This window comes from Cryptomeria japonica, chromosome 3, assembly GCF_030272615.1.
Source record: "Cryptomeria japonica chromosome 3, Sugi_1.0, whole genome shotgun sequence".
NCBI classification, from domain to species: domain Eukaryota; kingdom Viridiplantae; phylum Streptophyta; class Pinopsida; order Cupressales; family Cupressaceae; genus Cryptomeria; species Cryptomeria japonica.
The window spans coordinates 410,170,319-410,242,407 of record NC_081407.1 but is presented as its reverse complement, the minus strand read 5'-3'; the positions used below and the strand labels follow the sequence as shown (position 1 = coordinate 410,242,407).

At 36.4% G+C, this 72,089-nt stretch overlaps 1 protein-coding gene across 1 annotated transcript; it reads left to right on the top strand.

Annotated features, from left to right (window-relative positions):
* Positions 1–40,427: 40,427 nt before the first annotated feature.
* On the top strand, positions 40,428–46,958 carry LOC131069523 (protein TIFY 6B). The gene is made up of 7 exons (XM_058005000.2): positions 40,428–41,401; positions 42,298–42,494; positions 43,848–44,197; positions 44,314–44,410; positions 45,672–46,032; positions 46,122–46,179; positions 46,397–46,958. Exons 1-7 carry the CDS (start codon positions 40,912–40,914, stop codon positions 46,551–46,553), a joined length of 1,710 nt encoding a protein of 569 aa, XP_057860983.2. The 5' UTR covers positions 40,428–40,911; the 3' UTR covers positions 46,554–46,958.
* Positions 46,959–72,089: the final 25,131 nt, after the last annotated feature.

Below are 72,089 nucleotides of genomic sequence, written 5' to 3'. Positions count from 1 at the left end.
AAGTAGATTCATGTAAACTAGAGGATACAAATTTGGACAAAATAATGGAAGGAGACTAAAACTAGATAGATTCACCTAAATGGGAGTGTAGTCATCTAAGGATAGGAAAAATTCACCATTTGCATAAGAAAGATGGATAAGATAAATGATTTATGTGAAATAGATTCACCTAAGAGAAAGTAGATTCACATAAGGATAGGTGGATTTTCCTAAAGATGAAGGGATAAGACTTAACAAAAAGAGGACTTAGGATGCTGACAAGGAGGATTCATTTAAGGATATGGCATATTCACCTAAGGGATAGTGTATTCTCCCAAGAATATGGAAAAATTATTGATTGGTGGAATGACATACTAGATCAAGGAATGATACAAGGGTAGATTCACCTAAATATAGGGTAAATTCAGCTAAAAGGGTACCCATGAGATTGTGGTACTGAGTACCTATCTATGGATGGTGTATTTGGATACAAGTATGATGAAACCATGCTTGTGTATGATGAAACAAAGTCTAGATCTCTATTATAGGTCCAACATAATCTCTATTATTTGAGACACCATTTTATTAGCATATCCAATTAGGGTAATTTATGGGTTTAATTATGGATCATGTTGTCTATTTCCATGCACTATTGAACTTATTTGGATGTATTGTGATTATTTTAATTTTGAAGTTATAAATAAATTATGTTTGTACCTTAGAAAGGGTAACTCCAATTGATGTTTGGGCAGTTTATTTGAAAACTTATGGTGATTATTGCCCTATGTTATGTAATGGAGTTATTTTTACACTAAGTAATTAACTAGAAAAATGAATTTGTATTGTTGTACAAGTATGATGAAATCATGCTTGTGTGTTTACATGTTTGTGCATCCTATTGAGAACCAACCTTGCTGTTGAGGAACTCAATAAATGTGGTGTTAAGTAGAAGAATGGAAAACTCAAGAAGCTATGGTGACATATTGTGGCATTAGTAGGGATTATCTCTATTGACCACACCTTTCAAAGATAGTATCCCCTAGTTCTCCTCATAGAATGGACCATTGGATGGCTCATAGTGGTATCCTATCCTACATTTATCTTGATGGCATTGCCGATAGTTGGTATGTGGTTCTTGGTACGGGTTTCCTCTTACCCTATTATCTTATTTATATCTTTATTCCAACATGTGGAGATTGATTTTTGTCATGCTATGATGATTTTCATGTTTGCATGTGTTTTCACATTATGCAAATAGATATGATGTCACACCATACTTATGTTTTGATATAGTGTAGGTTATGGTTACATGTTGTTGATGGTAGCGATTTGGGTTCAAAGACACAATTCCACACACACACACAAATATTTGAAGATGCATTTTATATTATTCCTTCTTAGTGGCGATTAGTGTTGGAAGATTTGCACACATGTAGAGAGGAAATCATGTTAGATACAATAGGTTGTGTTTGATAATATATGAATGTGCCTCATGATGTATACATATAGCTTTGGTGTGTGACATGCATGCACATTTTTCCATAAGACACATTGCTATGTGGCATGTGCCCTATGCATGTCTTCTTTCTGAGGCACGTTGCTATGTGCAATGTGGCCCTAGGTGTGTCTTCTCTATGAGGTGTATTGCCATGATATGTTAGGATTTGTAGTGTGCAAGCCACAAATGCATGCATGAGGGACTATTATTATAGTCATGTTTTTTGGGCATGTAGCCTAGGCATGTCTTCTCCATTAGGTACATGGCCATGCCATGTGGGAGTTTTTGTGTTCATGCCACAAATGCACACATGAGGGACTATTATTGGAGTCATGATGAATCTTCACTCTATTTAGCTACAATTTCTAGTCGTATAGTTATGTAATTTGCACTTTTAAGGATTGTGAAGTTTCCTTCAATTATTGATGATCTCTCATCTTTGTTGCATGTGCCAACAATTTTATTTTATCTTGTTTGAATTAGTTTAATCACTATTGTGAGTTTTCTCTATTGTGTAGTTATTGTGGCTATGTTTGATTTGCTATTGGAATTGAACACATTTATTTGACTTATTCTTGGTACTATTTTTTCTTTCTTTCAATATTTATGATCTTTGGTAGTTTAGTGAAACTCTTGCTATTTTTAAATGTTGCCTTCTTTGGTGTGATGTGATTCCTCACCAAGATCGACATAGATAACCTTGGATGATTGTATATAAGGAATCAAACATTGGGAAAATTTGAGAATAGGGGTAAGTGTTTGTTGTATGGGTAGCTACGATCCACTTGTACATTCTTAGTGATTATTGATGGCTATGTCTTGGAGGCTAATCCCATTAAACAAACAAGGGGGAAGTCATACATAATCATATGGATCCTCCCTAGCTGTGTGTGGATTCAAGACCATCATTTCATATGGTTCTTGGTTACTTTGTGAGACCATGGCATCCTCTTAGACCAATATGTGAGCCTTGTATTGGTATCCCTGCAATGTGGATGAATAAGTGTATGTTAAAATAAATGCTTTGCATGCCATATAGTTCCATATGAGTTGTTCACGTCATCAGATCATGATTTAGAATATGTGAATTCTTTTATCCATGTGAAGTCGAATGATTGATTATGAAAATGTGTTATACATTGAAGCATAATCTATAAGATGTTCTCTTCAAGAAAAAATATTTATGCTTTCATAGTGAAATGTTGACGAAATGGGGTCCTAGTCTAGGAAAGTAAACTACAAACTTATACATTCACCACTTCAAAACATTTTATTGGGGAATAGTCAATTTGGTTCAATTTAATTCCTCTAGGAGAGACCAGCAATATGATTAATTGTTCCATTTTGATGTGATTGGATATGATTAGATATAATTTCATTGAAGATGCAAGAACTAAGTAAAATTATGCAAAATTGACAAGATTAAGCATAAACAGGCAAATAATAAAGCAAAAAGCTAACATAGAGGTACATATTTGGAAATAAGACTCTAAAATGAACCTAATCAGTTACCTATAGGGAAAATGAGGTTAGAGATAATCTACCTATATGGAAAGTGGTTAAACTCTACCTCTAAGTGGCTCATCTTGAGCATTGTCAGTATATGGGCATTGATGGCATATTATATTTGTAGACACTTAAAAATAATTATTTTAATTATTTTTTAATTCCTCACATAATTAATTAATTAATTATGTTAATTAAAATTCTTCTCAATATTAATTAAATATAATTAATATTGTCACTATAGCATATGATTGATTTATTTAATAAATCAATCCCTTTCTTTATTCTTCTAAAAAATCAAATCCTCACAAATCTTCCTCTTAGCTAATTAATTTCAATTAATTAGTTAACCTACATGATTCCTACAAATCATCTTCTTAATTCATCATTAACCTAATAAATTCTTCTAGAAACTCCCTAAACTCACTTAACATTATTCTTTTAGTTAAATTCTCCTACAAATATAAATCCCACCTAACATTTCCTCTAATTCCCCTCCTAATGAATCGTTAATGGCTAATCATCATGATTAGCCACAAAGTCAACTCTTTGTCCTTTCATCCAGCCACTAGCTTTAAATGCTCTTTTTCTAGATGAATGTAAGATTTTCGAAATCTCACATTCCTCTAGGCATTTCCCTCTCCCAAGGAATTTTAATTCCTTTTTATTCTTCTAATCCCCATAATATCCATTTTTGGAGAATTTTTAATTCCTCCAATGCATCTTGTAGAGTGTGGAGATACGAAATGCCTTTAAGGCATATTTCTTGGTCTCCACACCCTCTCTTGGACCTTGTGTGACCTCACAAGTAAATCTTAGCCCTTCATCTCGAATTCATCCTAGCCATCCATTTTCCTCTCCTATTCCTATAAAATAGGGTTCCATCCCTTCATTCAAAACATCTTGAAATTCAGTAAGCTTATGCTGCCCTTTTGAGCCCAGGAAATCATCTTGGCAACTTGATCATCTCATCCTTATCATTCATCCTTATCATTTGTGCACAATATTGGAGAGCCATCCACATCCAGCAATCAAAGGAGCACATCAAGTGGAGCATTATCAAGGGGCGCCTTCACTTCATCAAACTCAATCCGAAGGAGAAGGTAAAATAGCAAGGTGAAATAGTCTTTTTATGATATTTTAGCATTCTGCATGTTTATTTCGTTATGTTTTGATCAGTTTACCTTTCAAATCTATTTTTCCCTCTTCATTTTGGCACGCCCGGTGGGACTCACATCCCTAAGAACTAATGTTATTGTTTTTTTTAAGGTTTTTGTGAATTGTGAGATGCAGGTTCCAGAATAGCACGACTACAGAAAATATATATATATATATATATATATATATATATATATATATATATATATATATATATATATATATATATATATATATATATATATATATATATATATATATATATATATATATATATATATCTTTTTCACAGGTTCCAGAATCGTGGCTCTGCATTTCTGTGTGATAGCTCCTCCTTATTCTGTTCTGTTTCTTTCTTTTTTTTCTGTTTCTGTTGCAGCACGACAGCTCTATTATCTGATTTGTTATTTGATTTGTTGTCTGTTCTGTTTTAGTATAATCTGTGCGAAAGTAGGAGAGTATGCTCTTGTCTATATAGACAATCAGAAATCCAGACTTTTCACTTTTCTATTCTGTTTAGCACGACTGTATGCTCTAACCGCAAGAAAGTGTGAAAATAGGAGAGTATGCTCTTGTCTATCTAGACAATCAGAAATCCGGACCTTTGACACTTTTCTATCTGTGTAGTGCTACTGTCTGCTTTGTTAATCTGTCTGAAAATTTTAGGCGCTAACTGTAGTCTGCATTTAATTTATTTATTTCCTGTTATCTGCTATGTTTAAATATAATTTGTCTGCCTGCAGGAAAGTGTGAAAGTAGGAGAGTATGCTCATCTATCTAGACAATCAGAAATCCGGACCTTTGACATTTTTATTTTATTCTATTTAGTGCGACAATTTGCTCTATTAAATCTAGGGTTTCTGTCTGCTCTGTTAAATCTAGGGTTTCTGCTTTGTTAAATTTAGGGTTTCTATTATGTTAAACTTAGGGTTTATGTTCCGTTAAATCTAGGGTTTACAAAAAAAGAAAAAAAAAAGTAAATTTTTTTCTGTTTTTTTGCCATATCTTCTTTATCTTGACTCCATTTCCCTTCAAACTTCACCATATTCTCTACATTGCCATTTTCCACATTTTCTTCTTTGGAGGCCTTATCTCAAAAATCCACTTTTTGAAGCCCAAAATCCCATATTTCTCTATTTTTAGGGTTTGCCATAACTTCTTCCCTTTTCATCCAATCACCTCCAAAATTTTCCCATATTATCCAGCTTCAACTTTTGCTTCTTTGTCCATCTTGGACAAATTTTCCCATTCCTTCATCTCTCCTCCAAAATCCCCATTTTTTCACTTGCATATCCCTTAGAAAGTGGTAAAAACCTAGTCAAACCCCATTTACCCATCAAATCTTTCTTCAAATCCACATTTGTCATTAGTAAAAAAAAATTTATTCATGTTTTTCTATTTATTCCCAAAAAATAAAAATAAAATTAATATTTTTGTCATTTTGTTGATTTTTTGCAGGACGCTTGTTGAAGACTATTTTTCCAAACTACTAATCAAGTTGTTTTGTAGGACGCTTTTTGAAGACTCCATTTTTCAAACTACTAATCAAGTGGTTTTGTAGGTTGCCTAGTTGATTCAACCAAATATTGTGCATTTATTTAAATTAGGCACCTAGATATTAATTAAAATGGAATGAACCATTGTCTTCTGGGTCTTTAAGAAAAGCGTAAAGGTAGGAAAGTATGCTCTCGTCTTACTAGACGATCAGAAATCTAGACCCTCCAACCTTTTCTTGTTTGATTGTGTGTTTATCTCTAGCGGGCCTGCCCTCCCAACTTGCTCTTTGAGAAGGTAAGAGGGGAACGACCCAAGTGAGTACACCCGGACCTGGGGTTCCCAACTCACTATAATAAATAGGCCATTGACTACGAAAGGGTTAATATTTGGGGCTATATGAGAGTTCACTCTCACATTGGGTGCTTAGTAGGATCCTAGAGATCTCAATCATGCTTGCATGACTACTAAGTTCTTGGTGCTTCGTTGGGCTATAGGCCTCAATTGCGCTTGCGCAACTTCAAAGGGTAGCTCCTAACGGGAAGACTTACTAAACACCTTGTTCATAGTGGCCAAAAACCCTCTAGTCATTGGTGCAGGAGGTCGGACCTCTGAAGCGGCCCATATTCTTACGGCCCTTAGTAGAGACACAAAGTTCGCCATGAGGAGTTTTCATGGGAATTGATGCTTGGCTACCCCGAGAAGTGAGTGTCGTGGAGGGGAGCCAGTGGGGTCAAGCATCTAAGTGTCCGCTCTGGGTAAGTGTAGATGGGAAACCAATTGGGATTCAATGACTATTGTCCTTGCCAGCCTTAAGAATGTTGTATATGAGGATGAGTGTCTTTGAGATAATATGCATTTAATCATTGTGTTTGCTTTGTTTGATACATACTTGCCAAGAGTAGACTAAAAACACATCACTATCCCCAAAAAAATTTGCAAAAATATTTGTCAAGACACAAACAAATTGTCCAAGTTATTACCCACACCAAGTTCAAAATTGCGTCAAAACTCCGTCCGTCCCATTTTTCATAAGCCTAAGAGAGAAGCTAAGAGTTTATCCTCTACGTCAACATTCAAGTTTGTCCTTTGAAACACCTACTATCATCCAAATCAGGGTGGTCATATCCCTTCATACAACTTGCCATTTAAATAGATCCTTCATGTTCATGCCAAAGACAACCTAGTCATCAAGTTTTCTTCTAAACCATCACTACCATACCTTCTTCATCAATCATCCTCAAATTTTTTAATTCTTTTCATCCTCAAATTTCTTAAGTTCTTTCATCCACAAATTTCTTAAGTCCTTTCATCCTCAAATTTCTTAAGTCTTTTCATCACAAATTTCTTAATTCTTTTCATCCTCAAATTTCTTAAGTCCTTTCACACAAATTTCTTAAGTTTTTTCATCCACAAATTTCTTAAGTCCTTTCATCACAAATTTCTTAAGTCCTTTCATCCTCAAATTTCTTAAGTTCTTTCATCCACAAATTTCTTAAGTCCTTTCATTCTCAAATTTCTTAAGTCCTTTCATCACAAGTTTCTAAAATCCTTCCATCACAAATTTTCTAAGTCATTTCATCACATTTTTCCTAAGTCTTTTCATCACAAATATCGTGTATGGTCGCAACTCGATCCCAAAAGAAAAAGATGGCTGATCAACAATATGGCATGCTAGACATTGGTGTCCTATATGAAGATCCCACGCAAGATCATACACAAAGTGGGCAACCAAGCGATCAAGATCAAAGCCAAAATCTTGACATGGTTAACCAAGATGAACTTTGTCCGGAAGTGCAAACTTTCCTAGCGGATTCTTATAACCAAGAGATGATAGAAAAGTTTATTAAACACAATCCTACTACACTTCTGAAAACTCTTCTTGAACATGGAGCTCAACTTCCACCTGAATCTAATAGATCCGCTCTCGTCCAACAACCACAAGGAGACCTCGCTCCCACACAAAGTGCTATACCTACTATTCAAACTCAATCAATTGCAGCCCCATCAATCATCCAAGCCCAATCAATGCCACCTGCGACACCTCCCACCACAATCTCCATCCCGCCTTCTTCCTCCTTACCATCCATACCACTATCAAATCCAATCTCATCCATTCTCCAACAAACTTATATACCACCTCCTTCTACTCAACCACATATTTCTATTCCACAAACTTCCCTTTCTCCCAACAATGTCACAAATTTTATCCAGACCGCATTCAATCCCGTCACAATAGTTGGCGGATCGCAACCAACTATCGCACGAACCCCAGCAACATCGGTCATCACATCCCATGTTCCCACTTCCTCATCATATCAATATATTGGTGGTGGTGCACCTTCTTTAGTTCATCCAATTCTTGGGGCAGATACAATTCATCAATATCAAAGTCCACAACAAGACCTCATCAAGGAAATTCAAGACATGAAGAATATCATCAAAAACATGAAAGAAAAGACTAATAAAAGGAAAGCTTACTCATTCGAAGAGTTTTTCCCTTGTCCTTATGACCCATCTATATCAGTTGCACCGTATCCCCCGGTATTTGAGATCCCTAAATTCACCAAGTATGAAGGCAAAGGAGACCCCCGCGACCATGTCCGCGAATTCCACATCTTATGCCAAGAAGTCTCCTATAGTGACCTTTATCTTCGCAGACTCTTTCCCAAGAGTCTCACGAGAGACACCCTGGCATGGTTCTCATCTTTACCACGAGGTTCCATTGTCTCTTTTCTAGACTTGGCAGAAAAATTTGTGGCCCACCATGCATACAACATGGGTAATGATGTTTCTATGATGGACCTATGTAATACAAAACAAAGGCCTAGAGAAACCTTTACCAATTTCCTACAAAGATGGCGACATCTTATCAAAAAATTCCAGTGGGACATGCCAGAACAACATCAAATTGAACTATTTCAAAAGAACTTGGTGCCTGAACTTTCAAGACCTTTAATATCTCAATGTATCAAATCCTTCCAAAAATTGACCGATAAGGGCCTCGCCCTCAAATGTGTCTTGTTGGAGGAAGGAACCTTGAAACATTACCAGAAGTCATCACAAAGTTCTTCCTCTTGTCATAACGACAAGCCAAAATTCTGGGCTAAAAATAAAAACATTGTCAATGATGGTGTAACTGATGTGAAGCAGGTCCAAACCGTGGCCACTCCCCCAAAATCCACCACCAATATTCATCAATTCAACAATCAAAATAATTCAAATCAATCTCAAAAACCTCACAACAATGTCTCAATCCAAGGATGACCACCCCGATCGAATAACAGGACTCTAAGAGATTTCACTCCTCTTGCTGAGCCTATTGAAGTGGTGTTACAAAAACTTGTCCAAGTAGGTATAGTGGTTTTTCCAATCACTCGCCCGTTTGATCCCAATCAACCTAAACCAAGATGGTATAATGAAAATGAGTATTGTGAATACCATTGTATCAAGGGACATGATACACGAAAGTGTATGAAACTGAAGATCTACATACAAGATCTCATTGATAGAGGTGAGATTGAGGTAGCAAATGCAAAACCTGGTAATAACAATGACAAACTCAAAATGTACCAAGAACCCTTCCCAAAGCATGATAAAGGAAAAGGCTCATCATCTAACGTAATGGATTATGACTATGCTAATCATGTAACTGGTTTTGATTTTTTAGTAAGTCGCACTGAACCTGCAGACAATCATGTCAATGTCATAACCATCCAAGGAGTTAATCCTCCTTCTTCCCAAAGCAGACCAAACCCGGCTAGAATAGTCATTCAAGGTGCCACGCCTTCCACCTCCCATTTCCAAAATGACTGTAATGCAACTACATGCTGAGGAAGAGTCACCATCCAAGGAGTTCCTCCCCCACCAAACCCTCCACCCATGTCTTCCACCCACCGATATGACCTCCTTGATCAACTTGGGAAGACACCCATGCAGATCTCCATTTTGGAACTTCTCAAGACTTCTCCAATCCATAAAGAAATTTTGGAACAAGCCCTTCTCCAATCACGCGTTCCTGATAACATCAATGCCACCCAATTTCAAACCCTCATTGGAAACCTTGTTTCCCAACAACACATTGTATTTAACTCCAAAGATGCTCCCGCAGATGAGGACCATAACAAACCTTTGCACACCGAAGCTCTCATCCACAAGCACAAGGTCAAACGTATCCTGATAGATGGTGGATCTGGGCTTAATCTGTGTACATACAAATTGATAACACAATTGGGACTTTTTGAGGATCTGATAGACACATCAAGAAGGATCACAATAAAGGCATATGATGATGCAGAAAGAATTTCAAAGGGCGTGATCACCTTACCTCTTCAAGTGGGCCCCATTACAATTGAAACCCCTTGCCAAGTACTAGATCTTGATCTCCCCTACAACATTCTCCTCGGGAGGCCATGGATTCATTCCTTGCAGGCCGTACCCTCTACCTATCACCAATGCATCAAATTCCCCTATAATGGAAGAGTGATCACTATCAAAGGTGATCCCCAACCTTTTCAATATTGCAAACTATTAGAGGGGAAGCATCTGTATCATTGCCCACTAAATAGACCTTCGCCAATGCTTCCATCTGACACATCAAATGTTGCCTCCACATCATCCCAACCAAATAATCAAATCAAGATCTTGGATAATGGTTGTGGAGAATACAAATTGGAGGACGTCTTATTAATAGGAAACCTCCCTCTCTCTCCTAAGTCATTTGGCAAACCAAAGGAGCTAAAAAAGGACCCAAAACCAGTCGTGCAATGCCAAAGCACCACCTTCCAGCAATGGGGCCCACTTGATAACGAGAACCTCAAAGCAGATATCTCTTCATGGCTGTACCGGGAAGAGGACAATGATCCAACAAGAATATCCAAAGAAATTTATCCAAAAGCATTTGCCATAGTTGAAAAAATGGGTTACAAAGGACACGGTCTGGGACCAGAGGAGAAAGGAAGAAAAACACCCATAAATCCTATCTCCTACAGATACAATAGAGGCTTGGGGTACACCCCGGTGCCTAAGATTACTATCGTTGGTGCCCCTTCTAGTCCTTCTTTGGATATCGAAAGCGTTGATGAAGAGGAATTCCATGAAATGCCTTATGAATACGAGAAAGATACCTTCTTCGATGCTTACATCAATACCATCACCCCCGTAACCCCTCCCACTTCACATGAGCTACATCTTGTCCATCCTGAACTCATTGACTGGGGCCAACGAGACAAACCCAATTTAGATATCTACGTCGACGATAATGCTCTCATTGCTCTCCTAACAACGCAAAATATGGAAGACGGTAATAGAATTGAGGGTATTCAACTACACGAAAAGGGATACTTTGGTAGTCAAGTCAATGCCCTTATCCACAAAAAAAGATAATAAAAGAAAAAGATATGATTTCCTAGGTGAAAACCTCCCTAAGGCGCCTTTGGATGAACAAGAAATAAAAACAAAGGGCATATCTGAAAGTGAAAACTTGGAAAAGGCACTTGATGATGAGGGATTTGACCCCCCTACCATTGGTTACCTTCTACAGGACAAATCAAATTTGTTGATAGAAGAAACAAATAGCATCAACATGGGCACTGAAGTCATTCCAAAAAATGTGCTCATTTCCAAATCCCTCACCGAAATCGAGAAACAAGACTTCATCAACTTCCTTACAGAGGTCAAAATCAATTTTGCATGGTCCTATTCCAATATGCCAGGGTTGGATCCTGCCTTGGTGGTTCACAATCTCGCCGTCCGCCCAGATGCAAAACCTATAAAACAAAAACTCCGCAAAATGCACCCGCATATTGCTCTCTTGGTCAAGGCAGAACTTCAAAAGTTGTTAGACGCAGAATTTATCAAACCCATAGACTACGCTAAATGGGTCTCCAACATTGTGCCTGTCAGCAAACCTGCTGGGGGCATCCGCATTTGCATAGATTTCCGAGATCTAAATATAGCTTGTCCTAAAGACGATTTCCTGCTCCCAAACATAGATATGATTGTGGATCTTACAACAGGACATGAAATGCTATCGCTAATGGATGGGTTTTCTGGATACAACCAAATCAGGATAGCAGATGAGGATCAGCATAAAACCGCATTCACAACACCATGGGGAACTTTCTGTTACTGGGTCATGCCTTTTGGCCTTAAAAATGCTGGAGCTACATATCAACGGGCAATGACAACAATTTTTCATGACCTCTTGCACAAAATTATGGAGGACTATGTGGATGATCTGCTAGGCAAATCCAAGACAAGACAAGAGCACATCCCTATTCTAAAACAGATCTTTGAAAGATTGGAAAAATACAAGCTGCACCTAAATCCTAAAAAGTGTGTGTTTGGTGTCACATCGGGAAAACTACTAGGATTCATTGTTTCCCGTAGAGGCATTGAGGTTGATCCCACAAAAGTAAAAGCTATTATGGAAATGCCTCCGCCAAAAACTCTCAGACAACTATGCAGTCTCCAGGGAAAACTCCAGTCTGTCAGGCATTTCATTTCACAGCTAGCCGACAAGTGCCATCCATTTGCACATTTGTTACGTAAAGACACAAAATTCAAATGGGATTGCCTCTATAAAAAGGCCTTTGAAAAATTAAAAGAATATCTAGCATCACCTCCAGTTTTGATGCCACCTACCCCTGGAAAACCCCTCATTTTGTACATATGTGCTACTACAGTGGCATTGGGGGCATTGCTGGCGCAAACAGATGATCAAGGGAAGGAACACGCCATTTACTACATCAATCAGACGCTAGTAGGATATGAACTCAACTACACCCCCATTGAAAGAGCATGTTTGGCATTAGTATTCAGCACACAGAAACTACGACACTATATGCTAAACAACAAGACAAAATTAATTGCTAAAATTGATCCACTTAAATATCTCCTGTCAAAAGCTGCTCTCATTGGCAGAACGGCTAAATGGGTCATGCTCTTAAGCGAGTTTGACATTGAATATGTGGACAGAAAGGCAATCAAGGGACAAGTCATTGCAGATCAACTGGCTAAAGTTCCACTTCCAGGCGACCATCCTCTTCTCACAGAATTACCATATGAGTTCATTATGACTGTTACCACATCCTTCACATGGAAATTGTATTTTGATGGCTCCTACACTCAAAATGGATCGGGGGCAAGAATATTATTGGTCACACCTCAAGGAGATGGCATCCCCAAATCATACAAGATAGCCTTTGCATGTACTAATAACATAGCATAATATGAGGCCCTCATCACAGGTTTATGCTTGGCTATCCATTGGAAAATAAAGGAATTACAAGTCTATGGCGATTCCCAGCTCGTCATAAAACAAGTCAATGATGAATACTAGACAAAAGATGATAAACTCCTTCCCTACCGTACCATGGTTGAAGATCTTAAGCAACTTTTCACAGCAATCAAGTTTGATCAAATCCCACAAACAAACAATAGGGCTGCATATGCAATGGCCACCATTGGCTCCCTCCTTCAAATGCCAGCACATAGTCAGAAGTGCAAGTTCTTGGTCGAGCAATTGTTTATACCAGCATATGACCTACCAGAATTTGAAATGGTGTGTGTTCTCATTGGTCCAAAGTCCCCTTGGTACCAAGAAACCTTCGCTTTCCTCAAAGACAACACCATTCCCCCACATCTCACCAAAACCCAACAACAAACTTTCATCCGCCGATGTGCCCGTTACACCATCCTTGCAGACACCTTGTTCAGAAGGCATTTTGATGGTTCCCTCCTAAGGTGTTTAGATAAACAAGAAGCCGAATGGGCATTACGTGAAGTACATGAGGGCATTTGTGGGGCACACTCAAGTGGACTCACATTGGCTAAAAAACTTTTGAGAACAGGATACTATTGGCCTAAAATGGAAGAAGATGCATACAACTATGTGAAGAAATGCGTCCCTTGCCAGCAACATGGTGACAAGATTCATGCACCATCACAAGAATTGCAGCCATTCATTACACCATGGCCCTTCTCGCAGTGCGGGCTCGATCTCATTGGGAAAATCCACCCTTCATCTTCCAACGGACATAAATTCATTATCACCGCCACCGAATACTTCACCAAGTGGGTAGAGGCTATCCCTCTTACTTTCACCACCGGCAAGCAAATATCCAAATTCATCTTGAACTACCTAATCTGCCGATATGGCATCCCAAAAGTTATCATCACAGATAATGGTAAACAATTTAAAAACCAGGATGTCAAAGAACTCTGCCAAAAATTCAACATCCAACACCGCTTCTCCACTCCATATTATCCCCAAGGCAATGGCCAAGCTGAGGCTTCTAATAAAACCCTAATAAAAATCCTCAAAAAGACAGTCAATGAAGCGGGCCGTGATTGGCACCTCCAAATCCATCCTGCATTGTGGGCCTACCGCACCTCCATCTGCACCCCCATAGGCGCCACTCCTTATTCCCTAGTATTTGGTTCTGAAGCTATCCTTCCCCTTGAGATCGAGATCCCCTCTCTAAGGGTATCGCTGCAAAACATCCTACCAGAGGAAGAATACAGAATTGCCCACTTACAAGAGCTAGAATTGTTAGATGAAAGGCACCTCAAGGCCTTGAATCATCTCCGGGTATATCAAAACCGTCTACGCATGAGTTATCATAAAAAAGTCAGAACCCGAGAATTCCAAGTTGGTGATCTTGTCCTCATGGAGAATCAGAAAAATCTACAAGAATGAGAAAAGAAAGGCAAGTTTGAGCCTAATTGGCTTGGACCATATGTAATCACAGCGAAATATGGATCAGAAGCTTATCAGTTGGCTACTCCTAAAGGCGATCCTTTGGATGATCCAATGAATATCATGCACCTCAAAAGGTTTTATGCTTAGTCCTCAGAAAGTCTTAAATTGTCAACAAAAAAAAAAAAAATGAAAAAAAAAAAAGATCCTAAAAAATTGTCACTTTGGTGCAAACCTGGCAAACAGGCACCTTATGATACAAAAAAAATTTAAAAAAAAAAAGAAGAAAAAAAATCAAAAAAACGAAAGAAAAACAATTCATGGCGTTATGGGCAAGTATCTTGGTGAAACCTCTGTGCAGGTGCCAAGGTAAATAACTGGATCCACTGTCTATCAGGTCGATACTACAAATCATCTGCCATCTAGCCCACCCATGCACAACATTCCTTCTTTTCCACCTCCCAATAAAACATGCTTATGATGATGAGTCTTCACCTAAGTCATGAACAAGAAATGTCCCAGTGAAACTAAGCTTTCACACCTCTGTATAAGCTTCAAGAAGTCTTGAGAAACAATCCCAAGTCCATCCTAGTTCTACTCTTGGCAAGAGGTATCATTTGGTCGCAAGGAAGAGACTTGTTAGATTTTGTTATATTTTTTTCATATAGGCTTGCATCTTTTGCCCTACAAATGCCACTATTTACGACTGCCTAGGTTCTTCCATATCCAGGTATGTTATGATAGGTGCATACTGGGGCATATTTCATAGTATGGCATGTTTTGGATCCTTCTTGTATAAACCGGCGACCTGATACTAGTGTTTATCAACACTTACCTTCTCGTATACAAGAGGTATCGGTGTGTTTGAGGGTTTCCTTACACAAACCCACAACTTTGTATTAGTGTTTCTTAACACTTGCATTGTTGTGTGCAAGAAATTCTCATTTGTCTACAGAGTCAGTCCACGCCCTGGGTTTCTCATGGCATCCTGATTTCTATAAGCAGTGGTGCAAGTCACTCAGGGCAACATCAAACTAGGTTGGCTCTCCACATTTGTTGTACACAAAATCTCACCATCATTCCATCAAATCCTAAACTCAATAATCTCAGGGAGTTCTCAATTGCCCCCATTTTCCTCCGCGGTCTCGCATCTCTTATTCTTCTTTCCAAATACCTCACGACTACTTCATATATCTTCCTCATTTATCCCTTCCACCCTAATTTTTCTTCCTCTTTTTTTTTTTCCTCACATAATCAATTATGATTCTAATCATGTCTTATACAGGATGAATCCTTCCTAAAACCAGACGTTGTGATCTGATCATGTCTTATATAGGATGAATCCTTCCTGAAACCAGACGTTGTGATCGATCATGTCTTATACAGGATGTATCCTTCCTGAAACCAGACGTTGTGATCTGATCATGTCTTATACAGGATGTATCCTTCCTGAAACCAGACGTTGTGATCTGATCATGTCTTATACAGGATGAATCCTTCCTAAAACCAGACGTTGTGATCTGATCATGTCTTATATAGGATGAATCCTTCCTGAAACCAGACGAGTTGATCATGTCTTATACAGGATGAATCCTTCCTGAAACCAGACGCTCTGATCATGTCTTATACAGGATGAATCCTTCTTGAAACCAGACATTTGTTGTGATTGATCATGTCTTATACAAGATGAATCCTTCCTGAAACCAGACTTTGTGATCGATCATGTCTTATACAGGATGAATCCTTCCTGAAACCAGACGCTCTTATCATGTCTTATACAGGATGAATCCTTTCTAAAACCAGACGTTGTGATCAATCATGTCTTATACAGGATGAATCCTTCCTGAAACCAGACACTTTGATCATCTTTGTCTTATACAGGATGAATTCTTCTTGAAACCAGACTGAATCTAGATCTTATCAATCGAATCAAATCAAATCTATTGGGATATCAATTTCGCAAAACTCCAAAGATCAAATACCTCAATTGATCTCCCGAGGGGGCATCACCATACTATAATCTATACATCAAGAGTCGGGGCATCCTATCAAACCAATATCAACATCAAAACAAGATTATTCTTTGAATCAATGCGTCATCACACCTCGCTTCAAAGAGGGGCAAAATGTAGACACTTAAAAATAATTATTTTAATTATTTTTTAATTCCTCACATAATTAATTAATTAATTATGTTAATTAAAATTCTTCTCAATATTAATTAAATATAATTAATATTGTCACTATAGCATATGATTGATTTATTTGATAAATCAATCCCTTTCTTTATTCTTCTATAAAATCAAATCCTCACAAATCTTCCTCTTAGCTAATTAATTTCAATTAATTAGTTAACCTACATGATTCCTACAAATCATCTTCTTAATTCATCATTAACCTAATAAATTCTTCTAGAAACTCCCTAAACTCACTTAACATTATTCTTTTAGTCAAATTCTCCTACAAATATAAATCCCACCTAACATTTCCTCTAATTCCCCTCCTAATGAGTCATTAATGGCTAATCATCATGATTAGCCACAAAGTCAACTCTTTGTCCTTTCATCCAGCCACTAGCTTTAAATGCTCTTTTTCTAGATGAATGTGAGATTTTCGAAATCTCACATTCCTCTAGGCATTTCCCTCTCCCAAGGAATTTTAATTCCTTTTTATTCTTCTAATCCCCATAATATCCATTTTTGGAGAATTTTTAATTCCTCCAATGCATCTTGTAGAGTGTGGAGATACGAAATGCCTTTAAGGCATATTTCTTGGTCTCCACACCCTCTCTTGGACCTTGTGTGACCTCACAAGTAAGTCTTAGCCCTTCATCTCGAATTCATCCTAGCCATCCGTTTTCCTCTCCTCTTCCTATAAAATAGGGTTCCATCCCTTCATTCAAAACATCTTGAAATTCAGTAAGCTTATGCTGCCCTTTTGAGCCCAGGAAATCATCTTGGCAACTTGATCATCTCATCCTTATCATTCATCCTTATCATTTGTGCACAATATTGGAGAGCCATCCACATCCAGCAATCAAAGGAGCACATCAAGTGGAGCATTATCAAGGGGCGCCTTCACTTCATCAAGCTCAATCCGAAGGAGAAGGTAAAATAGCAAGGTGAAATGGTCTTTTTATGATATTTTAGCATTCTGCATGTTTATTTCGTTATGTTTTGATCAGTTTACCTTTCAAATCTATTTTTCCCTCTTCAATATCTGGTTCTATCATTTTTGTGGGTGCAAAATTAACAAGCAAAATAGTATTAGTGGGATCATGATCTCATCAAAATGTTTCTGGCTTTGCATTTATGATAGCACATTGATCACACCTTACAAAAGGTTCCAATCTCCTACATAGCATCCCAAAGTAAGGTCAATAATGATGCAACTTAATGCTTAAACTGGAGTTCTGGGTAGTCATATACCAATCATTTCCAAGATTGATGCTTAAACTGGAGTTCTAGGTAGTCATATACCCATGGCATAGGGTAGGGGTGACCTGCAAACAATGCTAGTTCTAGATGCCTATTTGCTTGGTGTATAACTTGTCAAAATTAGATCGATTGGCTACAGGTCTGCCATAAAGTTTCCAACTTATCACCAGTGAAAATACAAGAACCAAGGCTTAGAATACTCAAAAATGTCTCTTAGAAAGTCTGCAACAGGCAAACTTTTAGTAAGAATTTGCAGACACAATGCTCAGAAATTCACACAATCAGCTACATTAAATACGTTCTCTATTAAGTTCAATGTTTTAAGATGAAAAAGAAGAGTTAAATGGTTTTGGTTCGATTTGCAATTTTTGTGAAGCTTTTGCACTGAAGTTTCCATAGCCTGATTTTTTTGCCTGTGAAGAAAGACCATGTCAGATAATATCAGCGAAGAATAAAATAAGGAGACAATTGCTAGATTATGGTCTAACTTGAAAAGAAAAGGTGATGGGAAATTTTATTGTCCCTGCAAAATTTGTAAGGGCTTAAAGACTAGAAGACTTCTAATCAAAACAACTAAGAAACATTGTAGGCAGCATGGTCACATTGAAGGGGGACATGATTATCATCCACTAGTAAGTTGTTCATTATATCATTTTAACAATTTATATACATAAGAAATCACTTGATAATGAGATCATGATCATGGTTTATTTATGTTGATCATTTTTATATAGGTCGAGCACCCCAGGGCACATGATATGGACCAACAAAAACTGAAGAATATGGTTTTCGAAGTGGAGGAACATGGAGGTGTGAATATTGAAGCTGAAGATAATGATCCCATGGAAGATGATGATCATGCACCAGAAAACACAATTGAAGATGATGGTACAAATACATTGATCCATGACACATTTAGTACTGGCACAGCTGATCATGATGATCAGGATGACCTTGATGTTCATGATTTACCTCTTCTTGAGAAGGCATATGAGCCCCTTTACAAAGGCTCCCAAACAACTCTTCTCTCTACTGTATTGTTGTTGGTGAACTTGAAGGTTATGAATGGTTTATCCAACATAACAATCTCACGTATGTTAAGGTGTGTCATACATGTCATTACAGTTAATAAATGGTGAATCATGTACCATTAATATTCTTTATATTAACACCTCAAACTTTTTTATTTTGTTGTAGATTGATAGGTGAGTTTTTCTTACCACCATCAAATATTCTACCTCGCTCATACCAAGAATTATCTGCCATTATGAAAGATATTGGAATGGAGTATCAAACAATAGATGTTTGTCCCAATGATCATATTATATATCATAAACAACATGAATTTGGAACAGAATGCCCTGAATGTCATATCAGTAGATATCGAACAGATCAAATAACAAAAAAGGTGCCTCACAAGGTTCTTCGTTATATTCCCATTATTCCACGTATGCAACGATTATTCAGGTGCACTAGCTTGGCACAATTTATGGATTACCATGCATGCAATAGAAGTCGAGATGACATTATTCGAATGCTTGCAGATGGTTTAGCATTTATGGACATAGAGGAAACGTGGCCACACTTTAAAGAAGAACCTTGTAATCTCAGGCTTTCATTGGCAGCGAACGGTGTCAATCCATTTGGAGAGTTGAGATCTATTTCCTCGGTGTGGCCTATTTTTGTTATCAACAATAATATCCCTCCATGGATGTCAATACAGAGGGAGCACATAATGTTGGCAATGATTATTCTAGGTATTTTATCATTTAATAGTCATCTACATTTAATTATAAATATTGCAGTAAAATGGTCATAATAATTATGTAATGTTTTTGTTCATTCCACTAGGCAAGTACCAAGTGAAAGATATGAATGTATATATTGAGCCTCTTATCAACGAGTTGCTGGATTTATGGAATGGTGTGACCATGTATGACATCTCTAGACCAATAGGACAAAGACAATTTCAATTCCATGCAATGCTTGTATGGACAATACATGATGCCCCAGGGCTAACACATTTTTGTGGTACGTTATAGTGTTCAAGTTGTGCATGATAATTATAATTATAAAAATTAACAGATTTAATAGAATTATACATTATCTTGTAGGTCTTCAAACAAAGGGAAAATTTGCATGTCCAGTTTGTGGTCCAAAGATGAAATTCCGTCATTCAAAAAGTTTAGGAAAGCAGGTGTTTGATGAGTATAGGCACTTCCTTCACAAAAATCATAAGTACTGGAATACTGAAAAACATCTTTTCAATGGGAAAGAAGAGACTACATCAAAGCCACGAAGAATGACTCCTCACTTATGGAAGTTGGAATATAATAGAATTAATCGTCAAGGTAATGTCATTCCATCTAATGGTTTATGTTTGGAATTTGAATTTTTCTGTCGTGTTTTGTTTACTGATGATGTAATTGATGATACTGAAGGTCGTCAAGGCATGGATGACCACCTTCCAAAGGGACTAAAAATTTATCCCAGACAATCTAGTAGGTTGCCTTACTACGAGCAGCTACAAATTGTGCATTTGTTTGATACAATGCATATTGGAAAAAATATAACAGAGACATTATGGAAAATATTGGATGGAAGGCGTGACAAAGAAAAAATTGTCAAAATTTGTAGTGACATTGTGGAATCCAATCATGCAATGAAAAATGTCATTCAATCAAATAGCAATGGAGATCAGATTAATATAAGTGCCCTTCCTTGGTTATTAACGGAGCAGCAAAGCAATTCTATAAAAGAAGTAATACGAAAAATTCGATTTCCCACAAGATTTGCTGTGAACATAAACAATCTCATATCAAAGAAGAGTGAATTTGGGCCAGGGATGAAAATGCATGATTGGCATACCTTCATTAAGGTAATTCACATTCTTGTGTATTTACTATATATTTGTATACTGCACATGTACTTTTCATTGTATTATGTTAGAAAACAATGAAAAGATAATTTTATAATTGTTGCAGTACATTCTACCTCTATCTCTCCCAGACCACTTCGACAATAATATCAAGCAAATCATATATGATCTTGGAAAATACATGAGGTAAGTAGTGATGTTTGTTCAATTTGTTGTATAGATATTATATTTGCCATTTGTTTTACTTGTTATGCAATATATTGTATATTATTTTGTAAAGTCTCGTTTATATATTTTTGCGTCTTCAATCTCTTTTAGGTGGTTGTCATCTAAAGAAATCCACAAGGAAGATATAAAATATTGGAAGAGAAAAATCCCTCATCTAATGTGTGAAATGTAAAAGTGTCTACCTTCAACTTTTTTCAATGCACAAGAACACTACCTCATACACCAAGTTGAGGAGATCAAATTGTGTGGACCTGTACACACTAGGTCAATGTGGATGGTTGAGAGGCACTTGAAATTTTTGAAGGCTTTGGTTCGACAAAGAGCATGTCCTAAGGGTTCTATGGTGGAGGGATATATGGTATACCAAACTATGGTGTACATTACTGAATATCTTCTTAGTTTTGCAGTAAAAATCCACGTAGATCGCATTTGGGATCCCAACCCCATTAATAAATTCGAAGGGGAGCACTTGATGGGGAAAGGTAGATTGAAGAAAGTGAGAGGTAATTATAAGATGTTATTGTAGTAAATTAATTCTTCATCCTCTAAATAAATTAGTTGTAAGTGGTCTATTAATTATTTGTACAGTTGGTCGGGAGTGGGATGCGCTACATTTGTATATTGCAAACAATCTTGATTGGATGACGGTGTGGATTGAATGATGTCAACATTCTGGTCGCACATTAACATGGGATGGTGTCGCTTCATTGGTTAAAGAAGCTCATCGTAATGGAGATTCCAATGTTACACAAAGGGAAATTGATTTAGCATATGGTTTAAGAGATCACCAGGTACGTATAATTTTATTAATCACCCGTATGTTTATCAACTCATGATGCAATAATTTTAATATGTTAGACATATTGCACGTCAAACACCACAAGGCTATGTGCTGCGATGGTCATAAATTTCGCATCAAACAGTTGGATGACATAAAGAAAACTTGTGATTCTGGGATAACTGCAGTCTTTGAGGTGACCAATATTTCATCTAGAAACGACATACATCCTCAAGAGTCTCAAAATCGATACTATGGCATTTTGGATGATATACTTGAGTGTGACTTTAATTCCTTCAAATTAGTTCTGTTCGTCGTCAAATGGTATAGGCTACGATTGAAAAAAAATGCTCCTGATAGAACTGTTATTGAACATGATAATGGATTTACAATGGTTAATACAAGGTCGTTTGAACGAGTTGGGGATGAGCCTTATGTTCTTCCAAGTCAATGTGAGCAGGTATTTTACTCGGAGGTTCCACATAAACCGGGTTGGTCATTTGTTGTTAGACATGATCCAAGAGGAAGGTCGATAATGTATAATGTGATGGAAGAAGAAGATACCGAAGAAGTAGAAGATGATATAGATGGTGATCACGATCGACAGTTAGTCGATGATGTTCCTAACGGAAATGTACACGAAGAAGAAGCTGATGATGATGATGCTGCTACTGCTGATGGTGATGGTGATGGTGATGGTGATGGTGATGGTGATGGTGATGGTGATGGTGATGGTGATGGTGATGGTGATGGTGATGGTGATGGTGATGGTGATGGTGATGGTGATGGCGATGACGACGACGACGACGACGACGACGACGACGATGACAATGACAATGATGATGATGATGATGATGATGATGATGATGATGATGATGATGATGATGATGATGATGATGATGATGATGATGATGATGGTGATGATGATGACGACGACGACGACGATGATGACAATGACAATGATGATGATGATCAATGACATGAATGAAATGTATGAGATGCAATTATTATATTATCTATTTAATATTGATATCTTGATAGAAATTGATTTGACTTATATGGTTACATAAATAATTCATATGTTTTGAATTCTAATGCCATTACTTAATTAATTCATGATGCACCTCTAGCTATGTGATAGATGGTGATTTAAAATACATATGTGATGGAATACATACTTATTATGATACATGTGACATTTTTTGAACTTTGTGTTTATTTATGGAATGTGGACTACTTATTAGCTATGTGATGGATGGTGATTTATGATACGTATGTGATGGATTACATGTTTATGATGATACATATGTGATTCTTATGATGCTCAATTACATATATGATGACACATATGTGATGCTTATGATGCTTATGATACTGCAGTATTTATTGTTTATCAAATTACAAATGTGATGCTTATGATGCTCAATTGTTGGTGCAGGAACTTGAACCCCTTTGACGAGGATCCTGCACAATCTCATGGATCGACAGGTATAAGTCAATACACCTTATAGAAATAATATATTTTTTAAAAATTACAAGAAAAAAAAAGTTCCTCAGTTTTTCAAACCTCAACATTAGCAGCAAATCTAATACAGTTATCAACACTTGAGGTCCCAGTTGGACTTACTCAAATTTTAATCTTAACATCAACTTTATGGCCGACTTCTTCATCAATATTACCCTCATTTGCAAAATATCTCTCATTACCAACTAACTCTCTCATTTGATGGTGCACAGGTATCACCAAATAGGTATTTGTCAGATGTGTCTTCCTCGAGTGAGGGAAATGCAGGAATAGAAGAGGAAAGTGAGACATGTAGTAGATCTCAAATAGGGAGATCAACTAGAGGTCAAAAGATTAGAAGAAAATTCAATAAACGTATGGAATTTTTTCTTGCTCAAGGGGGGTCATGTTCTTATGATGATGAGACCAAAGGCGACATTGAGGTGCCCTTGAGGTACAAACATCTACTGAAACAATGTGTACCCAAGGAACTTCCTCCAATAAACACTGATTTTTGTGTTAATGAGAGGATATATCGCATAGCACCTTCATTGTTACATGGTTTGGGCCTATTTTCCATGGATAGCATAAAGGTCTATTACAACAAAGTTGTTGAATTGATGGAGTTTGTTGGACCTTGTTACAATTATAATGATTGGATGCAGATTGTTCAATATAAAAAAGTTATGCGTAGGTATGCACTGTCAGCCAATTATATACAACAAAAAGATAATGATCAAAGTAAACAAGTGGTTGTATACATTGATGGAAGGCCAAAAGCAACAGGGAATATTGCAGGTTTTATAAATAGTACACGACCTAGGTCAACTAATAAGCAACCCAATTGCATATTTGAGGCACGTGAGGGAAATTGTGTGTTTGTATGTGCGATAAAATCAATAAGTGCAGGGGAAGATCTGCTAATCGATTACAATTTGAATCGTATAGATACAAACAAAGTTACTATCATGGGGGTGGTACGTACTATATATATACCATTTAAGCCAACTTCCAATTAATGAATCCAATAAACCATTGTATTATTAAGTTTTTTTGCTAAGTCTATTGGTTTCATTTCACTAACGTTTTTATATTTTTTCTTTGTCACAGGGCCACATGGATCCACCACATAGCACAGATAGGGGTGTAGGTCCTGACACTTCTACGGAGCAGGTAAACCTCATTGTAATTGTACAAATTAGATAGAAGCAAACTATTACATTATGATCTTTTCTTGAGTGTTTTGAAGTAATTTTGATAGTGTTAATTATATTCTTGTCACAGACGGATGTTCGGGATAAGGGAAAGGAACCTGTAGTACCTCAGTACCTCCATAGGGATGTGGGGCGCTCGACAGTGTTATGTGTTGATGACATCGCACTTAGTGCAAACCCTATACAATTGGTACAAATGAATATTAGAAAAACTAGCCAAGAGATTGTTGATTTGGCAACCATAACCCCTCAGACTGATGAGATAAGAGAGAGGGTGCAACTATTGTTGTGGACAATGGAAAACTTGCAAGTAAGCAGTAATGAAAGCTTTAATCATAACAAAAGTTCAATAATGGTTTATATTTTTTTCTCTTTTATGTCATTAACTAAAATATGTATGTGTTGTTTTTACAGAAATTTATAAGGGCTCATCATCCTGGTGGCGATGATCAGGGTATTGTGGGTAGTTCAGGTGATGACCATGTTCTATATATTAAAACCACTCCTTTGGACTTGTGAACTTGCTTTTTTAATGTTTTATATATTTAATGTATTACTCTTCAGGTGCTGACATGGGTCCGAGGTCGACCCCAACTATATTGTCGACTGCAATGTCAGCAACACGTAGCATGCAGACATCGTCTGTTGCACCGGCTCGTGTTGACCCGCCTACTGGTGGTAGATCCCTCTTTTTCTCTCTCTTTTGTTATGTGTTTATTACCCTTGAAGTGTTCTTTCTTGGAGGCATTTCATAGTGGATTCATTTACTGTGGTAGGAGATGCACATGAGGATGCGCCAGAGGCGACTACTGGTGATAACATACCATCATTTCCTGGATCTTCCTGTATTGCTAGTACGGGAACGTTGCAGGCCACATTGGTGGTGAGCGACGAAGAATTGATTCCCTTGAAGATACAAAAGGTTCTAGGTACTTTAAAATTATTATTATATATAGTCTAATTGTAATTTACTTACTAATCACTCATTTTGGACTAATGATCCCATGTTTTTTTTGCAGGAAATGATATTTTTTATAAAAATCTTAATGACATTACATTGCAGATATTTGGGCCCACCATATGTAAATGGTGGAACATCATACGTGAACTAACCCTTATCCACTATTTTGATTTCATATCATTGCTAGAATATTTTTCCTTTTAACCATTTCTTGAACTATATCAAAGGTAGCTTCAGTTTCTTTCTAAATCTAACAGGTTTGTTTTTGCTTTAAAGGTGGAATGACCAAGAAAAAAAGTTAAAAGATGAACTCACAAACTATATGGTAGGGTTGTTTGGAAATGACACATTCGACAAGACTAAGCTCCTGGAAAAAGCTGGCACATATCTAAAGTATGTGAGGGACCAATACAGGAAACATTTAGAGAAGAACGTAAAGTATGAGCATCCCCCCATGATTCCAGAGAGGGAGTGGAAGGACCTGATTTTGGATGCAAAGGAGAGAATTGAAAGGAAAAAAGGAAATACACCACCAGATGCCAGAAGAAGGTATGTGATACTATTAAGAATGTGAATATGTACTAATTATTCATTATATTTATATAATCTAACATATTTCAAACTTTTCATAGACTGAGTGACACATCAAAGGCAACCAAGGCAAGACAAGAAAAGCATGGGCAACACAAACTTGACTCTGGTGGTTATATGAAACTTGCCACACGAATTGTAAGAATCAGTAAATTAAGTATCGCATCAAAATATTTATAAATTGTAAACAATTTTTTTTTATCAAACAATACAAGCAAAATTCACAATACTAAGCAAAAATGCAGGGCTCTGAATTCAATAGAGCGCCCATAGAAGATGACAAGAGAATTGGCTACCAGCAAGGCTATATAGCCGTGGCTGAACGGCTACGAGAATTGAATGGGCAAACATGAGATTCTGATGCATATATCACAATGGTAAATAAGCTAAATGAAAATTATTTCAAATTGAATACTTAACCAATAATCTATTTGATGTTAAGTTTCAACATAAAGTGACTATATTTTTTTTAAATAAGCAAGCAATGATAACACTGCGCGTGACATTGGAATGCAGCATGATTATCGTGGAATAGAACCTGTACATGAAGGTTCGGATGTGCATCCTAGTAGTGGAGGTATTCATTTGCTATTCAAATTTTTTTATGTAATTATTAATACAATTAAACATCTTAAATTGAAAATTAGTGTAGTAATTAATGTAACCTTTATTGTTAATATTTTAGAGCATGTTTTTGGTGGTGACCAAGTGGAGCATGATCCGGGTAGACAACATCAAGAACGTGATGTTCCCCAATCAAGTAAAGAGGACCACTATTATTCCTTTAAACAAATTTAATTGCAATTGGTGTATTGATTGATGTAACGTTTCGTATTTCAACTCCAGAGGATCTAGAGGGTATTCAACATGTCGAGGTTGAGGCTAGACAAAATGATGTGGAAGATGATGTGGCCCCATCAGGTAAAGAGTAACAGTTGTGTTCTTTAAATTAATGAAATACTTGTAACAATAATAAAAAAATGTTTTGAATTAAACCCAATTCTTTGTTATTGCAGAGGACCCCCCTTTGGTTCAGCATCCTCGTCCTTTGTATAGGACTAGGCAAACATCAAGAGCACGAGAAGAGGGCAGAACATCTGAAGATGGGGGAAATGATGAAGAAGACGATGCTCCACTTAGACTTTACATAGCTTCAAATTTTTTTTAAAAAAATGATTGTAATCTACCTTATTTGATAATGACTGATTTTTATGTGTTAATGAATGTAATTATGTGCTAATGAATGTTCATGAATGATATGTGTTGATGATTATTGATGAATGTTGTGTGTTAATGAAAGTTAATGAATTTTATGTGTTAATAAACGTTATGTGATAATGAATGAATGTTATATTTTAATAATGGATGAAAGAATGAATAAATGTTAGATGTTCATGGGGAATTTAGAGTGATGTTGGGGGGGGGGGGGGAGGGGCCAAATGAGCTTCCACCTTCACGTGGTTGGCCCTGTTAAGTAGAGAATATTAAACTATTCTCGAAACAAAGCGAAGCTCAATAAGATAACACACTTTTCAATATTTCATTATGTTGCATAGTTAATCTTATTGAATAATGTACATATATTGAATCTTAATTGCAGGGTCCAGCAGAGCCAACACGAACAACACCATGGTGTGACTGTAAAAGTTGTGAATATGCCTCATCATGAATAAAGTTGAATTAGGGCATTCTCTGTAAAATCTCAAATGCTCTATACTTTGGAAGTTTTGAAATTTTTATGATCATATCAATCCCCTACCTAAAAGCTTTTTTCCTTGATTTGTTTGTGATACACATTGAGATATTTTTGTTTTCCTTTTATTTATGCATGTCTTAACCATTCTCCACATGCTTCACATTCTTATTTAGATTGTTGTATTTTTACATATGTTGGAATCTGTAGTTCCACGTACATGTTTTCTATGTTCTTTGTAACTGTATGAAAAGGTGTAAAATGTGGGTATAGTCCAGAATATTGATTACCAGCAAGCTATTGTTGTTTAATAGTTTCAGTGTTTGTATTAATTGAAACAGTTTAACCTTTTTAACATGTTTCATAGCAAACCTGCACTTTGTGTGCAATCTTATTGTTACAGTTCAATTACTAAGGTGATGTGATTTTCAAAAGTATTCCGACGAAAACAAAATTGGTTTTCATTTATGTATTTTATTAAAATTTTAGAGTTTCCTTGTGAACATTTAAACTTAGAAGGATTTAAAAATTCAATACAAGAGTACTGGACATAATTTCTGGAGATAGAACTAAAACTCTCTCCCATGACTTCAGATTGTTTCCATGCTCTCTAGGCTAGTAGCTTTCAGACACAAAACATAGGTCTTGTAAATTTTGTCCCAACATTAATTAGTTCCTTTCTCTTCCTTTTCATCCTTTTGGAAAGAGAATTGGAAATTGTTAGGAATGAACATCTTCCTAGGTGATTTGTTAAAATACAATGGGGAACTCAATCAAATTTTAATTCACTTCGTTTTAAGTTATTATCACAATTCATTGAATTATACTTACAAAAGGCTTATATTTCCAAGGTAAAATATCAGTATCTTTCTTGGGTGATATTAGATAGCAGGGTCTCTTGGCTTAGACAAAATCACCCTCTCATTGTATTCAAAGTAGATGCGTAGCAAAGCTAGATGCATCAATTGTTAAATCATAAACAAACACAAGCTCAAAAATTGTGTTACCAAGTACGCTTGGAACCTAGCCTATAACTAACTAGTTCATACTAGATATTGTTTGGGTATGGTATTCAATTCTATTAGAATCTTCAAAATAAATATTAACCTAGAAATTAATGTAAGTGATAACATTTTTAAAATTGTTAAATATAAATGATAATAAAATCAAAATAGCATAACATAGTTGATATCATAAGAGAGAAAATGAAAAAGTTCACAATATCTTCACTCGATATCCAAGATTTTTAATCCATGAGGATGAAGATGAGGATGAGATAGAAAACCAAAAGACAAGGAATTGTTTATCCAAGTTTCCAAATTTTTGAGGATAAGGAAAAAAACATAATCCTATGAAAGAAGGAGAATGTGCAAGTCATTATCTCAAGTTAAAAGAAATTACTTAAGTAAACTAAACAAACAAATGCAATATCATACTTACAATAAAACATATCCACTTGGTGAATAAAATGGTACATTGGCACACCCCCTTAAGTGCAATTGAGGTAAGAAGAAATGGGTCACAAGGTTAGGTATCCATGTAAAATATGAAATAACCCCAAATTATAAAGAGAGTGTACCCTCTCGAAGTAGAGACTAGAAAATCCATAGGACAAAACTCCATCCCAAGTGACATATGTGAAGGATAATATAGACCCACCCCATCCCCTAAAGTTGGTGCCTCCACAAAGAAGAGAGAAAAGCAATGCAAAATGTTGAATGGAGAATGTTGTAATAGGTTCATTTGCAACAAATGATGCACCTTCCTTTCACAATATGGAAATCTTGAGTTGTCAAATTGTTGAATTCCCATTCAAGTGGAATGTAGAAAGGAATTCAGATGTATGGTTTTTGAAGCGACTCATGTGTCTTGATGTTGATGTTAAGCTGTGATTGTTCCATAAGAAGAATCAGGGACTACAATCATTGAAGTGTGAGACCTTAATTAATGTGAAATAGAATGTGTCATGTTGCATGATATGGTGGGGATAGAACAAGTGAATTTACAATGGGAGATGATGTAACTCGATGGGCATTGTCATCAATGAGAAGACAAATATTCTCAATTGTTTCATCAATATTTGAAAGGTGAGAGTCCACAAACAGATGTGAAATGTTTAACTAGGCCTCCCAATGAAGTGGATCTCATAGACACGAAGAATCCTATATAGAGAATCATTGAGAGCCCTTGAAGAAGCAAATTTGAACTTTGATGAAGAAATACACGATGGAGGAATATCTTGCAAGAGGAAATCAAAGTCATTATGGTGTCATCTAGATCTGAAATGTGGTCTACTTTTCAAAAAAGTAAAGATGCTTGATAGGAATGTGTCCTAGTGGGGTGAATCTAGAAGACATATAATCCTATTGCAAAGAATCATGGAAAGTTCTAGAAGAAGCAACTTTTAATTCTGAAGTAGCAACGTGTATAAGATATGTTCTCATTTGTAGATGGAGTATCAAGAGGAGGATCACTAGTCCATGGACCATGTCATTGTTGTTAAATACCTACGCTTTTGTTCATAGTCACTTGGTGTAGGAATGAATTCAATGAGATAGGGTAGGAGATCCTACATAATGTAATTTTTCACTATCCCTTGTTTCGAGTACAAATGGTTCTCTGAATTTATCTTGACAATAGAATGTCGGAATTTAATACCATAATCCATGATGAAAACTACCCATTGACCCCAAACCTCTACCCACCATTCTTATTGTTAATGCAATCGTTTCCATTTTTTTTATGTTGACTAGTTTAAACACTTAGTATGCCAAAGTTTCATCTGCAATTCTTATACTTATTCTTAGTTTGTTCCCAAAGTTCCAAAACTCTACCACCTTTGTTAATGTTCAAATTTCAATGCAATCATTGACATATTTTTAATGTTTATTGTAAAATTTACATAGTGTGGCAAAGTTTTATTTACAGTTGTTATACTTATTCTATACACATCCTTTTATAATTAATTTTTTAAGTTGTATATATATTTGCATCCCACCCTACCCCCTTCGTCATCCCCCTGTCGTCCCCAAACTTAAGCCCTTGGTATGTTAAGATATGAAAGCTCACAATAGTTTCATTTGATATGTTAATCGAGGAAAAACCTACAATATATAGCTTCCAAGATTCCAAATCCATGAGGATCATGAAGAGGTAGAAAACCAAAAAAAGAAATTGCTTATCCAAGTTTCCAAATTTGTGACAAGGAAAAAGTAGAATCTCAATCAAAGAAGGAGAATGTGCAACTCATTATCTTATTCTACCTAAGTAAAAATATTACCTAATTAAGCTTTTTAATAGTGGAATATCACACTTAGGATAAAACATATCCAAGGTAAATAAAATATTACATTGATAGGCTTCTTTGGTTGCTCTAAAAGTGGTGCCTTATGAATTATGTTCTTGGATACTAAAGTTTCCAAATTTTGGGCACTCTTGATAGCTTCTCGTAGAGATTGTGATTCGAAGGCTTTAACCAAACCTTTCAATGGTTTATGTTGATGTGTTTTTTATGCACTATGCAACACAAAATAAAATACTAAGTATTCTATCCTCTCTTGAACAAAATCCTCCCAAGTGCTAAACTACGTGATCAAATGTGATGACTCCAAGATTCCAATAGTCAGGTCTTGACTTTATATTGCAGATAGACTCAATGATTGTGATGTGATATCTGTTGGAATCACAAGGGGGACTTACGTTGCTTGGGTCAAGACCTATCCATTCTCATACCCCATGGATGCTCATACCCCGAAAGAATACCGTTGCAATCTCGGCCTATCGTCGGAATTCCGACTCCAAAGGGTAAAATTCCGACAGAGGAGTGTCGTCGGAAAGGTTGGAGGTGATGTCGGAATTGTGACGACCACAAGGATAGTCAGAACTTCCGACACAAAGTTTTTGACGGCTTTTTTTGTCAGTAGTGCGATGAAATTGTGTCGAAATTCTGACGATTTGCTGTCGAAATTTTGACTCGGATGTACTAGTGTACTCACTTCAATGAATTTATGTTGTCTAGAAGAAGACAAGCAAGGGCCCATCAAAACACGTGAACTTCTCACAAGTAACATCAACGAACTAGTTATAGTCTAAACAATATGCTTATCTCTATGGATAGATGGTTTAAGGTTAGATTCTTTTTTATTATCTGTTGTTTAAGTTGCTATATGGACGAGATTGTTATCAATCTTGGGTTATCCTATAGCTGCAATTGCTTTTTGTTTTTGATGATTAAGTTAGGGATTGGTTGACTGTCATTTGGTAGTTGTGTGTGTGTTGGTTATGCTCTCTTTGAGGCTTACTGTGTATTCCAAGTCAGCCCCCTTGGCTGCTTTATTATCAAAACATCAACGAACTAGTTAAATGAGTTCTATAATGAATGATATTTAAGACAAAAACATTTTTCAAATTTTGCAAGCAATATAGCAAGTTAACTGAGGTTGATTTTGGGAGAAACTCTATGGTTAGGTGCACTTGAGTTAGTCTATTGTTGAGATGGGTGATCCCCTGAAAAATCTTGATGTTTTGCTCATGTAAACATCTCCTGAATGGTAAATGAACCATTCATTCTTATGAAAGACAAATTCATATAAACCACCACTCATAAAAGACAAATCAACAAATTCAACTCAAAAACTTTTTAAATCTTCACTACCACTTATACTTATGCACTCTTAGATTTTAATTTATCTCCCCTTTTACCATTATTTTAACATTTGCATTAGTGCTTTATCCCTTGTTGCTTATGTCTCAACATAAGCATTGTATCAGATATTATTAAATACATTTTGTTATAAGAAAGCATGTTTAGACACCTAGGCAATCAAGGAATAAATTTAGACAAATGAAGTTGAAAATTTGCATTGACAAATTTAAGTAATCCATGTGCAAAATGCGAACATGTTTGACGTTTTTGGCACAAACATCCAAAACAAATGACAGCTGACAAAGCGTTGGATAAGATGTTTCGCACGGCTCATGCCTTCACGTGGGCTAACCACCTATAAAAGGATAGAACGAATCAAACAAAGCTATATAATATAAAATATTATAAATAATTAAACAAAGGCATATATGTATGTAAGTTAAAAAGTATTGATTGGAGGATGTGGACTTATTAGAAAAAATATCTTGTGTGCATTTGTCCTCTTCAAGCTATGATACTTGATGAATACATATAAGGTGGATTGTAAACATCAATAAGAAATTTGATTAATAATTATTATTTTTTATTTAATAGATTGTGTATTAGTTTTTTTATGCAGTTTATCATTGAGATACTAGAAAGTTAAGAGACATGAAATGATTAGTTGTAAATTAAGTCCAAGTTAAAAAGAAGCAAGGAAGGAGGAGGTGACATGAGGTAAAAAAAAAAGGCGGATGGGAGTAAAAATAGATAAAAAAATAAATAAACATGTTAATATTAACCTATGAGATCAAGGATGATTTTATAATTTATTTATAAAGGTTAACTTTTTCAAGAAAATAATGTATAAGAAAAATATGACTAACACATTAAAAACTTGTAAAGGAAAATATTTTTTTCTTAAGATTAATCTAGGTTAATTAAGTAAATGTGATTTGTTAGACATAAATCAACCTAGAGTAATTAATAGTAGCTAAAAATATCAAGTCAAATAATTGTACTTTCTATCTTGGATAAGTAAATGTGAAGCATGCGTTACTTACCTTTATGACCCAAAAAATGAATGTTATTTGATGAATATTTTCAAATTAACTATTATTAGCTACATAAAAGCTACCTCTTTGTTTTTGAAATGCCTTGGAACCTTCACTAAATCTATGTGGCATCCAAGGTCAAGTTTGCAAGTTTTGGTTTATTTTGCAATTGTGGATTTATCATCTCCATGTAAATGGATCAGGCTTAAACCACACACACTAAGCAACATATTAAGCCTAGAAAATGTTAGTCAACTCTAAGTATTTAACACTTCTAAGCCTAGAAGTGTATTCTTAGTGTGACCACACACATAAAACAACATATTAAGCCTAGAAATTGTCAATCAACTCTAAGTGCTTAACACTTTTAAGCCTAGAAGTGTAAGCTTAGTGTGTGTGATTTAAGTTGTTCCATGTAAATGTGGCCCCACCTAGTGTGTATTTATACTAGATATGATTCAAGTAAGTGATATATGACCACTCAACTCTTTGCTAGTATTTGGAGACTAGCTATATTTTAAAATACCTTGGAAGGGTTGTCACTATGTCATAAGGGAAAATGTTCACTTATATCAGTCCTAGAAATATGTGCAAAAGATCAAAGACAATAGAAATTCACCCTAGGATGATGTATGAAAATTCAATACTTCTTTTAATGCACCAAGTTGAAGTGTTTCACTATTAATTACTCCTTGAATGTTTCCAAGGCGTGAAAAGTACTTTAAAACTAAAATAGATGTGAATGAACGCCTTTAAATGCAAGCACATAACATCGTACTATATAAATGTGTGTCTAGTCAAATTGCAATTACTAGTGGAAGGGGCAAGAGTCAACAACATTTAAGTTTGCATTTAAAAATATAGGGGTCAAGTTAGCTACCATTAGGTCAAACCAACATAAAAAATAAAAAATTGACTTATGAGGGAAGTAACCAAAATTAGGTGGGTAATTGATGTATTGGGACAGGTGTGCAATTGGTCATAAATAATGTATAACATGGATAAACGTATTGAAATGATCAAGTATGACGAGATAAAGTATGCTTATGTATGGGGATGGATACTAACTAGGGGAATGAGCTCAACTTCACACAAAATTGTGTTATTCTTTGATATGTACATGTATTATTAAATTATTCTAAAATGGGGAGAGAACTAAATGGCAAAGTGCATTGGTATGCAATTTTCACTATTACATGTTGTCTCCACATTGAGGTGTACTAAATCCTAGAGTGACTATATATCTCAAACCATGTAGCACTCATAAACATGTTGTAAAGTAAATAATTATTTTAGAGATAAAAGGGTATCAAAGGAGGTTTATATAAAGCAATGACACCATGTATGATGTCATCATGTACATTCATCTTTTTGGTATATGCTCTCCATGAGAACTTATAAAATAGGGAAAAAATTTGCAGTGTGTAGCTTATATTTTGTAAGTGAAAATTAGGTACAATTAAGGGATTATTAACTATCTAGGAAATATGGAAATAAAATATGAATAAAGTTAGGGAATTCATCCTATTTATAAATTAATGGTATTATGCTTAGCTCAATGATTGTACAATGGCAAGGCACATGTGCTATTGGTGTGTCGTGATATGATAACCCATTTAATCATGGTGGTGATCCTTTGTGCAGCATATGTCACTACTTGAAATCTCAACATAATAATTTCAATGACAATATATGTCCCCCTTCAATTGGTTCTTTATAGGACCTAAGGAAGTGGGGAAAGAAAACATAATCGATAAAATTTAATCTAAATGTAAATATGACATATGTGAATATTGATAAACCATCAAGAGACAAGGATGACACATAGTCATCATCACTAAGTGTGAGAACAAAATTACATATAAAACTAAAAACCATAAATTTATCTATATAATTCAAGTTTAAGAAATAAATTAGATAACATAGGTTCACAAATAGTGTGGGCCTTAGAAACATGAGTAATGCATATTAATTAAGTAAATAGATCATATATATCATCATTAGGACATAATAGGGGGAGGTTCTCAAAGAAAAAGCATCACCACTAATCATAAAAGGATCATCATTATGATCATGAAAATCATTAAAACTGGACATAAGAGAATTTTAGTCAAGGTGAAGCTCATAAATAAGTGAAGTGGATGCATATAAAAGGCAAGGCAAGGAAAAAAATCAAATAACTCCATGAAAATAAAAACACATGCAATAGAATAATGCCTGAACATAAAACGTACAACACCATTTATATGAAAAATGACACTATTCCATCAAGGATCAAAGGATTAGATGTAATAAAATGTAACCACATGTCAAAATATCACTTAGGATAATACATTAAAGAATAAGAAATAACCATATTAACCTAGATATATGAGTTGGGGTCTAGATGAACATATGGATTTGGAACTAAAATAAAGGAAAGATAAAATTGAAATAAAGACATACCTATAATTTAGAGAGAATTTAAATTGGTTCAAGAATTACATAGAGATAGATAGTACCTATAATTTGAGACTATATTTGTGATGAATAAGATATAATGAATGTGTCTTATTAAATTTGTGTTGGATGGATGTGTTTTACACCTTGGATGATGATATTGGTAATGTTTTTGTTAGAAGGGAGCTTTGTTGTACACCTTACATTAAATATTATAAGTTGCGGTCTTCGTAGAGTGAGAAGCAATTCTTGGTGGTTATTTTTATTTCTCCTAGGTAATATTGTATCATGGTGTCAATGAAAATTTCAATCTTTTCACATGTTTGTGCCCTCTCCCTGATGATACTCTCCCTCCCTTCTCAAAGGATGATATGGTTTCTTTCATCCTCTTTAACACATGAATGTAGTTAGCCATAAACTTATTACCATTCAGGTTTCATTGTAGCAAAGCATTTGTTCACATAATTACTAAACCAATAACATTCTTTTCAATGAAATCTAGAAACCACTATTCACATTTAAATTCATAATAAAAATCACATTTCACATTGCAATAAAGCACAATAAAATTGCTCATGAAAAAGAGGGATGCAACATATGAAATGGGGGAGCATAAAGTTTTGTGTTAAGATAATTTTCTAAATATTTAAAGAAACTCTTTAAATATATGGTTTGGTTATTCAATAATTGGTAAATTTTAAATATGAAGAATTTTATTTAAATATTATTTAATTTAATATTTAAACATGTCATTCACAAAAAAAAATGATAAATATTTGCTTAATATTCATTGGTCAAAATTAATCTTTGACTATCAAATTAGATGATATTAAGAACATCTTTATGAGTGAGGATGAAAATTAGTTTGAAAGTGTAATTTTTACCTAAACATGCATGAAAACACTAGTTGATATAGATTCAAATATTTACATATACTTTACAAATCACATCTCACAATAAAATTTCTAGGGTTAAATTATTAAATAAATTACATTTACTTTTAATAAAATTAATATAGATAGGTCATTCATGCCATAGTGTGATGGTTGAATAATGAAATTGTTGTTGGAGTCACCTTGGTTCAAACCCCCATTGGGCCATTGTGATTGCATGCATTGTGTCCTTGTTGATCCATTATGCTCGTGGGTTTGAACCTTTGTGTTGATGTTGTTGGCATTCGTGCCAATGACTTGGTACTCTAAGCCCTCACCAGGCCAATGTGGTTGTGGGCTTCATGCCCCTATTGGGCTACTGAGATCACATGTTTGGACTATTCACATTAATGTTGTGCAGTCATGATAAGGATGACGACCTTTATTCAAGTGGCCTCACTTGGCTTGGGCTAGCCTAAAACTTGTTGTGTTATCAATCAATCTTTTTGGTATAGATAGGGAAATAAAAATATATAAAATACTTTTTTGTGACAATATGTGAAGGTTGAATCAAAGGTAGAAAAATAAGTGAAGGTAGTAGTAGAGGCAAGAAAAATGGGAATATGAGTGTGAAAAGGTGAATTGACAGAAGTAGGTAAAGGATGGTGCTAAAGGAAACATGAACCTAGTTTATGGGATACTGATTGATTATGGGTCTTTAGACCAGCCCCATAGGAATTTTCTCAATTGTCCCTCCTTCTTAAACATATTAGACAAATTACTATTCATTAAATATGATTCATAACAAGATAAAATTATATTTCCAAGCCCATATAACTCACTTGGCTAGAATCTACTCCTTAATGGACACCTTATAAATCCAGTTGTTGAATTTTGAAGGCCTATCTTTAAGATGTTTTTGGTGTAATTTGATAAAACAGAAATCATAGGGTGCACCTCTTGGATAACATTTGATTAGCCTAAAAAATTTGGTGAAGAATTTTAGTTCTTTAGACAATGACTTCATTTGGTACAACCAATATGCAAGATTTTTTTATCCTTATTAGGTAGTAATAAAGTTTATGACACGACTTGAGATGCCTAAGGTTTTCTCAAAATATTCATATTTTATACAACATGTCCCCTTTAAAATTCCTCATAGGGAAGACTTTAGACATATAAGAAAAATATCCAAACCAAATTGTGGTCTCTGTAGTAAAAAAAAATGATAGGAAAATTGAGCTAGAAAAAGTAAAACAAAAGGAAGAGATTTGTTGATGATGGCACTCAATTGACCATGCATGCCCTTTTCAGTAGGAGTAAGAGGAGACTTTCTACCAAATTATCTCATTCCATTCCCCTCATAAGAGAAGATTTAAACAAATTGCAAGTTTTTGGCTTTCGTGGTATCTCAAATTTTCACAATTCTTATATGAGGTTTTGTTTGTTAGCTCCTTGGTTCTTGTGTATAAAGCTTACTTTTTGGGTTTAAATTCATTTTTTAAAATACTAGGTGTGGGTTCTTAATCCTACACTTTATTGATAAAAAGTTGGTATTGGTAAATAAAATAAAATATTTATAGAGAATTTATTTAGCTTTAAAATTTTAAAGATTGAAATTGGAAATAAGAGTTTGAATTCATAATAAAGATGTATTGGAACTTCTGGTGCTTAGGATGAGGTATCTCATGTTCCAATCTCATGACAAAACCACTATATGGTTCTATCCATTGTAATAGTTTTCTACCAGCATTTATATCTAAGAAATCAATGATATTAATTTAGTTTTTTCAAGATCAAATATAGATAGAGGGAAGATCATTAGCTTCCTTGATATCAAAAGCTTCATGGTTGATATAATACGATTGAAATTATATCAGATAGAGTTGCAGTTGGGATGATTGTGATTATAATTGATAATAAAGATTCTTATAGACAAATTAAAGATTAACTTACATCATCTTCAATATAGAACAAGAAGATGGAAGAAACCAAAACAAAAATGGGAGGAAATATTATGTGTCATTTGCATAATTAAGGCAACTAAATCAAAAAAATACTTTATTAATTCTTGGTGGAAGTAGGAACACTGATGCATGCATTAGGTTTTATTAATTAGGTTTTATTAGTTAGCATCAAACGAACCAATGAGAGAGCATAATTAAAGTAGTTTGATTGAATTTTCTAGTGTAATTTTTTTTCCAATTTGTTTGAGCATATCAAAATTACTTTATTTATCATTCTATTAAATTATAGTTATGAACAATCTTATCAGTCTTGTGTAAGCTATTAGATGAGCTCATAATTAATTACGTCATTGATATAATCTTTTTAGCTCTATTGATGTTGACTATATTAACAATTATTTTCATATCACTTTTCCATTATGTTTTTTGTCACATTTCAAAATGACATTTTTTTTGTATTTAAAGGGTTGTGGGCTAACATTATGTAATGCAATTATGTTTTTATTATATTGGAGCTAATTTTAGTTTGTACAAGTAATTAAGATTATTGAAAAGCGAGATAGAGAAAACATGAGAGACTGTGATAAAAATTGATTAAGAAGAGAATAAAAAATTAATGATATCAGGTTTCCACAATCCATAGCGACTATTGTAATTGTTTCTGGATTAGATTGTGTTAGATGTTTTCCTTTTTAAATTCTAGAATAAATAAATTTTACATCTATTAGTTTTAAAGACATCACATTGAGGAATCATGAGGAATCGTGAAATATTTGAAAAAATAACATTTAATAAGCGATAATGAATAGTTATGTATTTGATCTATTTTATATGTATTTTCTCCCTAGATCACTCAATAAATACTATGTTTGTGTAAATTCTAATTTCTTTCATCAATTTAAAGTTAAATATAATGTCCAAATGTAATGGTTAAATTGCATCCTATTTATAATTTTAATTCTAGTATGATATAGTTCTAACTTTTGTTGAATTAGGTTGTTTCATTTTAACTTTTAAATATCATTTAGAAGTAAAACTTTGAAAATAATTCAACAATTTTATCTCTAGTCTATTAAGTGATTTCATAAAATTTCATTATGTTACTAGTACTAGTATTAGCAAATTCATTATTCTAACATTACTTTAAATCAACTAATATATTACATATCATATGAGCTAGAATTAGACATAATGCATTACTTGTTTTAAAGTACAAAAGAACTTAACCACCAAAATAAAATAATAGCATAGAATAATAAATAAAATCATATTTTTGGGAAAAAAAAATAAAAAATTGTGAAATTCAAAATAAAAGGAAGACAAAAGTTGTAACCTTAACCTAAATCAAATAAAAAAACCTTAAATTTAGATCAATCATATAAAGTTTAAATATATTTAAATGAATTAAAAAATTGAAATACTAAAACCATCTAAGATAAAGGTGGAGAGTATGAAAAATTATAAACCCCAAATGAGGAAACGCATAAAACGTGTTCCACGTCAACACGGTAAAATCTTAACGTCAAGTACACTTCTGACACAACATATTACTCTTCAATCATTTCCTTATCATTGCCTAAATCGGCGCAAATTTCCTCTCAAAATATTGTACGGACGGTCTACAAGCACTCCAAGCTCTCTGGAGTGAATCTGTAACTTACACTTGTGAAAATTTGCGCTACTTTGCTACGTAATTATGCACGTTCTTGGATTTTATAATAAATTTGCTGGATTTAATTGCTTGCACGTGCAGTTTATTGACTGCACCGGTCTCCTTGCCCCAGAATCACCGGATATGGCCGGTCACCCTTAGGAACCACAAAAATAAAGACATGGATACCAGAGCCCTTGGCCAGACATTCTTTGTTACTGTCACATTTGATTGCTTTTTTCATCTGAGTTTTTAAAGATTTCATCAAATTTGTGCACAGTTTGGGCAAAAACTGTTTGTATTTTTTTGAGTTTTGAAAAAAAATATTGTTTTTTGAATTAGTTTCACGAGTATCAGTCTGTACTTACTGCAACTAAATTGGAGTGTAAGCCAATTGAAACTATCTGCTAGATTCCATTGAACAGGGAACCAGGATGAGGATTTCCTGCGTCATGGAATGGAGCCTAATGAGGAGATTTGGTGAGTTGCAGGCCAGTTGGGTTTGTGTTCTCTTCTCTGCTTCCCTGCAGCACCCTCACGCTGAATCCCTCTTTTAGCAATAGGAAAGTTTGTATCCTTTTTGCTTCCTGAACAATACCCCGTTCAGGATTTCAGAACTAGTTTAGAAGGCCTTTTTGCAGAGCCTTTTGGTTTTGCAGAGCTGATTGATTTTTGGGACCAGAATGGAGATGGACTTCATGGGATTAGGTGGCAGTAGCAGTACCAATGAGATGGAGAAGAACTGGAATAGACAACGCCCAGATGATGAAAGTGATAGAAGTCTGGGTCTTAGTCTTTTTCAGGAAGCTTACAAGGCCAGCCCTGGAAGTGGGCTGCAGCTTTCCTTATCTGGCAAGACTAAGATTTGTAACGTTGAAGATGGTGATCAAGTATCTCTGAATTTGGGCTCGAGTGGTTCATTAAGGAGGACTGTTGTCAAGGTTGGAAATGTCACTGGATCTGCTGGTAAGCGTTGCTTTTCTGCATATAACCCTGAGAAGAAGACGTCCTTGCTAAGGTTTCATAATCTTCCCAAGGAAAATATTCAATATAGAAGTGAGAATCTTCCCCTTAATGGCAAGACAAAAGCTGTCACTGTGGTAATGACAGGCAAGCAGCCTGACAACCTTGCAGAATTGGACATTCAACTGCAAAAAACTCCTAAAGACAAAGGTAAGTTATGTAAATACTTTTGGCAACAGTGGATAATTTAATACATTTCAATTCTTCTTTTACTTTCCCAGAAATCTAGTTTCAAGATTCATAAAAATCTCCAAACATTAACACCCATTTTTTAGTTTAACTTTTATCCACAATTTCAGGTTCTGGCTCTCAATTATCTATGTTGAAGAAAACATTCAAAAAGAAAGAAATTAAGTATGTTAAGTGTCCACAACTGTCCAGGTCAATGATATTGTACAAATTCAGCTAGCTTAGAATAGACCAGAAGAGTCCAGTTGATCTAATTATTTAGATGGTACTGAATTCAAATCTTAAAAAAAAAAGGAGCTCTGTTATAAATCTACAGAATGGATAACACTCCAAAATAGGATCATCATGCAATAGTATCAGAAACATCCGGCCCCATGACAGGTGTAATAATGCCATCAGGACAATGGGATTTAGAGAGTAAGAAAACAATTGGAAGACAGAGTATTGATAGTAAAATTTGTAATAATTATAAGGTATTAGCATTGAATATAATAGAATACTATTATATTTTACTTTAATGATAACAAAAGACCTACCAATCATGCTAGTTTGTTTCTATATGTATTTCAGTGCTAAGATTACAGGCACAGGAGCTTGTTTATCTATGAGAACTCTGAAATTTGCAGCATAGATCATAATTGAAGAGTTATGTAGAGGAACTAACATGAAATGAAACTAGAAGTAATGGTACCCTTTAAAGTGACAAGGAGATTAGAATGCAATTGTAAGCGTTTGAAAGGAAGTTTTTATTTTTCAATTATAAATTGTCAGTTGTAGATCTTCACACAACATAGATCAACTTCTTTCAAAACGTTTATGATACAAATATTGATCTGAATAAACTGTTGAGGTTGCAGTACCTGCACCAAACATGACCATCGAGTGGTTAAATTGGACCAAGGCTGCTGCATTGCAACAACTCGTGGATTTGAAAAATGAACAGGAAGAAAGATCTGCCAAGAGGAAATTTGACTGGTTGGTAACCTCTAGTGCAAAGTCCGTTCCACCTGCAGATGCTTTCAAATCAAACAAGAGAAGTGCAATTTCTTCTCAGGTAGTTCTCCCCTACCTAATCAGTTGAATCTTTACTGATGCTCATCAATTATGAGATATCTAGAATTGGTGTTGTGGCTTATGTAACAGTTTGTCTTGAAAATTCCTTTGTGTTGACAATAAGGGCGTATTCCTGGTTATTCTAATTCATATGTTTTGTTCTTGTAAAAGGATCCACACTCCAGTCAGTTGATCTAAATTCCTCATCACTGTACTCTGTTCTTTTATCTATAGTAGATGTACACATGTATTGTTGGCATGACTTATGTGTATCTACTGTTAAATAAACAAACCCATCTGCATGCCTTGGCATCTCTGTAGACTTTGTGCCCTGTTTGTCTCTGTAAGGTTGTATCAGCATGGGCCTTCCAGATCATTGATTCAGAAGACCCAAATTTCAGTCCTTAAGTTGTGGCAACTTTTATCCTTGCCAATGCAAATGTGATCTCCAAGTTGACTAAATTCATTTCACCTTTAGATCATTGTATTGATTTCCTTCCATCAAATCCATTTAGTTTCGTCTATGCTCACATCATTTGGCATGAGTTGTCTTTACCACCTTGCTCTCTCTACCTCTCAATACTTGTAAAAACCCATTATTCATTTTCTTAATGAGATTTCTAATGGCTTCTTAATAAGGTCTTCTCGTGATGATTAAACATAGAGCACAATTCCATTCTTGAAAGACTTTTGTATTGTTTACTCCCTTAGCACGGTCATTGAAGAATCATTTAGAGATGCCAATGTCCTTGCTAAAATTTGTCTTTACTTGTGTTGGAAAATCTTTGATTGAAATGAAATGAAGGAATTTTAATGAACTCTACGAGACCTAGTCTAGAAGGCACAACATTATCAGATTTCTTTCTATTTCTGCTTTTCTATTATGAATCTTGACCAAGAAGCTTACAAATTTGTGAAGCCTTGTCTCCTCAAAGAACTCGTTTACACCATCAAAATATTTTCAAACTACTAACGGATATCCTTATATGATGCACACTCTGATGAATCTTGATTGGATGTAATGCTTTCGTCTCTTTGATGAACCTAGACCAAGCCAGTTGTGTGATGCCTCCTTCCCTTCATCTGCAAAGGGCTGTTCAGTATCGTGCTTTACTACTCCAACCCACAATCTAATTTTCAATGCTCACTTGAGCTAATAGTTTTGTTCGACTAAAAACACCACTCTGCTGAATTTGTACTTAGTTTAGTTTTTTCGGTACATGGAACTCATTTCACTACTATATGAAGCTGTATTAACCTCTATGACAGCATAAATTCTCCTGTTCTAGTAAAATATGATTTGATTTCCTGAATGAAGATATTTTGATTGATTGGTTTTCATTTTTTGTAACAGCAATCCTTCAATTTCAGTCCCAAATCAAATGATTCTGATGAGTCCAGGAAACTTTTTCCTGTAGCAAATGGTAATCCAGATCAACATTTTGGAGCACATCCTGCAACATTTTTGGCTCGAACAGTTAATGAGCGGAGTTATTTCGATCACTCTATGGAACAAGCTCAAGCTTTTGTCACAGAAAAACCTCGGCTTTTGTCTCCAGATGCCAATGAGTTTTTAGTCTCTCCTTTCAAGGAGCAGTCAGTAGCTATTTCATGTGGGCAACACTTTTCAAGCATTCCTTCAACAAAACAGGCCTCTGTCTGGTGTGGTACTTCTCCCTCTTCAGTTGGCACTACACGAATTGGGTAAACATAATATACTCACGACTTCTCGTTGAGTGGAACTTTATATTTGATATGCCGGAGCTTCTGTCATTTCTATCTTTGTTTTATAGGCCAACATATTTTCTTTCTACTTGCAGGGCTGCATCTAACGCTCCTGGTAAATTAGGTAACGCCCAGCTTACCATATTCTACGCTGGCGATGTAAATGTGTATGATAATGTTCCTCCAGAGAAGGTATGCCCTGTTTGAGACCTATGGAAGCTATCTAGGTATAAGGATAGTCTGAAGTAGGCGAAACATTTTCAAATTTGAGTATTAGCAGTGAATGAAAAATCAGCTTTGATCGAGTGATTTGTGGGTGCAAACGCTTACTAGTGATAACTATAGTCTAGACTCTACTTCAAGGTTCGCTCACTGCTGAAGCACAAATTGAACATACTTACAAATATGCTCTGAAGGAATTTTCTCTGGCATTGTGTCCAGACTCCATTTTAGGTTGTATGTGTTAAAGCAAAGTGATCTGTCTAATTGAAGCTTCTAATGGAAATCCTTGTGCTGTAAATCTTCATATACCACCGTTGCAATACTCATATTTAGCTCAATTTCAACTGGGCAGGTGAATTGGGATATATGTGAATATTGAAGAAAAGAGAAAGAAAAATGATTCCATTTATGGTTTTTCCCTTTTCTGTATACATATGTATGGTAATCAGTCCTAGTTTTGACCGTTCTATTCTTGAGTTTACCAGGCAGCCAACTTGGAAGCCAAATACTCATCCGGATAGGCAGCCTGACCTATAGCACCTAAAAGGCAAACCGATGGGAACAAATGCTTAAGCTGCAATAATTAATATTTAAAAAAATGTTGTAATGGAAAACCGTCAATGTACTTGAAAAGTACGATTGCAAATAGCCAGCAGAAAAATTGAAACCCAGAAATCAATGAATAACAAAAGCCCCTAAGAATTCTAGCTGTAACAGAGATCTTTGATATAAAGAATTATCATAAATATAAAATTTTAAAAAATCTGCAGCATAGCTAATGTAAGTTGTTTAAATTGTATTAAAATCTTTAAAGTCCATCCCCAAAGCTTACTAATTGTGAACATTGCAACCAAGCACCATTCATTTAGGTTCCTGTTTCTGATAAGTGGGACCTTGTAATAAGCATTTAGGATCCTGTACTGAACTGGAAGACTTCTGGTTCTAAGAGGAAACAAGATGTACATGTTACCGGCAAAAACTGCCACCCTACTGTCACAATGCAATGGAATTCCTTAACATGAACTAGATCACTTGGGGTACTTTAGAACATGCTCTTTGGATGAGTGTGCATTTAAGATGAGAGTCATTTAACCCATCTATGCCTGCTTCAGATGATCTTGCATGCCTCTCAGAGTTCAAATAGGTTCTTATTTCTTGCATTATATGCTACTATAAATGATTTTTTGTTTAAAATTCTACTCCCATTCTAAATTTTTGGTTTTCATTACAGGCACAAAAAATCATGCTCTTGGCAGGAAGGACAGATTCAGTGTCTGCAACAGGGACAGATTCCTACCCTCAAAGGTTCACACCATTAGCAATAGATGGTCATAGTAGACCAGCCACACCAACTAGATATCCAAGCCTGCCAAATGCAATGAGTTCACAGACTTCTTCAGAAAATTGCAGTATGTCTGTTCCACAACATCATACCCAAAAAACCCAGCTATCTTCTCAGCCTAGCCAGCCAACTGGATCATTTTCAGGGGATGAGGATTTCCAAATAAACAACCGTATTGGGGCTGCTAGTAGTCAACAAGAACCTGCAAAACAACTTGCCTCAGGGGTAACCCCAACTGTCATAAAAAGGGGTAAGGATTTTACAAAACATTGATTGGTAATTGTTGTTTTATCCATCATTCCATGAATGCCGTCTTATTTGTTATTTGTTTCATGCCAGCACTACCACAAGCACGAAAAGCATCCTTAGCCAGATTTCTTGAGAGCCGCAAAGGAAGGTACTTATTGATTTCTGTATATTTCCAACCTCTGTAATTACAAGTGTATTTTTAATCAGGACATTTTTCTTTCTGCACTTGATACCCAATAAGGGTAAAACTTGTTGGGATTGTTCTTGCCGTTTGGTTGAATCTTTTGCTATTTTTCAAATACTAGATCCAGTTTTTGTTAAAATTTCCCTAAAACACCACCCCACTTTTTGTTCTTTTCTTTCAGGGTTCTTTCAAACAAGGCTAATGCAGTGGAGTCACCTGACCAGTCATCCTCCATGACAGAAAAGTTTTTCAGTTCTACCCCATATTTTGATAGATTCCCAACACAACATGAATTGAAAAGTGATGCACTGGATGTCAAAAACCTTCTGATCAAGTGACAAGGCACAAGACACAATTTGCAGAGCAATTGTGGTTGCAAAGAACTGAGGTTAAGGCTGAACAAAGAAAACTCTGACTTATTAAAAAGCTATTAGTTCAATTTCTATGCATCACTACTGTAATTTTACTATTATTTCTCACCATGGAGCTTCCTTTAAAGATCACCCACTAACCCTTATGAATGTACTGGTAAATTCATTAGTAGAGAAGAGTTTAGTTCCCGACCGGATGTTAGCAGTCCTCTATAATTTCTTTGTTGGTTGCATGTAATAAAATAAATAGTCAGTTTTCACCTCCCTTCTTGTCATTGGATAGGAATTATTGTAAGGAACGAAGGACTCATTCTTTTGCTGCTCTCATTGAAGCAGCTTAGAAATAATATTATTTATAATAGTTATAGATAATGCCATCTGCTTCAGTGAAATTACAACAATTTTTTGTATATGCTTTTATCTTCCTACATCTTCACAGAGATAGCCAGGGCTTCCAGATAATGTCTCTTGTTTCCCATTTGTTTGATGCAGACCTTCATCTTTTATTTAGTGTTATTTCTTTCAGCTTAACTTGAAGATTTGTAGCCTTTCTACATGGATACAATCCAAGTTTCAACTGTTATATTAGCAATCCATGAGAATTTTCCATTTCGTAGAACAGCATGACATTCATACCTAGTTGATTATCGGAAGTAGCAGTTCACTGATTGCATGATTGCTATAGGAGAGGGAAAAAAACAAATTATTAGGGAAGAAGATCTAATAATTGAGCATGTTTAAATAGTTCGATAATGAGTATTTGAAGGAAATGTATTCTTTAGGTTTGAAAAACCAAATCATATGATGCCATATCCACAACCAATTAAACATGACTCAATGCACCACTATTAGTCTACCATTTTTTAGGGTCTTTTTGGACTCGTCAACAAAAAGCGTGTTGATGTGTCATTGTATGTGTAGGATGTGGTCCTTAAAACTTAGTTATTAGTAGGGGCATTGCCAAGCAATTTATTGTAAAAAAAATGAGAGTAATTTGAAATCACTATGTAAGATTTTGAAAGGCACTAATTAGGGTGTTCAACTACTAGGTCCTCTCCCTAATGTACTTGATATTCAGAATGTAATATAGAAAATATCAATATATATGATAACATATTTTGAAAGCCAAATTTTATTAAGATAGGTGTGGACAAAGCTTTATAAGTAACATACAATGCTAGTAGTGGACCTAATAATGAAGAGCTTGTATTTGAGTGGAGGTGGCATAGGTTCACAACCTTATGGAATATAGTATATACATTATTCTAAGTTTAGATAGTGCATAGGGTAGTTTCATATGCTCTAGGCTACCCTATCATCTAAGCATGGCTAGGAGTACAAAATGTTAAGCATCATGGATCATGAAAGGGCATTTTCTTTCATATTGAGTCAATTAAAATTTATAAAAATAAATGTTTATTATTATAATTGTAAGGAATATAAAGAATTACATTTTTATTTTTAAGTGTTTAATTAAATGTGTAAATTAAAAATAACTCCATATCCAAAATAAATAAGTTTAAATTTGACCTATATCAATCAAACACAAGAGCTAGGAAATGGAGAATGCATTGTAATATTAAAAATGTCTATAGAAAAGGAAAGGGAGCAGAAAATGAAATGTGTGCATTTAGAAACATTCAAATATGAATGTAGAAACGAGTTGGAATTCATTGTGAGTGCCTATAGATGAAATACGAAGGTCACGTGACAAGTTTTAAAAAAAACTAGTGTGGAGTTATGAAATAGGGGTGCAATTGTAGTGTTGGAGGGACATGGATGTCCTAGGGGGGTAAATGTCCCAGTGTTTGATATTCCTAAAATTTTAGGAGAAGCTTTGACTTTAATCCAAAACTTTGTTCTAGTCTATGGTAAGCTTCCATTCACTTTAGAATGTGTAATATATTAGATTTAAGCTAAAGCGATACAAAAAATGGGGGTTGTTTTGTATAAAAGTTTGCCTCAATCAATCCTCGAAGAGTATATTAACTTTTAATCCATAAAATTGCTATAGAAAATGGAAAGAGTGTGTAAGAACCTAGGCGAAGGTAAATGTGATGTATGTAATGAGGTATAAACAATAAACCTTGGGGTCAAATATAGGATAAGGTAGTGTATGATTATGATAGAGGATAAAAGGAAATGAAAAATGATGGTCACAAAGGACAAGCACAATGGTGAAATACTATAGCTTCAGTCAAGGGTTTCAAGAATTCACATTTGAGGGCTTGGCAAGGGTTTCCATGGCTTGTGATAAAAGGGATGAAAGGAACAAGATGTGATAATAGAGATACAGAAGGTCAAAACAATTCAATAACTCAAAAAGGGATTCCATAGCTTTAGATCTCCAATGTTAGTTGTGTTGCATTCTTGCCTTGATAATGTACCCACAATTTACCTTTAGAGAGAGAAACTAAGTTCTTAGGAGGATGTCTAATTGCCTTATTTTCTAGAACGAATGAAAAGTAGGAAAACATGGGCTGAAATACTAACTTAAACTAAAATTTAGGGTTTGGGACCAAAAAATGTAGTTAGCATTATGGAAACAATAGTTGGGAAAATTTGGGTTCAGGGATCTTAGGGGAATGGATGTCCATTCACGATATAAAATTCTACTTTCTAGAGGTGGTCCAGGAAGGGTAGAAATATTAAAACATTAATGTATGATCTTTGGAAGGCTGCAAATGGGTGGAAAATAACCTAAAATATACTAGGAGAATAAAAACCAAAATAAAGGAAAAAATGTAATGTGGAAGTTGTGGGTATGCAATTTCTATTTGACATGTTTGGAAATGAGCTCGTAAGCCTATGGATGCAAACTAAGATCTCAAATCCCCATAGCATAGCATTGGAACACAAATAGGCTTACCTAAAGTCCTAAAAGGAGAGCTAAGCACTTGAATTTTATTCCTTTGTTGGAAAGGATTTGAGATTGTGAAGTGTGTGTGAATGAACTAAGTTAAATGATAGGAAAAATGATGATTTTAAGAATAATAATGAAATACAGAAGAGGAAATCAACACAGTAGCTCAGATTTGGAAAGACGATACAAAAAGGAACTTGTGACAACAAGTTGAGCTTGAAAAAGCTGGACACGGTTGCTAGGTGCTTCAATCTGAGGGTGCCTATACCAATAGAAAGTTTCAAATTCATGATCAAGAGGTCTTATAGGGATATCTTTGAAATTCAGCCAAAAAGTGTCAAAAATAGTTGGAGGGTGCATAGTCTAGGAGTTTTTGCCTATTTGAAATCTAGGAATATATGTTGACGTCTTCTTTGCATACTTGTAGCACTCTATGAGGTTGAATATGAATCTACACACATGAAATATGTGGGAGATATGTTGTGTTGTATAGGGGCTTTCCTAAGTCAAACCTCATGGTGTTCCCACCTCCACAATAGATACGATTGATGATAAAGAGTGCTTAATAATGGAAATGTTGGATTGAAATGATTATACCTTAGGAATGGAAATGATAGTGATGCAATCTACTCTTTAGATGAGTCCTTCAAGTGTTAATGCAATTTATCATTATCACACAACATGAAATCATCCTTGAATGTAGGTGGTTGTATCTTGCTACTCAATATGCTAAATACTCATATCTGAAGTGCTTGATGCATAGTAATGCTCTCCTTAGTTTGTAGCTTGTGTGTCCTAGACCTTATGAATGATAGAATATTATTCTTTATACAGGGTTCACAAGGTACTTTTAAATTTAGGTTGATAACCAATATTTAAATGAAAAGATTGGGACTAGATCACAAATGGTGAAGGCCGACAATTGCACATGTTTGAATTTGTTACAAGTGCGGTTATCATTGCACCAAAAGATCGACCTGATAATGCCTGATACAACCACTAGACTTATAGAATTCACGAGAGGCAGTTAAGCCATGTCATAAACTCGAGCGTTGCACAACACAACACAAGGAGACCAAGGGTGCACACCTTGCAACAATCCCCCCAAGCGCAAGTGAGGGGTTTGAACCTGTGACCAAAATCTGATACCACTTGTTACAAGTGCAGTTGTCATTGCACCAAAAGATCGACCTATTAATGCCCGATACAACCACTAGACTTATAGAATCCACAAGAGGCAGTTAAGCCATGTCACAAACCTGAGCGTTGCACTGCACAATACAAGGAGACCAAGGGCACACACCTTGCAATAGAATTTGGGTCCCTTTTATAGGGACTAGAGCACTAGGCACCCTAATCCATTAAAAAATAGATTGACAAACAAGGTGGGAGAGTATCAGGATCCATAACATATGACCTACCCTTGAAATTAGCTTATGACGTGATGCAGGAGCATCCCTAGTTCATAGCAATCTTGCATCAGCTAAAAACATTTTCTTTTTGTTTGCAGTTTCAGCATTTCTTTCAGTGTGTCCCAATTTTGGCTCACCGGATCCAGTGGAGTTGGATTCTACTTGAAGACTTGATCATCTTTCTTGTTTCTAGACCACATCACATTTGGATAATTTTCCGACAAGATATCGCTATTGGTTTCCTTGACAGTTTCATGTTATCGGTTGACAGTTCTTGTTACCGGTTGCCTAGACCTATTTTGGTAATCTACCGGAACCCCTTCCAAAGCTTGCAGATCCTTGGGGGTTGATTCCGATGTTCCTTGGCGTGTGGCCGACCTTCTCCCGCGATCTACATTTCATCCTTTGGATTTTTTGGAGGAATCTCTTGGCAGAGGCCGACCTTGTTATTTTACACGTTAGGTCTTGTTCTCCAGGTTTTGATCCCTTTTGGGCCGGCTGGATCCTTTGGATTGATATATAAATTATAATTGCGTATTATAATGTGATAAATCAAAGAATTAGGTATCGAGACTGTGCGTAGAAGATAGACCTTAAGATTCAAGGTCCTGGTTGTGACCTATTTTGTATGTTCTACCAGGCCTGTGAGACGGTATGCTATAACCCAGTTGTTACCAGTTGGATGTAATCAATTTTCATGAAATAAAACAATCTATTATGCATTGCTTCCATCATATCTTTGTGTTTCTGTTGTGTTTACTCTTGCTGACCGGTCTGGATTGATCTGTTTGAGGTCCCTCCTCACCAATGACTGCTTCATGACGATAATTAAGTTGAATGTTTAACAAATAAAATTATAGAGTAGGATAGGGTTCAAATAGTTTTAAATGATCTAGGAGAAAGCAAACAAAGTAGGGACCCAAATAGAGTATGAAATTGTAAAGGGATACAATTTATTACACTACACTATTATTACATTTTACCTTCACTTTTAGCTAGGATGATGAAACTAAGTGTAAGAGGCATGGTAAATTAAAATTATAATAAGCATAACATTGCATTAATATAAGGATACACAAAAAGGATACAACTTTTTACATATTTCTTTATTTATTCATTATTTCAGGTGCATGTACCTAATCGTGCAATGCATCACATCGAAGTAATGTAGTCACCATACATATACAAGAGTTATGCCATCAACTATATATGGAATCAAATATTCCAATAAATTATATGTACTAACCGTTAAAATAATGTATATGTAAGGATAGACACTAAACATAAATAACATTACAACATACATGCAAAAATTATCATAAAAGAAATACTAGGTCAGATATACAAAAGACAACATTATATTAAACAAGAAATTCCCATATCTCATGTGGCTAATGATGAGCCTATTTTATGGTCTTTTATTTCAAGTATTTCCAATTGTTTTGGGGCCTTATCTAACATTTTGAGACATGAACTTTGTGCTTAACCATTTCTAAACTCATAATGTTGGAAGACCTTGATACGTCCCTAGTCTTTTATAATGTTGTCATGGATGATATATGAATGCAATATGAATATGTTTTATCTATAAAAAGTGTTAAATGTTGTATTTAAGTAATTATGAATTTGTTAGGATCTTTGTATGTTAACCTCAGTGGATGCAACTCTAAGTTGTTGAGATGGAGTAAATGTTGATACTAGGATGTGGAAGAATTTTGAAGGGGTCATGGACATCAAAGCAAGGAGTCAAACTTGTTTTATGTGGCCAACCAATTGTCGTCACCATCTAGAGACTCCTCGGATCAGTTATAAGGCAATTACCTTTTCATTAATTTTCCATGTTTGCTGGAAGAGCAAATATAGGAATAAGATGTAAATGCAATAATGTAGAAACAAAGTCCTAATTTGTTCCAGCTTGTTAGTCTTTCTTAAAAGGACTAGTTAGAGAAAGCATGCAATCTTCTATTTATTCTTAAAAAGTATTTGAATAAAGATATAGTTAAAATATCTTTGTTGTATGCATGAGTAGTGATGTGATTATGTGTGTGTAGTACTTGAGATTACAATATATAGCTGAGAAGACTCATCCAAGGGGGCCCACTTGGTGAGGATTTTGTGTATTTGCTTCTCACATATTTATTCCCTAGTTAGTTTCATTATGTTTCTGGTAGATTTGATAATCGACTATTCCTGCATCCATCGGACTGTAGATATGTGATTGTTCCTGCAGCCGAAGAGAACAACATAGTCGTTCTTGCTAGTTAGAAGGATTATTATTTTAGAACTAGTTTTAGTTCGAATACAATGCAACCATTGTAAGTTAGAAGTGTTTTCATTGCAATGTTTATTTCAGTACTTTAGTTGGTTAAAGATAGGAGAACATAATTCCTAAAAGTTCTTAGTGCACAAATAGTGTTGTCCCATTTCAAGCTATAGGTCCCTGGGTTTGATATGATAAATGAACTTAGTGATGAAATCTTATGGCTACTCAATAAAGATATTATATCTTTGAATTGAGGTGTTATAGCCAATTATCTATTCATTGCTTGAGTCCAACAATTTTGGCACCGTTGTCGGGGATGGTGTCAAGCTAAGAGTTTATAGAGAGAGAATAATTTTTATTACATTTCTCTAGAGATAGAAATTTTTGTTTTCATAAGCTATGGGGTTAGACAGGAAGAAATTAAAACCATTATATTAATTACCAATAGGCATAGTGGAAATTGAGTTAAAATTTGCATGCATAGGAGAAGGAGAAGGGATGCTTATGGGAGATTCCTTCCAAATGAACCTAATCTTGAAGATCAACTGGCTGACCACAAATTTGATCATTTTGATACATATGAAATAAATCCTTTTGCTGACCTTTTTCAAGATTTGGGACCGGTTGAACCACCCCCTCTAGAGCCACTAGTTGAGCAACCCCTTAAAGGTCCTCGACCCATTGTTGTCTATCAAGAAAATATGGCTACCCAAGCTAATAATGCTCAACCTACTTTTCAGTTTCCTATTCCCGACCAGAATCAGCTTCCTAATCTCAAGAATATTCCTGCTTCAACTCTTCCCAAAGTTTATGGTTTGGTGATAGAGGACTTGGACGCCTTTTTGTTTGAATTTGATATCCTATGTAGGAGATATGACTACACTATTTATGCTCACAAGCTCAAACTATTTCCTACCACATTGAAAGAATATGCTCTTAGGTGGTTCATGAGTCTAGGTGCTGATAGCATGAAAAGTTGGGATGTGATGAAGGAGAAATTCCTTGAGAAATACAAGGATTATTGTAGAGGAAGCGATATGCGTGGGGATGAAATTTTTAGGATGTCATAGAAGGAAGATGAAAGTATAGAAGATTATGCTAAAAAGGTTTTGATCAACTTCCATAAATCTAAGCATAATGCATTGAGTGAAGACTCATAGAAGTTGATATTTTTGAAAGGAATTAATGATAAATGCATGGATGAATTGGACCTTATGGGGGTTTGGGGGGGGGGGGTTACATCACCCAAGATGATTGGGGTGATATAAAAAAGCTTTGTCAAAATTATTCCAGAGCTGCTCATAAGAAGACTAGAGGTTACACACATGGAATAAACATTACAGCTTCAAGAGTTTCAAGAATGAAGATAACACATTTGCTGAAGGATTTTAAACAAGACATAATCAACAACATGACAACATAATTAGACACACTTTGAGCCAAGCAAAAGTATGATGAGGTAGAGGTAATGTTGGCTGAGTACTACCCCCATTGCAGACAATTTAAGAAGAGGGACTATAGATGTAAGATGATAGCTAGTCTAGAAACCAAACAAGTTCAACTAGAATTTAGACCAATTGAAGATGATGAGGGACAATTTTTCTACCTCACACAAAGGAGGCCATAGGATCCAACAAGGTATGCCCCCATATCCTTTATCTTTCAATGGTCCTTATTCAAGTTCCCATGCACCTAATAATCAATGGCAGTCCCCATATCCTCAAAATTTTGGTAATTTTGGAACTTAATCATTAAATTACCAACAAAATCCTTGGCCTAATTATCAAAATCCCAATCCTCCTCAGTAGAAATCCACACTAGGAAACTGTTAGCAACCACCTCAATGGAGAGGGGAACAATAATGGTCCAATCAGGCAACTAGTTACCCTTAGCCACAAGCTTCGCCTAATCAACCAGCTATTATGCCTCATATAAATGCAAGCACCAATGCACCCAAACCTACTCAATTAATAGCTCAACCTAAACCCAATCCTAATAACATACCACAACAATAGGCTATTACATAGACTCTATCACATATCCTGCATATGCTGTGAACATAAGTGATATACACTTGCATTTAGGAACAACCTTGCCAAAACCTACTCCTCCTATTATAACTGAACTTCCTATAGAAGAAGAGAACACAAATATTAGTTTGTCTTCACATGATCCCCTTCCTCAAGGGAAATTAACAAGGAATTATGAGCCAACCCAAGAAAAAGAGCCATTGCCACCATTTCCTTAGAGGTTGGTGAATACAAAGCCCAAGCTAGAACCAAATTTTGACTTCTTGGATCTACTAAAACATGTATGTGTCAAAATACCTTTATTCTATGCTATCAAAGATGTACCTATTTATAGTAAAGCAATAAGAGATGCATGTCTCAAGAAGCAGGGTAGGAAAAAAGAAAGATCCAACAATAGTCCATGTGATGGAGTAGTTAGCAGATATAATGTTAGGCAAAGTAGTTCAGCCTAAATATTCTAACCTTGGTTGTCCAATAGTTGTAGTGGCTATTAATGGTAAAGTTGTACAAAATGCACTTATTGACCTAGGAGTTGCTATCACTGTGATGAATAAGGATATAATGCAACACCTTGCTCTTACCAATATGAGACCTACCCCTACCGTCCTCTAATTAGCTGACAATTCTACTGTAAAACTGGATGGCGTTATGGAAGACATTGTTGTTACTTTGGACTCCTGGGAATACCTTGTTGACTTCATGATTTTATCCCCTAAAGACACTTTTGGTAGAAATCCAATAATTTTGGGAAGGCCATGGTTAGCCATAGATGGTTCCTACATAAGTTGTAGATCAGAGGATATGAATATGAATACTTCCAATGGGGATAGTACCAAGAAACTCATACTTCATCTTCCAGCTCAGCCACATGAAGAGACTGGTAAGCCTATTAGGCTAGATTTAGGTGAAGAGCATGAAGAAGAGGTGAATTCCTTGGCAACATTAATGATGATTGACACAAGACCCTTTATGCAAATCCAAGGTTATGATCAAGTTTTGTCTCAAGTCTTGCAAAATAACTATGAGATAGAAGACATAACAAACAATTACTTAGAATGTTCTTCTTGTCGTTTGCAAACACTGGTGCCTAAATCTGCTATATCTACATATCCTGCAACATCACATCTTTTGCTAGATTTAGGTGAAGAACAGGAAGAAGAGGTGAATTCCTTGGCAACATTAATGATGATTGACACAAGACCCTTTATGAAAATCCAATATTATGATCAAGTTTTGTCTCAAGTCTTGCAAAATAACTATGAGATAGAAGACATAACAAACAATTATTTAGAATGTCCTTCTTGTCGTTCGCAAACATTGGTGCCTAAATATGCTATATCTACATATCCTACAACATCACATCTTTTGCATACATTGTTGCCTCATGAGGTCAAAATACCAAGTATTAATGAAGCATCTATGATTGAATTAATAAAGCAGATGGAAGTTTCACCAAGAAAACATTTGAATATCAACAACAAGCTTGCATTACATCAACAACAATCCTTTGTTGCATTGTTGCAATCACATAAAGATTGGTTTGCTTGGAGCTACACTGATATGAACGATATGGATCTAAAAATATACACACATAGGATCTATATCAAGGAGGATAGCAGACCAATCAAACAACCACAAAGAAGGGTTAATCTTGTAGTAAGAGGGATAGTTAAAGAAGAATTACAAAAATTGTTCGATACAAGTTTTATTTATCATATTTCAAATAGTGAATGGGTATCTCCCTTGGTCATTGTTCCTAAAAAAGGAGGGAATTGGCGAGTTCCTGTGGACTATAGGGAACTAAATTCAGCAGCTAAGGACCACTTCCCCTTACCTTTCATTGACCAGGTTTTAGATTCTCTGGCACACAAGAAATACTTTTCATTTCTTGATGGTTTTAGTGGGTACAATCAAATTAAAATATCTCTAGAGGATCAAGAGAAAACCACATCCACTTTCCCATAGTGGACTTATACATATTTTGTTTTGCCATTTGGTCTATGCAATGCCCCAATAACTTTTCAAAGAGCAGTAATTAGTATTTTCTTAGATATCTCTCATAATTGCATGGAAATCTACATGGATGACTTTACCACTTATAGAGATTCATTTCAAGAATCATTAAAAAATCTAAGTAAGGTTTTACAGAGATGCAAAGATCATAATCTCTCTTTAAACAATGAAAAATGTTTCATCATGATGTAGCAAGGAGTAGTATTAGGACACTTCATATCTGCTATAGGTATTCAAGTGGATCCTACCAAAATAGAAGTAATTGAAAATCTGCCAACTCCTACCAAACAAAAAGATGTCAAAATTTTTCTTGGCCATGCTGGTTATTATAGAAGATTTAACAAAAACTTAAGAACAATAGAAAGACCATTATATGGATTGTTGCTCAAAGATGCACTTTCACTAGACACTAGCTTGTGATAAAGCATTTTATGATCTAAATGTTTTTTTGAATGGACTTTCCTATTCCATATCCATATAGATGCTTCAAATTATGCAGTAGGAGAAATCTTAGGTAAAAAAGAAGGAGCTAGAGAAATCACAGTTTACTACATCAACAAAAATCTCTAGGGAGCAGAATTAAACTACACTATTATAGAAAATGAAATGTTAGCCGTCATATATGCCTTAAAAAAATTCAGACATTATATCACATGCTATCAGGAATTTGTTCATACTAATCATGCTACAATCAAATATTTGATGAACAAACTTGTTGTCTCAAGAAGGCTCGCTAGATGGTTAGTCTTGATGCAAGAATTTGGTATTAATATAATTGTAGACAAGGTAGGAAAATCAAATGTTGTAGCTGACTTTTTGTCTAGGTTAACAAATAATCCATAAGAAGTTGCTATTGATGACTCATTTCCAAATGAGCATCTATTTGCTGGTAGCATCAACACACCATGACATGTAGACATTGCCAATAATTTGGTATTAGGAAAAGCTTCCTCACATTTCTCACCAAAGGAAAAAAGGATGTTGATAGAAAAGAATTTTCCATTTACATGGATCTCAAGATGCTTATTTTACATAGGGATTGATGATATGATGAGAATATGCATCAGGGAGGATGAAACCTATGATATTATCCATGCCTTCCATGATGAGCCATGTGGTGGTCATTTTGTTGCTAAAAGGACAACAATGAAGATCCTAAATACTGGGTACTATTGGCCTAGTCTTCATAAGGATGTTATGAGGTATACAAGGTGTAGACACCCAAAATTGTCATGTCTAATTAAATAAATATTTTATTTATTTAATTATCTAAGCTTAATTCTTCTATTAATTAAATAAATCTTTATTTATTTAATTAATTCATTTATCCTCTTCTAGCCTTATTTCTCATTTAAATAAATACTTTTATTTATTTAAATTATCCTTTTCCTAAATTAAATAAATATTTTATTTATTTAATTATCCCACTTCTTCTATTAATTAAATAAATCTTTATTTATTTAATTAAATCATTAACCTTTTCTACCTATGACACATGTCATTCATCTCTTAATTCATACACTACCTACCCCTTTCATTATTTTATTATTTCTTTTACCTACCCTCTAATCATAGCCGACCTCCTTTTACACCTCTCAATCTTATCCCTCCATTTCATATAGTGTCTTCTATATAAGGAGATGCTTCCTTCATTATCAAACCCTAATGAATCATCTTAATGACTTGACTACACTACGATCTTACTTGCAACCACATTCCATTCTTTGTTGAGCTCTTGTGCACATAAAATCTGAGAGCAAATATATCAAGCAAGATCAATGGAGATAGGAAGAATGGAGATCAAAACCCTATTGGACATGTGAAGGTATAATCTTTGTGATTTCGTTTGATTTGCATTGTCTTAGGTAATCTTCATATGTTATGGTGGATCTTTGTTGTTGTTAGGCTAAGGTTTTGTGGTTGAATTCATTTAGCCTTTCAATATTGTTATTATTGTTATCCATTTTCACCATATACATTTTGGCACGCCTGGTGGGACTCTTGTCCCTTTTGCATATAACATCCTTGTTGCAGATTTTGTATTTTGAAGTTGCAGATCTGACGTTTTCGGCAGCATTTTGATATTTTCGCATCTACGCACTTTCGGATCCCATTTTTGATTTTCTGGCGCGTCTGCGACATCTGGAGTCGCGTCTGTGTTATTGGCAATATTCTATTTTGCAGGTTCCAGGAAAGCGCTTTTGTGTTATAAAATCGCGTCTGTGCTGTTTTTAGCCGCGTCTGTGTCCAGAAGACGCGTTTGAGTTCTGTAGTCGCGTCTGTGTCACCCAGTCACGTCTATGTTGAGGGTAATCGCGTTTGTGTTCACCATTTTCAAATTTTGGGTTTTTATTGATTCAGTTTTCGGATTTTGCATTTAGGGTTTCAGATCTGGTTTATTTTGAGCTAACATTTTCAGATCTAGGTAACGAAATTGGTGCAGCTTGTCTTGAAAGCTAAATAGTTTGGTTGAAGGCCCCTATTTTCACAAAGTCTTTTGGGTTTAAAATTTACCTAACTTGTGTGCTTGCAGGAAGGGGTGATCATTTGAAACAGTCCAAACTACTAACAACTCTTTGTTGCAGGTCCTTGGCAAGGGTTTTTGGATTTTTATTGTGTGCCTTGTTTTCATAGACTAGCAAACACTTCAATTGGTGCACTAAAATTGAATCATTGTCTTTTGTGTCTTGAGCAATAGGCTCTTTTTGTTTAATCTTTAGAGGGCCTGTCTTCCCGTGTGGTCATTAGGACTAGTAGTGAGAAGAGAACGACCCAAGTGGTAGCGAGGAAAACCCACCTCTTCCGAACCACTATAAACAACTGTATTCATGGTGAAAACTATGGATAACATGTGCTGATTAGTTCATACTGACACTATGTCTCCCCATAAACCCGTTTGATCAAATTTATTTGATCATTTGTAGGGCGTAACCCCTACTGGCTGGGAGCCTTCTGTATTTACAGAGTTGAAAGTGCCACATGTATGGCCACACGAGCGGATGCCCTTACTAGCACCTTTTTATTTTAGAAGCCCAAATCCTTCTAGTTGTTGGGGCAGGAGGTTGGACCTCTGGTAGCGGCCCACACACATACGGTTCTTAGTAGAGATACAAAGTTCACCACGGAGAGTTTTCGTGGGGACTGATGCTTGGCTGACCCGAGAAGTGAGTGCCGAGGGTGGAGCCAGTGAGGTCAAGCATCTAAGTATCCGCTCTGAATAGCGTAGCCTCGGGGGTAAAACCCCATGTGGGATCAACAACTATTGTCTTGGCCAGCCATAAGAATTATGCTTGACTTATTTTAAACATTCAAAACATTCAAGACCAAACAACAAAACATTGTGTCTTTTGTGTCTTCAAGTGTATGCAAAACATTCTTACATCAAACAACACACTTTTCTAGGAGTCATTTTGAGTCTAGACACTTGCAAACATTGGGTCTTCATCAACACTGTGTCCTCTTGTCATGAAAAACAGTCAAACAGTCAGATTTGGTCACAACAAAACGACTTCACAGATTGGAAAAAATTGCACAAATTTTACAAAAACGCGTCTGTGTCGGACATAATAGCGTCTATGTTGTATAACTGCGTCTGTGAAGGGCAGAAACGCATCTGTGTTTACAGAATCAACATTACACTTTGCAAAAAAATCTCAGAAACGCGTCTGTGTTAAACAGAGCCGCGTCTGCGTCAGGAAACCGCGTCTGTGAAGTATACAGGTGCGTCTGTTTTCAAAATTGAAAAATTGTTACAGTCCAACAAACAAACACAGTTAGTTTCGGAATTCTTGAGCTTCCTAGGTCATTTCTCCAGGATTTCATTTAGCAGTCAACCTGTCTTTGGGTCTCACAAAGTCCATCATTGCTTCACACCTTACATTACATTCACATTTGTCTAAACTTGAGTCAAAAGGTCACTTGCTTGTCCTCATCATACTTTGTCAACACACTACATACAACAACACTTTGCTAAGTGGTCCCTCATCAAGGTTTCTTACCTTTGGGTCTCATTTGGTCTTACTTAGAGTCAAGGTCAACTTACCTCATCAAGAGAAACTATCCTCTCTTTGGAAGTCACACCTACTCTACTACATACATACTTGGTCTTACACTTTGGACATTGCAAGTACACTTCAGATTCATTTACATTTCATCCAAGTCTTGGTCTTCCATACTCTTTCCATTTTCATCTATCTCACACATCTTGGTCAATACCTAGTTCATGGTTGAAACCCGCCTTCAAAAATCTAGGAGAGAAACTAAAAAGGCTCAAGAGTCTGCAAACATGAGTTCTTATGAGTATGAGAATGATATCTTTTTCAATTCTGATCATACTAAATTACCTGACATGGATGCCTATAGAAACATTCCAAATGTTGAAAACATGGACACTACAAACAATAATGCTACACACAATGACAATATGGACAACTTTTCTGTACATTCAGCAGATGTGGAAGAATCCATTATGAATCCCCATTTCAATCGATTGGTTGAGGAAATAATGAGGAGGGATAGACAATACTTCTTACAAATGATGGCACAAAGTGGAGCCAAGATACCTCATGATTTTGACATGTCTCAAATAATGGAAAATCGACCTTTGCAACAACCTCACTCCAACATGGATCAAGGGAGACCTAATAGTGGAGGCAATAGAGGACCACATCTTGTACCTGAATCACCATCATCTTTGCTTCAAAAACCAGAGGTCCCACATACACATGGTCAAGAATATGATACTCACCTTCGCAGGCCATTATGGAAGTCTTATGCAGACAGATATGCTCAATCACATACCAATGCTAAGGATCAACCACCAAAGCAATTGGATATTCAAAGGCATGCTCAAAATTTGGACACAAGGAGACCCCGTGTCAAATTTGGGGGCAACACATTAGAACATGACATGCCTGTAAAGTATGGTATACATGCACAAAATAGATATGGTGTTCCTCAACATGAATCTATACCAAGTGGTCCATATACACAACATCACTATAGACCTCCTCCATATGAACATGTGTATGATCAATATCATCCATATATGCAACATGCTCCTCCTCCAATTGGTGCTTCAAACATAGGGTATGGTCCAAGAAGTCGATCTCCACCTAAGAGCAATTTGGAACAACAAATTAGGGACTTACAAAAGAAAATGGAGGACATAAATACACCAAAGCCAACATACACAATGAGAGACATATGTCCTTATCCATTTGACAAGAGCATTCCAATGCCTCCTTTTCCTACACACTTTGTGACGCCTAAATTTGATAAGTATAGAGGAAAAGGGGATCCTAAGGCACACATAAGACAGTTTTTCACAGCTTGCATTGAGATAGCAGCAAAAGAGACATATTTGATGAGATTATTCCCATAGAGCTTAGGTGATCAAGCTATGGAATGGTTCTCCCAACTTCCACCTAGAATTAAGTCATGGGGTGACTTAGCAGAGGCCTTCATCCAACATTTCTCCTACAACATAGAGATAGACATATTAGTCACTACTTTGTGCAACACCAAGCAAAAAGAGGGAGAATCTTTTGCATCATTTTTACAAAGATGGAGAAATCTAGCCAGTAGATGCTCTTGTGAAATTCCACAAAAACAAATGGTAGAGATGTTCACATAAAATGTTAACGAAGACATTGGCTATGATCTAAGGAAAGCTTGTTTGTCCACCTTCAAGGACGTTATTGAAAAAGGCTTAGCAACAGAGAAGGTCCTAATTGAACAAGGAGTCATTAGATATTCAAGGAAAACAAAGATGACTTTAAAGGAAAAGATAAGCCAAGATTTTGGAATAAAAACAAGAACATAGTCAATGATGGTGTTGTTGATGCCAACACAGTGCGACCCAAATTCATTTTTTCGAGATCAAGTTCTACAAACAATTAAGTGAATACTCAAACAACTTCCAAATCATGAAGGAAGTACACTCCATTGGGAGAACCACTTGAGTCAGTCTTCAAAAAGCTAGTGGCAAACAAAGTAATCACAGTTCCAGATTTTCCTCCATATGAACCAAAGGTTAAACCAAATTTTTGGACTGATGACGAGTATTGTGAGTTTCATAAGAGCAAGGGTCATAAGATAGGAAATTGTCATCGACTGAAGAACATCATACAAGATCTCATTGATAGAGGTGACATTGAGATTGAGGGACACTCATCCAATCAGGAACATGAGATGTTTAAGGAACCATTCCCAAAACATGACAAGGGAAAAGCTAAAGTCACAGAGGATCAAACCAACTATACCAGAGCATCTTACAACTATGATTCAACCATCAATCACATCTCGATGGAAAATTATATCTCTACCATTATCATCAAGGACAAAGCGTCTGAGAATTCTACTTGGAGACCTAGAATTGTCCTAAAAGGTGTTGGATGTTCTTCTGAACCTACCTCTGAATGTCATGTTACAACCCACCGAGGTAAAATCACTTTGCAAGGTGCTCCAACTAAAAACACCACTTCTTCATCAACCAAACCTGAGTATGACCTTGTAGAACAGTTAGGGAAGACACCCGCGCTCATTTCAATCCTTGAGCTATTACGCATATCTCCCGCACATAAAGCCATTCTTGACAAAATCTTGAGAGATACTGCTGTTCCTACTGATCTGAACGTGGACTAGTTTCAAGCCATGGTGGGATACCTTTCCATTCCACATTCCCTTACTTTCACAGAAGCCGATGACGCCTTCGTAAGTCAGCCACATAATGCACCATTACACATTGAAGCCTTCATACACAAACATCGAATAAAAAGAGTCCTGATAGATGGAGGAGCAGGTCTAAACATTTGCACGTTGAACACTATTACACAATTGGGATATTCTGATAAAGCTATGAATTCTACAAATCAAATCACCATTAAGGCATATGATGACGAAGAGCGTTCATCCAAGGGCACAGTCACCTTACCTCTCAGAGTTGGGCCAGTTACAAAGGATGTGGTTTGTCAAGTCCTGGATTTAAATCTCACTTATAACATATTGCTAGGATGCCCTTGGATTCATGAAATGAGGGCAGTCTCATCCACATATCACCAATGCATTAAGTTTCCTCATAATGGAGTGGAAGTAATAGTTAACGGTGATCCTAATCCATTCATATACTGCAATAACCTAAAATCAAAGACTGAGACCATCATTCCCAGTAATCGTGAGGCTGTTCCTTCATTGGCATACATTGATCCCGAGTCATTAAAACCTTCGACATCAAAACAAGGTGAGCTTAAAGGCAAGTTTCAAGACAAGGGCATGGCGGAATATACTTTAAATCAGACCATGTACTTACGACAAGTCACGAGTTCCCCAAAAGAATATGGAAGACCACATCCTAACAAGCAAGTATCCATCATGATACTCAAATGGGACCCTACTACCTTTCAACGATGGGGTGAACTAGAAGAGGAAGATTTATACAAAATGCTGTACAAAGACATTGAAGATGAAACACAAGATCACATCAATCTACCATGTGAGAAATATGGCAAAGGCTTCAAAATTCTACGAAAATTCGGGTATGACGGAAAAAGCCCTCTTGGGTTACGAAAAGAAGGCATCATTGAATCTTTACAACCTGAATTGACTTTCAAGAAGGAACGCTCGAAAGGACTTGGTTTCTTAACTTCCAAGGTCCACACACAAAGGACAGAAGAAGCCTTACAAATCAAAGCTACCAAAATTCAACAAGAGGATTGCTATTCCATAGATTCCAACGAATGGGAATGGGGTTCAGACAAGTCTTCCAGTGACTACGAGCTCACCGAGACATTCAGAGAGCCAGATGAACCAACAGAAGAAGAGGAATTTTATAACAAGTTCAGAGTTGGTCAAGAAACAACCCATGAGGATTCCACACAGTCCTTGTCTCAAGGTTCTAGGTTGAAATCACTTAGGATGAGAACACCTGTTCCAGAATGCGCTACTAGTGATGATAATTTGGATTCGCTCGTGATCGAGACTGATGAAGAGAGTGCCATCGATGACCTCGATAATTACCTTAACATACCCGAATATAACTGCATCTTCACTCTTAGCTTCGCTAACTTCAAAGACATTAACGACCTTCCCCTTGTTCACCACCAACTCATTAACTGGGATCATGAAGGACTTGCACAGTTTGACACATTCCAAAATGATGAAGCTTTTATTGACTATCTGGGAATACGAGATGATCTTCCTCTTGGAGACCATAAAGTGGGATACACTATAGAACTCAATAGCGTGGCATATTTTGGTGAGGGTGTCGGACCTTCCAGTCGCAAAAATGTGAAAATAAGAACAAATCAAGGGTCTTATGGCGAAAACCACACTGTGGTGCTGTCTGACCCCAAAAAAGTAAAAAGAAAGGACGTATCTGAGGGCGAAAACCTCTCCGAGGCACCCGAAGATGGAAGGCTCGACATTCTCCCAGCATCATATGAGGAAAAGTCATCCATGTTGGTAGAGGAGACTATCAAAACAAACATTGGTACAGAAGAGGTTCCACACAACATATTCCTAGCTCAATCATTGATAGAGTCCGAAAGGTCAAAATTCATAAGTTTCTTCAAAGAACGACAAATCAACTTCGCCTGGTCATACGCTGATATGCCTGGATTGGATCTGGATTTGGTAATGCATCATTTGACAGTTAAACCAGGGGCAAAACCAGTAAAACAGAAATTAAGAAAAATGCATCCACAAGTGGCATTACTAGTCAAAGCAGAACTTGAGAAGTTATTGGATGTCGGATTCATACGCCTAATCGATTATCCCAAATGGATCTCCAACTTAGTACCTGCCAGTAAACCAGATCGCAGCATCAGAATTTGCACAGATTTCAGAGACATCAACAAAACTTGTCCAAAGGATGACTTCCCATTACCAAATATTGACTTGATTGTTGATCTCACAGCAGGTCATGAAATGTTATCATTGATGGATGGATTCTCTGGTTATAATCAAATAAGGATCGCGCACAAGGATCAACACAAAACATCATTTACTTGTCCATGGGGAACTTTTTGCTGGAATGTCATGCCTTTCGGGCTAAAGAATGCAGGTGCTACATATCAAAGAGCCATGACTACTATCTTTCATGATCTCATGCACGTAACCATGGAAGATTATGTTGATGACCTCTTGGGCAAATCAATAGACAGAAATACACATTTGGACATACTTTCAGTCATCTTTGATCAGTTGGAAAAATACAAAGTAAGATTAAACCCCAAGAAATGTGTTTTTGGAGTAACCTCCGGGAAGCTCCTAGGATTCATTGTATCCAAAAGATGAATTGAAGCTGATCCAACAAAAGTCAAGGCCATCTTGGAGATGCAACCATGAAGAAATATGAGTCAACTTCGATCCTTAAAAGGCAGACTCCAGTCCATCCGAAGATTCATAGCACAACTTGCAGATAAGTGTAATCCTTTTCAGCACCTGCTACATAAAAACATCAAATTCAAATGGGATGATAACTATCAACATGCTTTCCAGACGCTCAAAGATTATCTTCTAAATCCACCAGTTCTGATGCCACCAGTTCCAGATCAACCACTATTACTATACATATCAGCTACTCCAACAACACTGGAGGCACTCTTAGCACAACAAATTGCTGAGGGCAAAGAAAAAGCAGTATACTATATCAGTCGCACATTGGTAGGATATGAGATAAACTACACACCAATTGAGCGTGCATGTCTCGCCGTGGTCTTTGCTTCACAGAAATTACGACATTACATGCTTACTCATAAGACTAAGTTAGTTGCAAGGATAGACCCATTGAAATACCTTCTCAATAAAGCAACACTTACTGGGCGACTGGCCAAATGGGTAATGATCCGGAGTGAATTCGACATCGAGTATGTGGATAGAAAAGCAATAAAAGGACAAGCCATCGCAGATCAATTAGTAGATGCTCCCATGATAGATGATGTTCCTCTAAGTTTAGAATTTCCAGATGAATCCATTTTGACAATGTCACATGCAAAGCCATGGCAACTGTACTTTGACGGCTCATACACACAGCATGGGGCAGGAGCTGGCATCCTCTTTATAACTCCTCAAGGGGATTCTATACCAAAATCATACCGCTTATCATTTCCTTGCACTAACAATATAGCAGAATATGAGGCATTAACAACAGGATTACGAATTGCAGTTCAATGGAAGATCCAGGAACTTCATGTTTTTGGGGACTCCCAACTTGTCATCCGTCAAGCAACTGATGATTACCAAACAAAAGATGAAAAATTAATGCCTTATAAACAAATGGTGGATGACTTGAAACAACACTTCACAAAGATAGACTTTGAGCAGATACCAAGAGAGCAGAATCACACCGCAGATGCCATGGCTACAATTGCTTCCCTGATTGATTTACCTCCAAACGAGACCTGCTATGAGTTCTTGGTGGATAACCTTTTGGTTCCTTCATATGAGATCATGCCTATTGAGACGATATGTGTTGTCGGTCTCGAATCCCAGTTATATGGTTCCATTTTCACATACCTATGTGACAATACTCTACCTCCTGATCTATCAAATAACCAACATCGCACTTTCATTCGCCAATCCTCTCGATATGTCATTTTAGTTGATATCCTATACCGGCAAGGTCTAGATGGCACTCTTCTTAGATGTTTAGAAAGCGACGAAGCTCAGATTGCGTTACATGAAGTGCATGAAGGGATATGTGGTCCACATGCTAGTGGTTCTACCTTGGCCAAGAAACTCATTAGGACTGGATATTACTGGCCCAATATGGAAAAAGACTCATATCAGTTTGTTAAGAAATGTAAGAAATGTCAAATTTATGGAGACCTCATACATGCACCAACACAAGAACTTCAACCACTTGCGTCTCCTTGGCCCTTTTGTCATTGGGGACTCGATCTCATAGGCAAGACTTACCCTCCTTCTTCCAATGGTCATAAATTCATTATCACTGCCACAAATTATTTTACAAAATGGATTGAAGCCATGCCTCTCACACAAGTCACAGGAAAACAGATTGCTACATTCATCCTCAACTATATCATTTGTCGATACGGTATTCCTGTTTCCATTATCACTGATAACGGGCATCCTTTCAAAAATCAGGATGTTCGAAAACTCTGTGACCGCTTCCATATTTCCCATCATTTCTCCACACCATATTACCCACAAGGTAATGGCCAAGCTGAGGAATCTAATAAAACAATCCTTAAAATCCTAAAGAAGACAGTCGACGATGCTGGTCATAATTGGCATATCCAACTTAATCCTGCACTTTGGGCCTACCGCACAAGTGTCCGCACACCTACAAGAGCTACACCCTATTCACTTGTCTATGGCACTGAAGCCATCTTGCCTATTGAGGTCGAGCTACCCTCTTTACGGGTTTCTTTGCAAAACATCATCAGTGATGAAGACTATAGGGTCTCTCGCTTACAAGAGCTGGAACTATTGGATGAACGAAGACAAACTTCTTTTAATCATCTCAAAGCTTACCAACAACGAATGAGTCGCAACTACAATCACAAGGTCAAGCCTCGCACATTTGAGGTAGGAGATTTGGTCCTCAGAGAAAATCCCAAAAATCAGCAAGACAGAGAGAAGAAGGGCAAGTTCGAACCAAATTGGCTTGGTCCTTACATCATTACAACAACATATGGATCTGGGGCATATTAGCTCTCAACTACAGAAGGTGAAGCTTTGGAGGATCCTATCAACAACATGCACCTTCACAGGTTTTACACATAGCTCTTTGGAATATCCTAATTCAAAAATACAAAAAAAATCCAGAATTTCAAAAATACAAAAAAAAATTCATAAAACAAAAAAATCGTTACTTGGTGAAAACTTGGCAAACAGGCACCTTGTGACACAAAAAACATTGAAAAATCAAAAAAGTAAAGAGAAATAATTTCATCCAACGGTGAAAACCACTTCGGTGGTGCCCTAGGCAAGTACCATGGTGAAAACTGGGTCACCAGCGCCATGTGTAGAGACATTGCTCCTCCCTCCTTCAGGATTCTCTTTCATCACTTCACCTTGCACATACTCACGACCAATTCACCCATAATAAACTTACCATTCCCATCATGACTTGTTATTGATCTCTCAAAGATTGGTTAGCCATTCATAATAAACCTCCCTTTTCACTCCCTTTCCATCCATAATAAATCAGATCCTATCTGTGGCTAAGGCAAATCCTATGTCTAGTGATGGGTGTGGAACTGAGAACATCACATGTTTCGAGGAGTACAGTTTCTTCCAGCTTCCTTCAGTCTATCCACGCACAATCCGCAATAAAGCAACACTTGCATCGCCAATCCGCAATAAAGTTTCATCTTCTCCGCAACAAAGTATCAGTGGCATGGATTTAGTCAGTTTCAGATGAGATACAACAGCAACAATGGGCTTCAATAAATCAAATCTTTCAACAGAATCAGACAACATTATGGTTCAGTGCTATCTATCCTTTCTGTGAAAGTAAACATTGTGACCACAATCAAATAAGACTTATACAAGTGACAAGAGACACTAAACTTGAGGACTACAGTGGATGTTGGTGTCGAGTCTTGGTTTTCTTTTGATTTTATCTTTTGGTGACATGTCTTTTAGCTTTTCCGGGATGTCTCTGACTAGAGATTCTATCTCCAGGATGTCTTTGACTAGAAAGGCGAGGATGGGGTATCATCACCTATTTGTATTTGCTGTCTGTGGATTGTCTCTTAGTAATGCTATGACTTGTCCAAGGATATGAGGACACTGTGAGTCTAGTATGAACTGGGGCATTCTTTGTTTGTGACTGTCTTATCTCCATGCAAACAGGTACAATGACTTTCTGGGTCGAACATATGCCTCGATTGTCATAGCCTACTTGCCATAATAAAGCTCAATGATGATAACGCACAAGAAGCTCTTTCACTTTCATATCCTCTGTCTTTCATCCCCCTTTCTTGATTGACTTCCATCATCCTTCTCAAGTCCGCATAGCCTGCTATCACATGACTGAGTATAATGACATACCAAAAACATTTGCATTTCATATAGTTGCACCTGCATTACCATATATAAGCATTTCATACATACATATAGATATCACAACTGCATCACATCCTACACACAACACCCATTAGCACAATTTACATTTGCATTATCATATTCATCTGCATTACATACATTCACATTTGCATTAGCATACACACATAAAACATGAAGAACAAAAAAATATATTGCATTGCATCATATACATATTTGCATCCATATCATAAGCATCACATAAGAACATCTCATCACATAGGTACACATGCATATAGCTGCCGCAAAGATGAATCATCTCATATATATATAATCATAAAGTGTCATGATACAATGATGTCAAAATCATATGGCTACAAAAGCACCCGCAGGTGTCTACATCATCATACAAAAATGGTACAATACTGATACATAGGGAGCCCTCTACGGCTATGATGAACTCCCTCCCTCGGAGCCGCCTGGCCTCGACGAAATCTGAGCCCTTGAAGGACCCGCCCTAGGATCATCCTGCCTGTCCCCTCTATCTGGTGGTGGTGGAGGACCCATAACCCCACCACTCGATGTCTGTCTCCTCCGGCTCCCTCCCGTAGTTTTCGCTATACGCGACGGTCTCTGGAAGCTCCTCGCCCGCTGGCACTGCACCATAATAGAGATCCCGCCAATAGGCAATCTCCTCCCCTACCCTCAGGACATAAGCATATCCTGCCCCTGTGTCCTCCGCTGCCTGTCTCCCCGCCCTCAGCGCTGTCTCAGCCTCTGTATAACGCTGAATAGCCTGATCCCGCTCCCGCTCAGTATCTCTGAGCCTCATCCTGAGCCGATCCCTCTCCCTCTCCAACTCCTGGATCTCATCTGCCTGTTCCTGGCAGATCTCCCTCAGCTCTATTAGCTCATCCTCCTCTGCGTCAGCCCCCTCCACCTCTTCCTGTGGCTCCCCCTGTATGGGTGCCTGCCCCTGTGCCTGTACCTGTACTGGTACCTGTACCTGTATCTGTCCCTGTACCTATATAGGACCCTGTGTTGCTGGCACTTGTAGCGGCAATCCACCGCGACCCCTCACCACCTGAGCCTGTCTCTCCTCTCCACCCTCCCTCCGAGGTGCAACCCTCCTCTCTCCAACTGCTTCCCTCCTCCTCCATCGGCCTTTGCCCCCATCACCTCCACCATCATCATCATCCCCACCCCCATCTCCATCCAATGGCTCTCCCGGATCCGTCAAGCGTGGGAAGGGATGCTCCACCCAGTATGTTGTATACTTAGCATCCATGTTGGCATCCTCAATCTCTGGCCACATGTCCCAGGGTAGTGGCATCATCTCTACTAGCTGTGTAATAGCCTGATCATATGACAGCAAGGGCCCAAACTATGCCTAATCTCTGACAGTTCGTGCATACATGCCTAAGACCCGTGGCATCCTCTAAATCCTGCCAAACAACCAACCAACCCTGTCCACTAGCTGCCTCTCCAGCACATAGGGCATCCGCCCAATCAGATACCTACTCCGGAAGGTGTAAGGAAGCTCAACTGCATCGTCCTCCCACTACTCGCGTCCCAGATATGGCCTCCATATGACCACATCAATATCATCTATCACTCGCCGCCAGTGCTCCAACCTGCCAATCTGTAGCTGCGACGTGATCATATCATACAAGTGCACAAAGCTGCGTCCATGTCCCCTGCCTCTGAAGTGTATCGGCCTCGTCACTGGCAGATGCTCATAGGCCCACACCTGCAACAATGTCACCCTGCAGCCCAATCCCACTGATCCGTGGTATACGAACTGATGCAGCTCATAGTAGAGGTGTGCCAGCACACATGATCCCCAAGCATATCTGGTGTGCTGCATCACCAATGTCTCCAGTGCTCCTCCCCAACCCACAGCCAACCCCC

Coding starts and splice junctions, on each gene's coding strand:
- LOC131069523 (XM_058005000.2), top strand. CDS start 40,912: ATGGAGATGGACTTCATGGGATTAGGTGGCAGTAGCAGTACCAATGAG. Junction 44,411..45,671: donor ATAATGTTCCTCCAGAGAAG/GTATGCCCTGTT, acceptor TTTTCATTACAG/GCACAAAAAATCATGCTCTT. Junction 46,180..46,396: donor CTTGAGAGCCGCAAAGGAAG/GTACTTATTGAT, acceptor CTTTTCTTTCAG/GGTTCTTTCAAACAAGGCTA.